This window comes from Kogia breviceps, chromosome 14, assembly GCF_026419965.1.
Source record: "Kogia breviceps isolate mKogBre1 chromosome 14, mKogBre1 haplotype 1, whole genome shotgun sequence".
Classification (NCBI taxonomy): domain Eukaryota; kingdom Metazoa; phylum Chordata; class Mammalia; order Artiodactyla; family Physeteridae; genus Kogia; species Kogia breviceps.
The window spans coordinates 60,408,000-60,479,323 of NC_081323.1; the positions used below are offsets into that span (position 1 = coordinate 60,408,000).

General features: G+C 45.0%; 1 protein-coding gene across 4 annotated transcripts; it reads left to right on the forward strand.

Moving 5' to 3' along the window:
- Window positions 1–5,808: 5,808 nt before the first annotated feature.
- Window positions 5,809–32,745, forward strand: HAPSTR1 (HUWE1 associated protein modifying stress responses). Of its 4 annotated transcripts, none has more exons than XM_067013529.1 (6): window positions 5,809–6,312; window positions 7,009–7,314; window positions 7,657–7,925; window positions 8,535–8,615; window positions 18,101–18,376; window positions 30,340–32,745. In XM_067013529.1, exons 2-6 carry the CDS (start codon window positions 7,241–7,243, stop codon window positions 30,582–30,584), a joined length of 945 nt encoding a protein of 314 aa, XP_066869630.1. In that variant the 5' UTR covers window positions 5,809–6,312; window positions 7,009–7,240; the 3' UTR covers window positions 30,585–32,745. The 4 variants fall into 4 exon arrangements, with proteins under 4 accessions (XP_066869630.1, XP_066869631.1, XP_066869632.1 ...); XM_067013530.1 differs by having other exon boundaries at window positions 5,866–6,140; XM_067013531.1 differs by having other exon boundaries at window positions 5,866–6,072.
- The last annotated feature ends 38,579 nt before the right edge of the window (window positions 32,746–71,324 follow it).

Sequence of the window (71,324 nt, forward strand, 5' to 3'; positions counted from 1 at the left end):
CTCCACAAAGGGAGAGGCCACAACAGTGAGAGGCCCACGTACCAAAAAAAAAAAAAAGTCTAGGAATTCCCTGGTGGTGCAGTGGTTATGAATCCGCCTGCCAATGTAGGGGACATGGGTTTGAGCCCTGGTCCGGGAAGATCCCACATGCCGTGGAGCAACTAAGCCCATGCACAACGATTACTGAGCCTGTGCTCTAGAGCCCACGAGCCACAACTACAGAGCCCACGTGCCACAACTACTGAAGCCCGCATGCCTAGAGCCCATGCTCTGCAACAAAAGAAGCCACTGCAATGAGAAGCCTGTGCACCGCAACGAAGAGTAGCTCCCGCTTGCCACAATTAGAGAGAGCCCGGCATGCAGCAACAAAGGCCCAATGCAGCCAAAAAGTAAAATAAATAAATAAATAAATAAATTTATTTTTTAAAAAAAGTCTAGAGATAGCCCAGGGACATCCACAAATTCATCAGTGACTTCCTCCTTTCTGTTCCACCATCCTTGGCATATAGATTCCTTCCTTAAGGTTACCTCATGGTCAAAGATGGCTGCTGCAGCCCTTGCAATCTTGTTTGTGTTCCAGGTAGAAGGAAGAAGGAAGTAACAAGTGGGCAAGTTGAGTCAGTTCCCTCTAAATAGCTTTCCTGGAAGCCCCACCTAATGACTTCCTCTTATTATTTCATCATCCTCCCTTAATTGGAAGGGATGCTGGGAAATGTAGTTCTTAAGATGGACACATTGAGTTCCTAAAACTGCCCACCTCCTTCTCTTCAAGGCCGGCTGGGCACGTTCAGTTTCCCACAGATATGATCATTTGGTTGCCATCTTTGTTCCCTCCATTGGCCTGGAGGACATGATAGCCCTTGCTAAATTCACCCCAAAAAAGCTTAAATGATGGCCAACAAAGCCCGTTCTTCTTGAACACTGGAATGTTTCTAATAAAAAAAGCTCTCCTCCAAAATAAAATGGCCTTGGACATTATAATGCCTCAAAAGGAGTCATCTGAACCATTATCCCAATAAAATGTTGTGCTTTCATACCTGAAAAAAAAAAAAGGGCACATTGCCCACTTGAATAAAATTTAGGCTCTGTTAGCAAAGAACAACTGTGGAATGATAATTGGGAAGGGAGCTAGCAGACTCTGTTATATATATTATCCCATTCCGTGCTCAGTTTTGAGAGATTCTTAGGAATATCCACCATTTCCCCCATGAGGTCTGAGATTCTGTGACACATCTGGATAAAAGATTTTTTGTCTCATAGATAACAGACTAGCAGCACTATTTTCTATTGTTTGTTAAGGCAGGTAGAATTTACTTGCCCTAGGTTAGCTGTATTTCATAACAAGGGGAGGAGAACATATAAGGCTTCCAATTTCTGTTAAAAATTTTTCTTTAAAACTTATCTTTGTTTTCAATCTGTGTTACTGTTTAAAACAAGAGTTTACCTTCAGTTTACCAAATGAGGTAAGTGGGTTGTAACTGGATCCAATCATGAGCATGCCATTTCTGCTCTCAGAAAGGCATCAAAAAGGGGAATCAGAACATACCTCTTCCACCTTCCTTCCCTACTTGCTGGAACACTCACCTCCTGTTCCTGTACAAGATGACTTTGGAAGGTGAGTTGTGGGCCTTCTGGGTCACTCTTGGAGTCTAGGACTTTTTGAACAATCAGAGAATCCCACCTTCATTTGAGAGTGGAAATGCAGCCTAGGTGAAATCTAGATCTGGTGGTGTTTTTTTTTGGGGGGGGGGTGGTACACGGGCCTCTCACTGTTGTTGGCCTCTCCCGTTGCGGAGCACAGGCTCCGGACGCGCAGGCCCAGTGGCCATGGCTCACGGGCCCAGCCACTCCGCGGCACGTGGGATCCTCCTGGACCGGGGCATGAACCTGTATCCCCTGCATCAGCAGGCGGACTCCCAACCACTGCGCCACCAGGGAAGCCCCCAATCTGGTGGTTTTAAAACATGTTCTCCATGGGACTTCCCTGGTGGTCCACTGGTTAAGACTTTGCCTTCCAATGCAGGGGGTGCAGGTTCAATCCCTAGTTGGGGAGCTAAGATCCCACATGACTTCTGGCCAAAAAACCAAAACATAAAGCAGAATAATATTGTAACAAATTCAATAAAGACTTTAAAAATGGTCCACATCAAATAAATCTTAAAAAAAAAAAAAAAATGTCCTCCAAATCTATGACACTCCTCTCTTCAAAAGATGGGGTCTAATTCCTCCCTCCCCTTGAATGTGGCCCAGACTTAGTGTGTTGCTTCTAAGGAATAGAATGTGGCAGAATGATGCTGTATGACTTTTGAGGCTAAGTCATGAAAAGGGTAACTTCTGCCTGGTATTCTCAGCTCGCTCACTCTGGGGGAAGCCATGTCTTGAGGACACTCAAGCAGCCTGTGGAGAGCCTGAGGCTCCTCATCTGTTCATTTCACCGTCCTGGTTCATTGAAAGATCAGACTGTGGACTGGGAATATGTGTCTTCTCAGTGAGATGTTTGGATTCCTTCTTCTCCAAGAGATCTTCTCACTAAGTCATCCCCCTCCTGCTGTCTTTGCTTCAGCAAAGGATGGTGATTCTGGAGACAGGTTGCCTAAGTTTCAATCCTGGTTCTACTGCCTACAAGCCGAGTGTTTTTTTTTTGCTTTTTAAAAATTTATTTATTTATTTATTTTTGGCTGTGTTGGATCTTTGTTGCTGTGCGTGGGCTTTCTCCAGTTGCGGTGAGCTGGGCTACTCTTCATTGCAGTGGCAGGCTTCTCTTTGTGGTGGCTTCTCTTGTGGCAGAGCATGGGCTCTAGGCACGTGGGCTTCAGTAGTTGTGGTGCACGGGCTTAGTTTCTCTGTGGCATGTGGGATCTTCCCAGACTAGGGCTTGAAACCCTGTCTCCTGCATTGGCAGGTGGATTCTTCACCACTGCACCACGAAGGAAGTCTGAGCTGGGTGGTTTTATATGAGTTATTTAACCTCTCTAAGCCTCAGTCTCCTCATCTGTAAAAGGAGACAATTGATGGATATACATCAGGGTTTCTCAACCTCAGCATCACTGACATTTGGGCCAGATAATTCTTTGTTGTGGGGCTATCCTGTACATTGTAGGATGTTTAGCAGCATTCCTGGTCTCTACCCACTAGATGCCAGTAACAATGTCTCCCCTATCCCAGTTACAACAACCAAAATGTTTCTAGACATTAGCAAATGTCCCGTGAGGGGGCAATATTACCCCCAGTTGAGAACTGTTGACCTAAGTCATTTAGTTCTGTGCATGGTGCTTAGCACTCGAGAAATGATCATCATGATTATTCTTCTCTCTTCTGATTGCAACAATATTAGATTTCAGCAACGTTTTTGCTAGGTGTTTTTTTTTTTTAAGATGCTGTTTGCATTTCTGTGACAAAATTATTTTTTTTAATGTCTGCAAGATGGCTAATTTCATGTGATGTGAATTTTAACTCACTTTATTTCTTATTTATTTACTTAAAAAAATTTTATTTATTTATTTTTTTGGCCATGCCAAGTGGGATCTTAGTTCCCCGACCAAGGATCGAACCCATGCCTCCTGCAGTGGAAGCAAGGAGTCTTAGCAACTGGACCACCAGGGAAGTCCCTGTATGCTGTTAAATGTTAAATAAAAGATGTTTTCTCTTGTTACTTGTATTGCCTTTTTGTGCTTAGAATATGATTTGACTTTTCTTATGTCTTTTGTCTCATGTCCTTCAGTCTAACTTTGACCTTTCTAGCAGTAATTAATCCATGAGACCACTTTTGCTGCCCACTGTGATGAATGCATGCATTATGTATCGTGAGAAGCTATTGGTACCCTTTATTCTCTTGACATTTCTGCTCGGTAGTCAAATAGGTGAGGAAAAAGATGGGCTGCCATTGTGGTTTTAATTCAATCACATTAACAATCTTGGAGTGGGGAAGGCCTTTTTAAGCTTGATGCAAAACTCAGAAGCTTTATTTATTAAAAAAAATTTTTTTTTGGCCACACCTTGAGGCTTGCAGGATCTTGAACCCAGGCCCTCAGCAGTGAAAGCACCAAGTCCTAACCACGGGACCACCAGGGAATTCCTTCTGGTTACTTTAAATGGATTGAAGTTTCCAGATCTTAGTTGAAAGGTGTCATATTCACTGTGGCTCATACAGCCTCCCAATTCCAAGGCTGGAGGCTAATCCAGGAGCATTTTTCCAGGCCCCTTGAGTGCTAGTTTTTGTTGAGTGATTTTGTGTGCTGGGATTGTAGGAGTTGGTTCTCTCCTCACTTTTTATCATTTAATCCGGAGAGTTTTAACCCCCTTTTTAACCCTATGACTTTCTAACGTCATCTTCATTTATTATGCTCAGAGAGACTTAGTAATTAGCCCAAGGACACTCAGCTAGGAAGTGCCTGTACAATTATTTAGAAAGCCAAATGAGATGGCACCATCTCACCATCATCAGAAAGAGAATGTAGTTCAAGTCAAACCAGATCATTCCTGGTTCCTGGAGCCCTTTCTACTTCTGTGCCTTTGAATCTATGGGTCCCTCCACTCTGAGGGGCCTCTCCCTTCAGGGAGCCTTGCCTGTGCTTCATGGCTTAGCTACAACGCTTTCTCCCCCAGGAAGCCCTCCCTGATTCTCATCACTGGGAAATAGCATTTGGCACATGCTCATGATGCTTTTCACGGTGGCCACTTGTGAGACTCACCCCACAGCTTTTGCAGGTTGGCTATGAGCACCCACCAGGTGTTGATGTGTAATAATGTTGCTTAGGTTTTAAAAAAGGCACTTTAGAATGAAAAAAAACCAACTCATTTGCCAGTAGCCAGTAGCCTGGTCTACAGTCATTTTGTGTGTACGTGTGTGTGTGTTTGCGTGGACAGAGAAAAAGAGAGAGAAGGAGAGATATTCATTTAAGACCTTGGTAGCTCCCAGAAAAATCTCACTTATCACAGAAAACGTTACAATGCATTCAGATGATGATGACGATAATTATTTGCTGTAAAAATAATTGAAGATTTTTCCTACTGTATTGAAAAAACATTTTCATAGTATAGAATCAATAAATTGTTTTTGTAGTGTCTGTACAAAACAGACCCTGGGCTGTGTTCCTCTAATACTGAGTGGACAAGGGCCCTGCCTGCTGCCCCCTCCCATTCTGGTCCACCGAAAGAACTTGGGATTCCTCTATAAGCCCTACTTTTCCCTGGCATGTCCTTCCTGCCATGGCCTCCATCCCCCTTTCTTTCTAAACCTTATCTTTTTCAGATTCAACCAGGAACAAGACTGCCAAGATCCCTGCCCTCTAAGAACTTACTTTTTGGTAAAGGGAGACACATAAGTAATCATTTCAGATACTGACACAGGCTGTGAAAAAACAAAACCAGGCAATAGAAGAGTGTGGAGGGTGGGGCTTTAACAAGTCTGGTTTGACAAATGCTCTCTGAGAGGCCGTTTGAGTGGAACCTTGAGGAATGACGACGAGAAGGAAAAGATTCCACAGAGGGCAAAGGCAGTTTCCGAGGAAACAGAAAGAAGGCCAGTATGGCTGAACAGCCCAAGCCAAGCAGAGACTGGCGTTGAGATGAACACAGAGGAAGCGGGGCCAGGTCCTGCAGGGACTTGTAGCCCACAGAGAGGAAGTCAGATTTTATTCCCAAGGTGATTGCTTTACAGCCAAATTGCTTTGTAGAAGGGTTTTCTTGCAGCTCGTAGGATTTCTCCAAGCCCCAGTGGCTCATGCTTCCGCCGCCAGCCTGTGAGAGCCAGTTTTGCCTCCGTGCGGTCATCGCCCCTTTAAGGGGCGGCTTCCTCCTCAGACCCTGAGCCCCTGGGGACGCCCACGGCTGGGTGACCGCAGCGCGCAGCCCCGCGCTTGGCCCACAGCAGTCGCGCAGCCCGGGTCGGCGGAGGCTGACCAGGCGATTGCGCACGTAGACTGAACAAGAAGTCGGCGCAGAACTTTTCCCCTGGAAGCAGGGCCTCTCACTCGGCGCGGCCACGCGGATTCCGGCCGTAGGAGGGGGGTGGGGGGCTGGCACGTGAGGCAGGCGGCCGCACGTGGCTCAGGAGTCTGCTTTTCGGGACAGGTGCGGGGGCCGCCAAGTTCGCGAAGGCGCAGACGCAACCGGGCCTCGGCACCCCCTCTCCCACTCAGGTTTATTTTCAGTTTCGCGGCCGCTGCGGTCTGGTCAAGTGATGGTATCCTCGGAGGGCGCCAGGGCGTCTTCGGGGGGCGGGCCAGAGGGTCCCTCACGCGCAACGCGCAGCGAGCCGCGTGCCTGCTGTCTGCCCAGCAGGCTGGTGGGAGCCCGCGGGCCAAGCATCTCGTAAGTCTTTCTTTGGACTCTGAGGCTCAACTTGCCCATCTAAGAAATGGGTCTCTGAAATAAACAGCTGGCGAAGCGCTTTGCCAACTTGGATTCAAGTTGGGCGTTTAATTCACTTTCGTCAATTCCCTCCTCCCTTTGGAAGCCCAAGGGGCTGGAGTAGCAGGATGCCACCCACCACACCCTTCCGTCCCCGCAGAGTTGTCACGGGAGTTGATTTTGCGTCCCCCGCGGCCTGGAAGCACCGGAACAACCCCCTTGTGGGGTGCGGTCTCGGAGCCCCGGGTCACGTGACTCCTGTCCGCTGCCTCTGGCCAGTGCGCATGCGCAATTCTCATTTTTTTTCTCTCTCTCTCTCTCTCTCTCTCTCCCTCCCTCCCTCCCCTCTCTCTCTCTCCCTTCTCTCTCTCCTTCCCCCTCCCTCCCTCTCTCCTTCCCCCTCCCTCCCTCCCCCTCTTTCTCTCCCTGCCTCCCCCTGCCTTTCTCTCTCTCTCCCTCCCCCCCGCCTCTCCCCCTCTCCCCCCCGCTCTCTCTCCCTCCCCCTCTCCCTCCCCTCCCCCTCTCCCTCCCTTCCTCTCTCCCTCCCCCTCCCCCCCTCCCCCCTTTCTCTCCCTGCCTCCCCCTGCCTTTCTCTCTCCCTCTCTCTTCCTTTCTCTCTTCTCTCTTCTCTCTCTCTCCCTCTCCCCGCCCCCCCAGGTTGGCTCGGACGCAACCACGGTCAGCTCCTCCCCCGTCTTCACCCTTCCTGACTCCCTTCCCCTCGCCCTTTGGTTACGTCAGGCGGACACTCCGATGAGCCAATCACGGCGCTGTGTTTAGAGGCCGGCAAGCGGAACCGGTCGGATTGGACCAATAGGAGCCCTCGGATCCGGTGCGCCCCAACCGGGCAGGGGAGCCGGGGCCGAGTAGGCGGTGCTTCCTCGTCAGCATGTGGGCGGGGACCAGCAACCGCAGAGGCGTCGACGACGGCGGCAGCGACGACGACGTTCCTCAGTTTTCGGGGTAGGATTGGCGGCGCCGGCAGGGCTTCGCGGAGCGGTCGGCGGTCTGAGGTGGCGGTGGCCCTAGGGAGGCCGCGGCGCCATGGCGGGGCGGTAGACGTTCTCAGGCCGGCGAGGCGAGAGGCGGCGGTGTTCATCCGGTCCGCAGCGCCCTTCGGCAGGGGCCGGGGGTGGGGAGGACCGGGGCGGGGGTCGCCCCGGGAAGCGCGGGGCCGCGGGGCGGGGCTCGCAGGCCGTCGGGGCGCAGGAGGCCTGGGCCGCCGCGAGGAGCCGCCCCAAGCCGCTGGGCCCCGCCGCCGGGCCGCTTGACGACGACGCTCCCGCGGGGGCCCCGCCTGAGCAGGACGCGGCCGCGGCGGCTGCGAGGCCGCGGGAGGCCGCGGAGGATGGAGGAGCGGAAGGAGGAGGGCGAGGCCGAGATCCAGGAGCACGGGCCCGAGCACTGGTTCTCCAAGTGGGAGCGGCAGTGCCTGGCCGAGGCCGAGCAGGACGAGCAGTTGCCCCCTGAGCTGCAGGAGGAGGCGGCGGCCGCCGCGCAGCCCGAGCACAAGCAGCAGAAGCTGTGGCACCTCTTCCAGAACTCGGCCACCGCCGTGGCCCAGCTCTACAAAGGTGAGGGCCGCCGCCATTTTGCGCCGCCGCCCCCGCCTCGCGCCCGGCCGCCGGCGGAGAGCCTGGGGGGCGGTTGGCTAGGCTCCGGCCGTCGCAACGCGGCCCCACCGCCCCCTCCCCGCAAGATGGCGCCGCGGGAGGCGGGTTCTCGGGAGGCGGCCGGGGGCCGGCGCGGGGGGCGGCCGGCTTGGGGCCGCCCGGGGGGCCCTCCCGCTCCTGGGGCCGGGCCGCTGGGTGCCCCCGGGCCGGGGAAGGCAGGGGAGGAGCCCCCGGTCACAAAATGGCGAAGGGAGGTGGCCCGGGGGCCCTATTGTGCCGGAGCCGGCCTCGGGGCGGGGACTGCGAAGGGGTGCCTCCCTCTGCCGCGCCTCTGCCCCGGCTGCTCTCGGGAGCCCCGCGGCTCCCCCTCCCGCTCCGCCGCGACCCCCTTTTTCCCCGCTCCCCACCTAGCGCGGGCTCACGGAATCCTTGAACAAAATGGCGAAACCTAATATGGCCGTTCCGGAGTGATTGACGCCCAAATAACGTTGCTTTTTCTTTTTCTTTTCTTGTCTTTGTGTGTTGCTTTCTCTTTTTTTGTTTTTCCCCTTTCGTTTCGTCGTTTTTCAGACCGAGTGTGTCAGCAGCCAGGACTTTCTCTCTGGGTTCCCTTCCAGAACGCAGCCACTGCCGTCACCAACCTTTACAAAGGTAAGGACAACCTTGCTGCATTGCCGGCTAAGGGGAAGGGCGGCTTGCGTCAGGGTTTAAGTCCTCCGTTCCTTAGTGCATTGGCCACCTTGAACTGGAGGGATCGCCGGAGTGTTTTCTGCTCCTGAATCCAGCCATTAACTCTCAGTACCTTGCAACTTGAGAATTCTGGCGGTGTGATGTTATATCTAGATAAAGGGTTTTCAGCCGGGGGCGTTTGGTCTCCTCACCCCGTGGCGATATTTGACAATGTCTGGGGCACTCCAGAGTGTCATCACTGAGAGGAGGCCGCTAACTGTCCTCGGTGCACGAGACGGCCTCCCCACCCCCCAAATGGCAGTAGTGTCGACGTTGAGAGGCCCAGAGCTCCAGATCGTGAGATGTGCTTTTTAGGCACTCAGGGAAGAAGAGTGTGTCTCGCACAGAGGTGGGAGGGACAGCTAGTTTGTGGAAAGGCATCTCTTGGAATAGTTTTTCTTGAGTTAGGCAATTTCGAGCATGATGGTGGCACAGCATAATTTAAGTGCGTCGAAAACTAGCTAATTGGAATAATCTGTACGCACATTAATCTGCAGATATTTGATGGAGTTGCTCTTCCTTAGCAACTCCATCAAATATTTCCTTCCAAGCTACTTTCTGCCTGACCGTACATTGTTGGCAGGAAATCTGATCAGTTTGAGTTGATATCAAGATTTGTGTTTAATGGCAGTGTTTTTCTGCACTTAATCCCCGCCCCCCACGTGAAGATATGTGAGTAAATGTTTTTGCCCATCGTGTTCTCTCAGCAACAGTGGGTTTAGATTTTGTGCTTTTTTTGTTTTGAAGATTTGGAAATTTGGGTTTTATTTTTGGCAAGGTTTCTGTGGGAAAAGGATTTGAATTTGAGTGTTAATTTTAGTAAAAATGTAATTAAATGCTTTTAAACTGCTAGAAGCAGTTGATAATTGCAATGGAGCTTTGTGTTTTTCAGAATTATCTAAATAGGTTGAAACAGGCTGTGGAGTGATTTGATTCTCAGATTCTTATCTGTATAAGAATGAGCAAATTAAGATAGCATTCTTTAGGGAAAAAAATCCCTTATTTTGGATTTCCTTGGTAGACCTTGCAGTGTTTTGGGATGGTAATTTAAGAACGTAAACTGAATCTGGTGAATAGAATGTTAATTTCAGGGAATGAGGAACTAATAGTCTAGGCTTACTGAGAAAAGGGAAACCTAATAAAATGGTGCCCCGGTGGTCAACTTTGATTTTATATATAGCTGAGTTCCGTAAATTTTGACTCTAACATACATTATTGCTTGAGGGTTTTTAACATTCTCTGGAATGGCTCTTGGTTTCACCCAGACAGGGAATTTTGAAATAATACTTGAAACTCATATTTTTTTTGCAAAACTCTGCTTTTTTGGACTATAATTTACATATAGTAAAACCATCGTTTTAAGGTGTGTGGCGTGAATTTGACAAACGTACATTGTTAGTAAATGGAATGTTTCTATCACCCCCCCCCCCCCCCCCCCCCGCGCACAACTGCTGATCTGATTGCTGTATATATGGTTTTTGCGTTTCCATAATGTAATAAATAGAACCTTATAGTAGGTAGCCTTTGTGTTTGGGTTCTTCTATCCACTTTTCATAATGTTGCTGAGATTGATCCATTCAATTCACATAGCAGGTATTAATAAATAGTTCAGTGCTTTTTTTTTTTTTTCTGATTAGTGTTGTGGTGTGTGGAGGTATCACGGTTTATCCATTCAGGTTTTGCAATTATTTTTTGCTTTAAGGGGAAGGCAACACATATTTTTAGTCTGTGTGCTGGGCTCTTCGACTAGGCGGTAGAAAAATGTGAATGTCCTCTGACTTCCCAGTTTTTGGTGCTGTTGCGCACTCCTGGAATGCATCTCTTCAGGACTGTAGCTGACGGTTTTCTTTAGTGTTGATTCTTCATATAAAAAAGTGGGCTCAGAAGCTGAACTCTGAAATAATCCCTAATTTGATTTCTTGATTTGGAAATGCTTCTTATAATGTATTTTCTTTGTTCAAGAAACGTAATGAAAGACATTAAATTTCTTTTTAAATAAACATGAAGTTTTTGCATTATGGCAAATGCTGGATTGTCAGTCCAACCTTAGTTTTATTTTGTGTTCTATTTTTGTAAAATGAAATATATACCCTTTTACCTGAGGAATGGTTAATTGTGGTTTGTGGAATTTGGTAGTATAGCAACATTCTGTTCCTAGCTGACTGGAGGAAAGTGTGGATAAGCTCTGCAGATCCTCACATTCTTCCTCCTTTTCAGGGTGTGGTCTTCAGAGAACAAGAATGCAGCTGTAGGAATAATTGGGCACCTTAAATAGAACCAATAAAATTAGCAAGGTAGTGTCCCAGTGCATGCAGCTGTAAGTAGTGGTAAATTTAGAGTGTTCAGTTCTGATTCAGTATCTAAATGTAATTTATGGGGGCGGGGGTGGGGGGAGATTTTGGAGGATCCTTGTAAATGGGCTATGTTCTTGCAGTTTGTATGATTAAGCGCTTATCTGACAAGCTAAAGATGGCTCATTTTGCCTCACCCAGCCTGGGGAGAGGTTGGTACTTTTACCAGCTTCCTGATAACACCTAAGATGAGCACATAGGAAGGTCAGAATTGAGGTAAAAGTCTAGCAGAGGGCCCCTTTTGATTGCCTGTGGTGTTTTGAAACATTGAACGATGCAGTTGGTTTTGTTGAATGTGGCTGGAGACTTGGAGGAGAGTGAATTGGGGTGTCCTCAGCGTGGACAGAATTCAGCAAAATGGAGTTTGTTCTACTCCACATAGTAAAGTTGAGTCAGACATTGGCATCCTTTTTTGGAAAGGAAGAAAATTCTGATGGCTGGTTTTTGTTTTTACTTTGCTTTGATAAATCTAAAGGAAGTAATGTTTGTTAAATATTCAGTGGTGGTGTGTCCCCTGGCTTAGTACGTTTTTTGATGTCTGCAGCAAAGGGAGTGAAGTTACGGAGGTGCTTTTAAGTAGCCTGGTTGATGCTTATCTGAAAAATGCTTTGTCAAGCTCATCTTTTTCTGCCTCTTAAATCCACCTCCCATTTCCTTGGGTGACTGGTTTCAACCTCTCTCCTGACTCCTCATTAGGAGAATAATGAATTCTTTCTACGGTGTGGGGTTACTTGCTCAGTAGAGGCTAGCCGTTCTTTGGAGCCTCTTTGGAGCCTCATCAGCGGAGGTCAGCGGAGGTGGGCGCTGGGGCCCTGCTTGCTCTGCAGCAGCTGCCTGGGAGCCAGTGCTCACCAACACCCCCCAGAGCCACTTCTCATGCTTCTCTCATTGTCATTTCCCTGAACTTTGTAATATTTTTCTTTTTTGATTTTTGTTTTATGTTAAGCTCCTCTGCATTTTAAGACTATCTGAAGCTTTAGTTGCATACCGACTTGTCCTACATATGTTAAGAGCTTTGTCTTGATACTGTTTGTGTTAAAGATGTTTCTGGTTTTCTCCTTGAACAGCATTTGCTCCAAGGTTTGTCAGTGACTAGCAGTACTTGGAGAAGGCCAGCAGCATCATATCATGGAGTGTTCTGCTAGATTGTTCTAGTTCAGATTTTAGACTGTTACTTTTACTTAGTTGTAGGGTCCTGGAGACAGATAATGCAACAAAAAATATTTCACTATTGTAAGCCTTCATTTTCTCAATTGTAAGTAGGAGTAAGTACACACAACTTAGAGTGCAGGCTCTTAGTGTGTCATGCAATGAGTCTTCAAGCATGGACTGTGTTGTTGGTCAGGTTATGTTTTTCAGATGATGTTTTTGGCTATGGGCAGTGCTTAAGATGAAGGGAAGAAATTCTTAATATTTTTTGTCTTCTTTAAATTTCTGTCAGAATAACCTTTGTGTGGTATGTCTTCATCTTTCCCTGAAAGGACTGAAAGTAAGTAGAATTGACAGGAGAAAAATAGCCTACTTTAAATAGCCTACTTTAAAGTCCTTATTTTTGAGACATCTTGATGCCAGATCCTCTTTATAGTGTGTAGTCACTTCATTGTGGCCTTCTTGGGCTTCTCTGAATGGAACTTACTGAAAATTTGTGGATGAGTGATTGGTGTATAAACAACTGGTCAGAGAAAGCATGTTCTACCTGGAGGCAAATAATGAAATTTCAGCTTATATTTTGACTTTCTGGAGTTGCTTTGTGGCTCTCCTGCTGCAGAAAGCTATTGAACTTTGAGTGTTCAAAAAACCTTAGTATGGATTGCAGTTGAATACCCTCAGTTTTTTTTTTTTTTTTTTTTTTTTTACTAAGCAGCAGCCTCAGTCATTACTAATACCATTTATAGATTTTTTGGTGAATTTTTATAGAAGACGGTCAGTTTCTGATTTGTAACTTCTTTGTGAAAGGATGTTTTGGCTGCAGCCAAAACATAGCAGAAAACACAAGTCAGGCTGGACATGGATTGGCTGCTCTCTGCCTTGAAGCCTGAGGGTGGGATTGATTGAATCCAGTGGCTCAGGCCTCCCTGCTCTGCAGCTCTCTGTACTCTGTGTGTGGGCCTGCACATACCAGCTTTGTCATTAGGCTAGTTTCAGTGTGTTGGCAGCTCACACCTCACATCTTAGGGTCACTCACGGAAGGTTAGAAGAGCCCAGAGGCTTCTTTCCCAGGAGCTACCAGTAAATGACTTCTGTCTCTTGGCCAGAATTGGGTCACATGGTTATTCAGAACCAGTATCATAGCCACAGTTTTGGGGTTATGCAGATTTGTTTGGGACTAAACCACAAGTTTCACCACTTGAGCAAATGTGGAGGAAGCTTTTCTTCAGAGCTATCCAAACAAAAACTTGGGAGTACCTTTAGGAAAGGGAGGACGAGGACTGGATGGTAGGGAACCGTAGCCACTCTGATCTTTCCCAGGTTCCTGCTGTTTGTATGTGCTAGGTGAAGATTTAAGTCAGTATGTAAGTTATCTAGAAGTTCGTGTTTATCTTTGGATACCACTTTGTTAAGGAAGATAGAAATTATTTCCTCAAATCAGTTGAAAAATGGGCTTCCCTGGTGGTCCAGTGGATAAGACTCAGCACTCCCAATGCAGGGAGGGGGTCCCGGTTCAATCCCTGGTCAGGGAATTAGATCCCACGTGCTCTAACTAAGAGTTAGCATGCTGCAACTAAAGATCCCACATGCCGCGATGAAGATCCCACATGCCTCAACTAAGATCCGACATGGCCAAATAAAATATAAATAAATAAATAAATATTTAAAAAAACAAAAGAATTGAAAAGCAGTTTTGTTTTGGTCATGACTCATATCTTTTCCCTTTTTAAATAATTTATTATTTATTTTTGGCTGCGTTGGGTCTTCATTGCTGTGTGCAGGCTTTCTCTGGTTGCAGCGAGCTGGGGCTACTCTTCGTTGCGGTATGCGGGCTTCTCATTGCGTTGGCTTCTCGTTGCAGAGCACAGACTCTAGGCGCACGGGCTTCAGTAGTTGTGGCGCGCAGGCTCAGTAGTTGTGGCGGACGGGTTTAGTTGCCCTGCAACATGTGCGATTTTCCCGGACTAGGGCTCGAACCCGTGTCTCCTGCATTGGCAGGCTGATTCTTAACCACTGTGCTTACCAGAGAAGTCCCTAGATATTTGTTTCTAATGAAACAGTTAAAATACATATTTTTTCCTACAGCAGACTAGTTGGTTAGTGTAGATTGAGTTCTAAGTTCAACTGTTTTGTAGTTACTAGTATTCCTTGGAAATGTACCCTGATATAGCAGTGTGATTTTCTGGTTTGTAGATCCTCTAAGGAGAATGGGAGATGACTTCTCTATTGTTGAGGAAGAAATCGATTGTAGAAAGAACTTTTTTTGCTATTTAGTAACTTTTTAGGGCAAGGCCCTTTGAGCCTCAGTTCCAATTCCTTGTTTATGGAATTGAGATGTCTGCTTTGGCTGACATAAGGTTTGTGAGTATCAAAAAACTATAGATAGTGAAATCTGATTTTGTTTGTGTTTCATGTAAGAAAGTTCTGCATTTGGTCTTCATTTCAGAAATCAATATGATTCTTTGCCTACTGCCCCTTGCCAGCAGTGGGAAAATGAGACTAATAAAAATCCCTTGAATTCAATTTTAGCTATTTATATAAAAAGTTTAAAAAAGTATGAAACAAAGATGACTACTGTGAGTTGTATGAATCAGTTTGTTTCTTGAATAAGGAAATGAATGTGTTGTGATTAAAGGTTAGATTGACATTTTGATGCCCTTGGGCTTTGCCTAACCTTCGAGATCATGGCCGTTTTCCACAGTGGTTTTGGCATCAGTAAAAGTGTTGGGCACAAGAATGTCCCCACAGTTTTCTGTGCTCTGCATTTCTAGAATTTGGGTGTCTAATTGGAAGGTTCAGGAGTATTCCAAGCAGTCTTTGGCTGAGAGCCTTCTGGAGGCCATCTTTGTATGTACGTTTATTATTTTACTGGACACTAAATTAACTAGTGATTAAAATCTAGTCTGGTCATTCCTAAGATTCTCCAATAAGCATTTAGATCTCTTCTACTTAGTGCAAGATGTGATAGGAGGGTTTTATTTTCAACCAAGTAACTCTTTAAAGTTCTCAAGCATAAGAACTATATTTTAAACTATGTTTTAGTGTCAATATGAGGTTCTCTGTTTAAGGAAATAACTGAGATTGGATTAATCTGGGCTGTAAAGTAATTGGATTTGGCTTTCAGGATATGTTAATGGTATAAGACCAAATTATGCCCAGACAGTGCAAAAGCATGTATGTACCCGAAGACCTTAAATGTTAAATCTGCTTTTCTCCTCCTTTACTTCTTAGTTTGTAAAAGTCTGTTTACAAAATACTTGATTTTTAGCGTGTTCTTGGTTGGTTGTGTTGCTGAGACTTGTGCAGAATTTTTGAGGTGAAATGATTGGTCAGTTGCAAACATTTTAGAAGAGGTTCACAACTACTTATATAGCTGCCTTCCTTCAAAAGTATGAATGTTGAGTTTTCCATCTTTGTTCAACTCTGATTAAAGCATCAGCCTGTTGCTGATCTGACCTTTGGGTTATCCTTGTGTCCTCAATCAAAACAAATCAAAGCTCTTTCCTCCCAGGATTGTCAGGGTTTGTTTTTTTTTGTTTTTTTTTTTTAAACTGCCTCATCTGGTTCCTTCCCTTTGGCTCTTGAGTTTTGTATCAAGTTCAGCTTTTCTTATTTGCTGTCTGGTTTGCTAGTTGTACATTTACATGCCTGCTTCATCTTAACTTTGCGCTACCCATGCTTGCTTCAGACTTGGTTCTTGTACCCCTTTCAACTCGATACTTTCAGTTCTGGACCTGCCTCCATTTGGTTCTTGAAAAATAAAATTTCCTGAGTCATTCTTTTTGGAAATAAACTTCTCTGGTTAAGAGCTTGATTTTAACAGCTCTCTTTGGTAGGGCAGCTTTGTAGAAACCTAGTTGCTTGTAGATGCATAACAGTGGATGGTTATCCTCCTTTCTGTGGTCGCATGGGATGGGCTTAGTTTACTCAATGACTTGATTTCTCTTAAAATGCTTCCAGCTCTTTCAGAATCACTTAAGGTCTACATATAACTTTACAAGGTCATCTTAGAGATTATGCATCCTTTAAGGTTGGCTTCATCTAAGTCTTTAAGACTAAGAGATGGGAAAGTGCTGTATTAGCCTCTTAAATGCTATTTACCTTTGAAATGGGGTTCGTGCTTGTTTTATTTATGATGAAATGAGAAATCAGAACACATTGATTCACATTGTAACTTGGGCATTCTAGTAGTGAGACACTGGAGAAATTACTTCATTCATGAGTAGCTTTTTCTTTTAGAAGCATTTATTTTTTATTTATTTTGGTTGCACCAGGTCTTAGTTGTGGCAGGTGGGCTCCTTAGCTGTGGCATGCGAACTCTTAGTTGAGGCATGCGAACTCTTAGTTGAGGCATGCACATGGGATCTAGTTCCCTGATCAGGGATCAAACCCAGGCCCCCTGCATTGGAAGGCGGAGTCTTATTAACCACTGCACCACCAGGGAAGTCTCATGAGTAGCTTTTTTTATATCTGTAAAATTAGAAAGTTGTGATGGAGTTTAATATTTAAGAGCACTCCTGTGGGTGGTAACTTCTTTCATTTTTCTTTTTAACATTTTAGCAATAAGAACTGATCATCTAAGGAATAGGCCTTGTTCTAAAGTTCTGTTTGTGCTGCCCTCTTGCCATCTTTTTAAATAATGCAAATTCATGCAGCTTGGGAGCCCCTTTGATGTCTGGATTATTGTCTTTCTGGGACACAGGTCTTCATTCACTGGTTTGCTTATCCTTTCAGCATCTACTTGAGATGTCACAGACAGTTAAAATACAGGTCAGGAAAAGTGATAGAGGAATGAAGATATATTGGTGATTTTCCTGTTAGCACAGCAGCTCAACTAAAAATAAATTGCAGTGACTTAAGTTTCCAAGTATTGATATTGTTTTCACCTGTGTAAAGCCACTAAAGGGGCAGGCACCATTTTATTGAAAATCAGGGTTCAGTATGTACAGGGGGCAGTATCTACAGGGAGAATAGGAGACCAGTCTGAGAGATTTTAAGACAGGGTCTTTTGGGAATGGTTATAAGTTACAGAAAACCTTGGGAACTGGAAGCAGATTGAAAACGTTCCTGGGAAATGAATGAAGCTTCTTGTTTCCGCAGTGCTGTTTGGCTTTGTTGAGCAGTCAATCAGAATTAATTTTCCGTTATTATTTCTAAAATGTTTGCTAGTGCTTTTAGTGTGCTTCCATTTCTTGGTGCTGAACCTGTCAGTAGGAGTACACCTCAGAAATGACATGGTGCAAGGTGAGCACCGCCTGAGTGATTTGTTGCGGTGTATAGTCATCTGGTGAATGATGTGAACGCTCCTGTTTAGAACTTCTGAGAATTCCTTTTCTCAAAGCTTAGTGGTTAAGAACCACAGACTCTGGAACAAAAATTCCAGCTCTTGAATACTGTGGTAGAGTTACTCAGTGTCTCTTTGCTCAGTTGCAAAGAGGGGACAGTAGTACTGCTCTCAAGGTATTGGTGTACCTTTTTTCTCAGGTGAAGCTGGGTATAGTACCAATAAGCATTTAATAATTCATCTACTGTTAGCATTACTAAATAAACTAGCTTGATTAGATTAAGCTCTTTTAAGGAAATAGCATTATTAAAATGGTAATTCGGTTAACAATAAGTAGTCCCTCTGTTTTTATCTATTGAGGTTTTTTTTTTTTTTTTTTTTTTTTTTAAAGAACAAGGCAGAAGCTCTAGGATTATGTGATGTGTTTACTGAATTTAGAACATTATGATTAGGTGTCAGGTATGATATTTTAAAAATGAAGTTCAGTTTAATAGACTTAAAGAGCCTGGTACTTCATGATACTCGTTTTGGTGAACTTGTAAAATGGTGGTTTTCTTTAGGAGAGAATGCAGCTTGGCGCTACTGATATCATGTATCTTCTTCTTATTCTTTTTTCCTAACAGAAAGTGTGGATACCCATCAGCGAAGTTTTGATATTGGAATTCAGATTGGCTATCAGCGACGCAATAAGGATGTGTTGGCTTGGGTTAAAAAGCGCAGAAGAACTATTCGTAGAGAAGATTTGATCAGCTTCCTGTGTGGAAAAGTTCCTCCACCGCGAAACTCTAGAGCTCCCCCAAGACTGACTGTAGTGTCCCCTAACCGAGCTACTTCAACGGAAACTAGCTCATCTGTAGAGACTGATTTGCAACCCTTCCGGGAAGCCATAGCTCTGCATGGTAAAGCCGTTTAAACATATTTCTTTGGAAAAATGGTTAAGAGTGTGCCTGTGGACCCAATTTCACATTTAGGTTTAGGTCCAGATATATTGTCTGTTTTTTGTCTATCCTAGTTACTACTTGCTCTAGAAATGTTTAAATAGAATGTAAGCTAAGAACTTATATGGGCAATTTTTGAATGTTAGCCAGCCTATCCTAAAAAAAATGTTTTTAGAAAGTTAGTTTGAGCTGATTGGTGTTACAATAACAGCATTTTTTGCAACATTGATTAGAATTTATTGCTTTACACACTTATATTGTACATGTTTCCTTACTCTTCTGAGTCAAAGAGGAAGTTCTTGTGTCTTAAGAATTCTGTTGCATTTATAATTACCTGGAGAGCCTAGTCAGTGACAGGCAAGTAAGGCAGATAACTGTTGGGCTAGTTCTCATGGGAACTCCCTTTGACACCTTAGGTTATTGAGTGTGCCTGTAGAACCTGAGCGTTGATGACCCAAGAGGGAGTGGACAGATGTAAGAATAATTAAATTGACTTTCCTTATGTCTGTTGTCCCTTAGGGCCTTGCTTTGATAGTCAGGACTGTTAGAGAACAGGTCCATCACCATCTCCCCAGGCCAGACTTGCCATAAAGACATTCTTGGCTGAGGGGTTTAAGTATTATTGGAGAAGCCTGGGGTATGTAGTCAGTAAGTTTGTTGTTTGTTCTCTAATACAGGCTTCCAGATAGAACTGGGAAAGGTACTTATAGGACATTCAGTACTGCTATAAAAATAAAACATCAAAATAATAAGACTTGGTTGAAGCCAAGATGAAAACGTGGATTGTACAAGTGACTAAACAGATAGAAGTACTTAGTGAGTTAGGTCATGAGTCCTGTTAAAGAGTTAACATATTTCTGAGCCATAGTGTAGGTCATCTAAAATAAAATAACCTGGTAATAAAAACTGGGATGTATACAAAGGGCTTCTGTATCATTGAAGCTTTAATGCTTACAGAGATTCTTGTTCTCTTTGGCAAACATTGATTCTTTATCTAAAACCCCATTCAGAACATGGAGTTGGAAAAAGTGTTGGTTTTTTCCCCTCCTGATTGTGAGTTTGTTTATGATAAGTTAAAAACACAAAAACATTTTATTGCAAGGAAGTCCATGATGTATGGATGCAGTACTTAAGACTGCTTGCTGTTTCTAATATAGTGGAATAGTTGATGCTGTCAGAAAGTTTGAAACTCAGGCAAAATAGAGATTGATCTGTTCCTACTGAATTAGAGTTTCACATCTTTTACCATTGTTTGAAAAAAATTACTAGAAGTGTACATAGTTTGTCAGATTAATTTTAGTGCATGGTAGTATTTGATGTAGTTGTGTTTTCCTTAAGCATTTTGATTTCCTTTGTCATCAAGTGGATTTATGATTCATTCCATATTTCTCTTGTTAAAGTCTTTTTTTCTGTATTATACTCTACTATAGAAGGTAGTTTTAAGAAACATAAATGCCACTCTTGTTATAAAATATTAATGCAGTTGTACACATTGTAAAAAGGGCAAGCCAGCAGCCCTCCCCCCCACAACTACTATATTCTCCAAATCCCATTACATTTTCTTAAATAGAGTTTATTCAACTTGTGATTTATTATTTTACTGAACTTTGGGAGTTTTAGTGGTGATGTAGATTTAGGAAGGTACTATTTATAATTTTGACTTACGTTTCAATTGTGAGGATTTTAAAAAGTTTAATTATAAAGCTATAGAAAAATCACCTTTCCCTTCAATAAACTTACGAGTAGTGCCAATCCAGAATACATTGGATTCCTAGGATTCATAAACTGAATTCATGTAGTTAAAACATGAAGTTGCTATGCAGTAATAGGGCCCCTTGAAAAGAGTACACAGAAACAAATTATATACTGAGTTTTGTGTTGTATTGGTTTTAGAGGACATAGCTGTATTGGGAATGCTAGTCTGATTTGAGTATTTTTAGTAATTTGAATGATTTCTAATAATAGGGCATTGTTAACTAAATTGTAAAGCAGATTAATGACTAACTTTGTAACCAGGTGTCCTCATGATCTGATTTATTGAACAGCTGTAAATTGAAGTCAAAACTGTTCAGATCTTTTGAAATATATTTGGAAGTTCATCTTAATTTGGGTACATACTGGTCAGAATTTGGTTTTGCATACAATTTGCTTAGCCAGATCTATGAAATGTGAGGTCAAATTGAAGTTCTTGGGGTTCTGCGTTGGAGGGAGAGTCTAAATTCATGAAGTTTTGGGGTGCCAGGGGGAGGCAGGAAAAGAATTTGTATACTGAGGCTATAATCAAAGCAAACATTAGTGTAGGAGTCACATTGATATATTCTTATCCATAAACAACCTCATGTCCTTAAAAGAGAGGACAATTACCCCTGTAATTTTTTTTTTTCTTTATCGTCTCTTAAATTCTCACTTCCACCAAATGCCACCCATATGTGCTTAAAATATGTTCTTTATATGAAGACAGATGGCCAAGATATAAGATAATTGTAGAGTTTTTCATGTAGACAGGGTGTGATGATAAGATCCTTTGATCAGTACCCTCATGAGCCTTAGACTTAAGTATTGCAATTAAAAATACATCAATTAATGATTATCAAACAGTTTCAATCAAAACTGTCAACTAATGGTTATGGAGGTTTAAGGAATATAATCCAGTGCTTTATTTTGGCACTTGTTTGCAACATATGTTATTTATTTTCTGTGTAACATGATATCTCCTTATCTGGATGCTAAACTCAACAGAGAAGTCAAAGAAATTCATATGCATGTGCTAAATTGATTTCTGTCCTTATTCATCCTTGTCTTAAAATAAGAACATTATCAAAAATTTACTGAGAACTGGATTAATAGCTGGCACCTTGTTTTTATGTAAACAAATTTCAGATAGACCAAAAATCATCTGGACCATTTTGTGGTTCCCTGCCTGCCTTGCTGATTATTCCTCTCTTAGTCATCCTTTCTCTTCTAGAGACTTTTCGTGTCTTCTCTTTAGGCTACTTTGACCTCTGACCTTTCAGTGACTTAGGTTACATTCCCCAGGATTTAGCCCTTAGCCACCTTCTCCTGCAATCCCGTTAAGGGCCATTTCAGTCTTAATGTCCAAAATTGGTCCTTTATAGTTTCGACCGTCTCTCCTGGCTGCTAAACATGTATGCCCCATTGTCCCCTGGTGGACATCTCCACCAGGGTGTCCTGCAGGCGTTCAGAGCGGACTCATCCTTCCAGCCTCAACAACAGCAAAAACAGGTCTTTTCTTCACCTTGCCACTCAGCAGATGCGTACGTGGCAGATTTCTGTGCAGTTTCTAGGGAATATATGATTGTATGCTTCCTTTTCTGTTGAGGCCAATGAATACTTGGATAATTTATTTTGATGTCATATGTAAGGTGTTCTAGGGTCAGAAAAGGACATTTCACAGTGCGGCCTGGCCATGGGTTCAGAGAAGGCTATTCTGGAGGAGGTGAATTCTGGGAGCTTGGAATAATCTCCTTCCTGCTCTTGCTTCCTAGTCCTGAGTTGACCCATTCACCAGTCCATCTTTTCTGGGACCACTGGAGTGATCTTTTTATCTTGTTGCTTCACTGAAAAATAACTTTTGTATCCCTGTGTCCTCTAGGGTGAAGTCTGAACTGAGCACAACATTGTAAGGCCCTTGTGATTTGATCTGACCTTGGGTCAGATATCTTAGCTATACTGTGTAATCTTTTGCATACCTTCATGCTCTTTTCTAAGCTTTTCCTTCTGCCTGTCATCCCTTCAGACGGATCGAACATCTGTGACGAAGCTTTCCTTCAGTTCTCCCCATTTTCTCCAGCCTTCCCTGAGCTGGGTGTCTGCTCTCCCCTTTTGCTTTGCTTCCATGGCTATACAGTGGTGCAGGAGCCGTGTCTTGGAGCTTCTGGCTTTAACAGGACCTGGCATAGATGTGTTCTGAGCTTAACACAGAGGTTCAGAGGTCTGCTAAGTCAACACAGTGGGGGCAGAGAACCTTTCCAGATAGTTGAGGCTTATAGATCCCCAGGTGACTGCAGTATGAAGAGGGTGAGGAGAATGGAGAACAGAGCGGGTGTATCTTAGTGCTGCTAAGTCAGCTCTTCACACTGAACAACTGAGTCTTGGAGTGGGGCCTGAGGGTGATGTACCTTTACAGCGGTTCTTTCAGTGTTTACTTCATGTCAGCATCCTGCTGATGAGGAGGGTCTTATTTAAAACTAATACTGCCCCTGGATTATTGCCGTTTTATTGATGAAGAAGGCTTATTTGGCTAAAATAGACCAGGTCAGTAAATGGTAGAACAGATATTCCAGGTCTGTCTGGCTCCCAAATTCAGTACCTCTACATGTGTACATTTGGGGTTTCTTTCCCTCCCCCCCTTAGGGCTGGCAGGTAGTGTGGGAAAGGTCTCTAGGCTTACTTTCCTTCCCTAAAGACATCAGACTGTATATATAAGTTGGGTATTTCTTGCTGGGGTTTTTCCCCCATAAGTGAATCTGGATAAGTAGGCTTGAAGATGAATGGCTTTTGACCTGTATTTCTGGTTCATTTTAGCAGGAAGAGTATTTAGGCTTTGTACATAGGCTGCGTTACCAGCATGACCTTGGGCAAGATGGCTAACCTCTCCAAGGCAGTCTCCTGTGAAAAGGAGATACATAAAGTGAGAAGCAAAGTACCCACTCTTCAACAAAGTGTTCTTTGCCTTGAGAGTAGGAGGACTTCCGGTTATTTCTAAGTCCTGAGTGCCTTCTTTGCCTCTGGATGGCATTACTGTAAAAACAGACCTGGAGGTCAGGTTGCCTTTGAGGATACTTTTTCTCCCGTTTCAGAAAGGTTGGCTTTCTAAATTGCAGATAATTATTCCAGAGGAAGGTATAATTTAAAACTTAGTGTTAACTACCTACTTATATTACTTGCTAAGATCTTGAGCTTCTTTTATGTTGGTATAAACTGATGAAGTTGGTGATGTTCTGTCTAATGGATGGAGAGATTCTGAGCTGACTTGCCCAAGCTAGTGCTGTGTCTAGAAAGCCTTAGATTGAAATCTGGTTTCCTCATTTTAAGTTCTGTTTGTCATCATGGGGATTAGGTAAAAAGGGTCCAGAGCTAGAATGGGGCACGGATGTGGAAGATAGAGACCTGGATAGGAGAGTAAGCCGGGTGCCAAGTCAGACTTCACTCATTTGCTAACTTTATTAAAAACCTGCTCTCACTCAGTCATTTCATAGGTGGACTTTGTAGGTTTTTGGCCCTTGTTCAGACTGTTCCATAAAAATTGGAGATACTTGGTTTTATCGGTAGTTCTAAAAGTCATTTTGATGGCATTCTTGACTGTAGTATAGGGAACTAAAACCCCATTGGGACTGTGTTGACCCTCTGTAAAATTCATCAGTTCACACAGGGTCTGGGTGTTAAACTAGTCACTGGTGGGAGCCATTGCTGTCATTGGCATTTGGCTTTAAGATATCTCCTTGCTCACGTTCAAGTTCCTTTTGTGTTTAAACAACAAAAGTTTAAAAAAGACAGTGGGCTCTACTACATTTGTAAGTACTGAAAGGGTTTTAGGGAAATGCAGGCAGTCTAGCCTTTAATATGATATTGGAGAATTTCCCCCGAAAAAGGAAAGTAACAAAAGAAAAGGTTTTTGTTTGTCTGTTTTTGAGAAAACACTGTGTGTGTTAAAAGATAGTTTTTTTAGTGAGGGTTAAAGTCTGAAGCTTTTTAGTCTGGAAGCATGTGTGTGTGTTTGGCTGGCTGTGGTGTTATGAGTTCTGATTTCTGCAATTAAAATCCTTCTGTGGAAGGTGCGGTCATTTAAAAATGAAAGTGTATCTTGTCATTCTGTAGCCTTTCCTATTGCCCAACATTTACTGAACACAGAAAACAGCCGAGCATTCTATTTTTTAGAGGCTAGTGATAGGGGCAATTGATACAAAGATGAATCACATAATCTCTCAAGGAGTTTCTAGCCTAATAGAATTGTATTATTAGACAGTTTGAAGCGTAATCCCAGGCAATCAGATTGAGGCACAGTGCCATCACTTCAGGAGTTAATAGACTCTATATCTGGCCTCTCTTGTCTAGGAAAGTCTTTTCCTGGCATATGTGGTGATCCTTAGTCTCTTAAATCATTAAATTGCTTAACAAGATTCTTGGATCTGGAGAGACTGGGTATAGGGCCATATAAGAAAAATGCATTCATTTGATACCATATTCAGGGGTGTAAGTTCAGGTAGGAATTTTTACTTAGAAAAAAATGTAAGGCAGATTCCGAATTTGTCATAAAATGGATCCCTTCTTCTAGAGTTTTGGAAAGCTGTGATTTTAGGCAGCATGGACCAATAGGATTTTCTTGCTCCTTCGAGCCACAGGTTTTAGTAGCTTTTGTTATTTTGTCAGAACATTCTTTGGCCTGTGTGTAGTAGAGAAGTTACCAAATTTTGGTGAGAACAAATCTTCCTGATAAAATTGAGATCTGTACATTTAAGAAGAAATTTGATTATTTATGCTTGGTTCTGTGTCTCTCCCCTCTTTTCTATCACTCTTCATTCCTTCCATTGATAAAGCTAAATATATAGAAACAAACGTTGACAGCCACACAGATACTTAGGTTAAGTGCTTTTAAACCGATGGTACAGTATGAAAGAAACTTCTTGGCAATTTTCTGTTGCAGAGAATTAATTAGAACTGACCTGTGGGGGATTTATATCCAACCACCTTTCAAAAATCCCTTTTCCTCCTCTTGCCCACACTCCTAGCACAATGTGTGGAACACAGTAGATTCTTAATAAATGCTTGTTGAATGTTGCATTCTGCATCTTCTTGAAATAACAGAACTGTCAATAGTCATTTAACAGTAAAATGTTTTAAAAACTTATTTGGAAATTAAGATGTAAGAGATTAATGCACCAAAAGCAAATCTCATTTCTTAATTGCTTAAGATTGATTATTTCAAGTAATCTTTAATGGAAACTCTTGTGAAGGCTGGAATTTTTAAATTATACCCTTTGTTCAGACCAGCCTCTGTGAACAAGAACAATTAAGGCAATTAAGATAGTATTAAATTTTTGATGAAAAGTTGGCATTTTCTGTATGTTAAGATTAGATATTAGCTACTGAAGTTTCTGTGGGTAGGACTTAACTAAAGCTTCCAACATTAATAATACAAAACTGTTACGAATTTGCAGTAAAATTTTCGTGGACATTTTTTCATTGAGGTGAAGAAGTCCATGTAGCCATACCTCAAAGCCAGTTTACTCACCTAGTACTTTCTTAATAATCCATTGGTAGTTTAACATTTAAGTTTTATTTTTTTTTTCACTAGTTTTCTGATTTATAAATACTAGTTTCTTGGAAAATTTGAAAATTTCCAAAAAGTAAAAAATTCAGTATCTTGTTTTCCCACTATACAGAGATAACTGCAGTTAAATGTTTGGTGCATTTTCTTCCAGTCTTTTTTTTCAATGTATAAATATTAAAATTATTTCATAGTTGAGATCATGCTGCGTATATGGTACTGTATCTTGCTTTTTTCATTTTAACGTCGTGAGCATTTTTCCCATGGCATTAAAACTGTCTTTGAAAAATTGAAAGCATTTTGGGCTGTCAGCATAACTGAAAATGTTTTCTTGGTGTGACACATGTATCTTTGTAATTGGTTTGATTTAGTGTGCTTTACTTCAATAAAAGTTCAGTATTACAATTTACAGATTGGGGTGGGGAGTGGTATCTACTTCAAATTACCCAAATCTTCCTAGTAGAATTCACTTTTCCAGGATTGAACTCCTCCCCTGGTGCACTTAAAACACGACATTTACACACAAGTGCTTGCTTGCTTGAAACCTCAGAATACAACTTTGTGCAAAGGGAGTGTATGTCCATTTGAATAGTGCAATTCATTTCAAATGCAAGAATGCCTGTTTCTTAGGGTTCCCAGTCAGAATGTTAATCACTTTGTCCAAGTTGCGGGGATTTCACATCCCCCTTCTGCCGGAGATGAGAGAGCTGGTGGCGCAGACCTGCAGAGGGTCCTGGACCTGTGCTGAGTGGAACCACAGTTAACAGTCTGCCTTGTCTCCTCCAGGGCGAGTCTTGCAGGTGCTGAAGGGGGCTGGGAGGCCAGCAGAAAGGGTAGAGGCGGCCTCTAGGCCACTTCCAGGGCTGCCGGATGGAGGAAGGGAGGCTGGCTGGGCTCTGCATTTGCTCTTTCTGTGTGACCTAATTATGTGCTGGTAAACTGGAATTATATGTAATTAATTCTGAAAACAGGATTTTCTTATGACCCTGAGCATGACCTTGGTATGAAAATAATAGTTCTGTGCTACTTTTTAACAATTTGCCATGTAACCTAGATTCCTATAACTTGGACTGTAACTTTGTTTTAGCTCATGTGGGAGCTTTCTTTTCAAAGTATGATTAAATCCTCCTGATCTTTTTTCCACCCCTGCACTAATCCTTTAAAATGAATGCAGAAACTTTTAAAACTGATAAGTTTATCTTGTATTAAGCAATGGAGACTTTTCTGTCTAATCATACTACTTGTTCTACTGCTTTTTGTCAATTGATATTCCCATAGCCCTTTTGAAAAAGTGTGTTTTTGGTAGAAATTAAGTTGTATGCCCTTGGGCCATACAACTTAGTTTTTAGTTCTGAAGCATGTTTAGATTCTCTGTACTTGTATAGGCCTGATTGTTCATGTGGCTTAGCTAAGGTTTCCTAAAGCATCTTCTAGTAGCTGTCATTGGTTTATAAAATAAAATTTGGGTTGTTTAAAATATATATTTTTTGGTTGTTAATCTTAATTTTTTTTTGACACTTGTGAAAAGTCTTTTGGGGGAAGATTAGACAGTTAAACTTTAAAAAGAATTTTCACTGCTGAGAGTAGATAATAATACATAGGTAATGTTGCACATTGTGATTTTGCTTTAGCTGTCAAACTAAGCCCAGAGTCATACACCCAACAGAAAAAAGATTGTGGTTTTCTGGAAGTTACTGGGGAATTTTCAAATTGACCAAATTGATGTTTAATCTCTCTTCTTTTTTCATGGAGGATAGCAGTTGAAGGATTTGCTTGAGGTGCCTCTTCACTTCTGATGGAGCGTTTTGAGCCTTGGGTGTTAAACATACAGCTACGTGGCTCCTACATTAACAAGAGGGGCATTGGAGCAGGGTTTGTTGAGTTCTTTTTTGGGTATCAAATGCTTAGGGGATCCTGAGTTTAATTACTGAAGTAGCCCAGTTTATTGCTGAGGGCCCATATTTTGCAGCATGATTACCGTAGAATCTCCTGCATTATGAAACAGGTATGAAAAGGTGGTCTCAAGTACGCAGACACCTTTCAGTATGTTACAGGCTGCAAGATTAGGAAAAAAGGCACAGCTCTCCTCTCGAGTTTACAGTCTTGGTGGAGAACTTAAAAACAGAAAAAGAAAAAACCAAACCCAGCAAGTTGGGAATAATTGAGTTTTAACTTCATGGCAAAGATTTAAGAGAGCCACCTGGTTATATATTTCCTGGCATTGGAGAGGTGAATAAACATCAACAGCTTTGGATTTCAGAGTGATGGGTAGGGCTCTGAAGCATTCTGTTATGTTCCAGGCACTGTGTTCATGAGATACAGATGTAAAGACAGTGTCTATAGGAAGAGATGAGCAATGGTGCTGTGCTATGTGAAATCAGCCCGAGGCGTTTCTTTCCCTTCTTTTTAACTTTTAATAAAGTTGTGTGGGCTGGGGAAGAAGCAGCGTGGTTTTTTTCTGAAGATGTTCGGTTTGAGAGGGCCAACAGGCAGTTAGAAATACGGATGGGCCCTCGATCTCAGGGAAAATGTCTGCTCCTGTGGCACAGATGTAGAAAATGATGCCTGTGGGTAAGCTAAGAGGCCAAGGCTCTTACCTTGGTGGTATCAGCCTGTGAGGGACAGAAGAGAATCCTGCAAAGGCCAGTGAGGAAGGAGCAGGCAGGCTGGAGAACAGCAAAGAGGAGAGTTTCAAAGGAGAGGGAGGAGGATCATCAGGAAAGTAGCCCCAGACTGGGAGGTGGTGCAGGAGGAACTAGGGCTTCAGGCAGTGGGGAGCAGATGTTGGGAGGCAGGTGCAGCCCGGGCCATTTTTAGGAGCTGCAGATGAGTTGATATTGGCAGTGCATGATTAAGCCTTAGGATGGGAGTGAAGAGGGCAGAAGGGAGAGTTAGCTTTATCTGTTCAGAGACAGACATGCGAGGCAGGCCGGGCCCTAGATCCTGAGGCTGAAATAATTTAGGCTCGAAGAGGTGGGTAGCATAACATGAGTAGGAATTCAGATTCTGTTTGAGTCTTGGGTCCCAGCTCTTGCTTACTAGCTCTGTGACCTTGAGTGCCTTACTCAACCTTTTAACCTTGGCTTTTCATCTGCAGAAAAGGAGATAACACAAATATAGGCTTAGTTTGAGGTTGAAATTTAAAAGTGCTTATTAACACAGTACCTGACATAGGAAGTATTCCAGTATTAGTGCTTTTATTTACTTTTAATAGGCGCTAGCCTTGGAAAGCAGTGAGATCAGATTTCCTCTGGCCACCAGCAGAAGGGAGAGAGGATGCATCTTCTACAGGGAGAGCTGTGAGGGGACTGGGTGAGGGGACTGGTTGGTTCCTAGCGTAGGGAGTTCAGAGCAGTTTAGAAGGGGGGTTTGGACTGCAGAACTTGATCAGCATATATGGCAGGTGGTTGCGGCCAAGGGTTTGGGAATGTTCACAGTATTTGTAGAGTGAGAACAACGTCAAAGGGAATTAAATAGCTTCGGTGTGGTAGGAAGCAGAGAATCCTTTTTCAACTTAATGTTCAAATTTAAAGTACATTTATGGAGTAAATGAGAATGGGCCCCTACGAAACCAACCTCTAAGCTTACTTTAAGGTACAAGTCCTATTCTTGGGAAACACTGATTATACTAGATCATATCAGTTTAGTCAAGCACTAACAAAATCCATATATGAGGCTAGGATAGCCCAAGGGGGAATCTGTAAGAAGGAAAATCCACAGGCGGTGATGTCAGGTTATTAAATTCAATGCTGTGGTTTGTTTCCAGGCCTCTCATGCCTTTCACAGGTGTATCCTGAACATTTAGAAGCAGAACATACATTGGCCTCCTTTAACTGTTCAGGGGTCTAGGGAATGAGTGTCCGACCATGAGTGCTGGATACTCTGGATTTAGCAACTCTTAACTTCTAAGGCAAGGCAGCAGGATTTTTTATACCACCCTTGTTCTCCCGCCCCCTGAAGTATTAGAGATGATGCTGAGTGAGCCTGCCCTAAGGATATCTACCAAGTATAGTATAGTCCAGACCTTGGGGTGATCATATAGCCTGATTTGTCCACGGCAGAATCACTTTGTATTTGATGTCCCGGGATTGTTTTTAATAGTGACCCTTTTTCATGTTCAGTATACTGTTTTAGATGCTAAATTAAAAAGTCGCCTTATCTATAGAAATGTCAGAATAAGCCCACTCAGGCCTGGAAGTGACTGCATGCGCCCCTGTTTGCACACACACACAGCACAGGGATCTATTGGAACAGTGACTTAGAATAACCAAAATGTTCTGTTTAAAGCAAGCACCTCCTCCCTCAGCTCTAAGTTACATATAGTCCGTACCTAGTAGAGTAGATGGCAGGATTTCATAATGGAGTCGTACACCTAGCATGGTGCCTGCCGCATAATAAGCTTCCAGTAATTGGTAGTAACCGATATTGTAAATATTGGTAGTATTACCAGTGAACATCTCCTATGTCAAAGCCAGATGATTCGTTCTTCCAGGAAAAAACTGCTCCCCGGTGACCCTCTTGCAAGGAAAATAAGTAGACATCCTTTGACACTATGACGACGTTGAAAGTAAAGTTGGGTTGCTTTCAAGAGGGTTAAATAATCGAGCAACTCTAAAACCTTTTTTCTTCTTCCTAGGTCTTAGTGGTGCAATGGCTAGTATAAGCGTGCGTTCGAGTACCCCAGGCTCTCCTACACATGTAAGCAGTGGATCGAATGCTAGTCGAAGGAGAAATGGACTCCATGATGTCGATTTGAACACTTTCATATCAGAAGAAATGGCACTCCACTTGGACAATGGTGGAACTAGAAAGCGTACCTCAGCCCAGTGTGGCGATGTCATTACAGACTCACCAACCCATAAACGCAACAGAATGATCTAAACTGCAAACATTTTCACACCCACCATGCTGCTTGAAAGCCACTTGATCCTCAACATATACTATTATTGCAAAGGAAACAAACATGAGGCCATCTTCCCTTTTTCACTGTTTAAGACAAGTGAATTCTATAGTGGTTGCCATAAAAGGAAGTTCTAGGTATTTACAGTAGATGCCTCCTGTAACTATGGCTTTCTTAAAACTATAGTCCTAGCAGAGGACATCAGATATCGTGTAGTCGTTAGCAAGATCATCATAGGCAAACATATATCTGTTTCAAGGCTAAAAGTGACCTTAACTGTATTTATTCTCAAAGGGAAAGGAAGTATCAGATGTTTATTTGGTTATAGAATGCTTTTTTGGGGGGGGAGGGCTCCATTTCCTGCTGTGTTGAGTATTTTGCTTCAACAGTATTGCCAGGTTCCTAAAATTGTCTAAAACACGTGATTTGGCTTCCTCGTCAAATCGCCAGGCTTCCATTTTTGCAGCAGCACTGTACCATGCACCTGGTTTCTCTCTAGTAACAGTGCAAATTCTGATTATTGAACTGTGCCCTGTTTTTAGTTTTCAAAGCAGTTTCTGATTCTGGTGATTGTGTGATGTAAAGAGGTGCTATGATGGTCATGCAATTAATACTTAATATCGAATCAATACACAGAACTTTATTGGATTCACTTTGTGTGTGTTAGTGCTCTAAAAGTAGCAATATTATTAAATTGCCCCCAGATTAACCTTGTAGGATTAAAATACTCATTTTTAAGACAAGTACTACTTCCCATGCAGGGTACTGTCCTTATGGTAAATGTAAACATGTAGACTGCATTCATGGTGACCTAAAGTAGAGAGGTCATGAACTTTATGGGCTTCCTTTTTGGTTCAGTATTAGAGTGAGATGGATTGGTGGGAGGGTAGGTATTCTAGTCTGTTATATTCTGTTTTACATTTTTCATGAATGTTCTACTTTGTGCAGTTTCCATTGGAATGGGTGGAAGATAAAGGTCTTTTATCTGCTAATAATGTGATCACACCTTAAATAGCAAAACCCAGCTCTCCAATCCCTCTCCTATAAAGTGGTTTGGAATCTCATTCTGGAAAAGATGGAATCGCATGGAGGTTCTCTAGATGTTAGGTAGACTTGAATAAAAGTTCTCAATAGATTCTTCTTTTGAGTAAATATAAGACCTCTTGTACCTACAATGTTTTAGAGCATGTTTCATCTTCATTTTTAATACCTTGAACTGAATGGTAGTCTTTTTTTAGATGAAGAACTGATTTCAGCCTGCCAGGTACTGTAATTTATTCTATCATTATAAATGTATCAAGTAGGACAGTGAAAATGTTTCCTTGCAAACTTGTAGCTCAGTATCAGTTACTTTCTGTTTTTATCCTTAAAAGACCATTGCAAATCAGTGTAAGGGTTTTTCCAGTAATTACTCACAGAACTTTGTTAAAGTTTGCAATTTCTTCAGCCATTTAATAATCTTTCTGTGAAGAAACTTTGCTAAGTTAACCATAATATTCATTGACTGGGTGGGATGTGAATGTAATGTGTGAACTGAATAAGTTCTGTATTCACTATAGATACAGCCCTTATTTAAAAAAAGTCAATTCCATACTAAACCTAGGAATGAAAGTGAAGCATTTCTAAATTTTTGCAGAAGTGGATCACTTTTTTTGTTTGAATATGATAGGAAGAATTATAGCAATGTGTCATTTTACCGGAAAGGGGTGAGCCTATGTATTATGAATACTTTCAGGCTTCCCTTTGGAATATATCAAGAAATGCATCTGGAGTTATCTTTGTTTTTCTATCGTTGTAAATTTAGATTCTGGAATTGGGTTTGGTGGTGTGAAGCGTTGCTCACAAGCAGCTGGAACTCCTCTTCCTAAAGGATTTTAAGGCTGAGGAACACATATTTAATCTCCCCTTTATGCCGTGGTTCTAGTTCCTCTTTCCAAGTTAACAACAACAACAAAAATTTTTTTTTGGTGGTTTTTCTTTTAGTTGGTGCTCTGAAGCTTAATCTCAATACCCTTTACTCTTCAATTGTCAAATTTTGATAAAACGTGCCATTTTCTTTGGTAAGAGAAAGCAGGTCTTCACATCTGCCAGAACACAATTTATATATCTTATTGGCTCCATTAAACTTTTTGAAAACTTTAACATTTGTTACTTTTTTCCATTGCATTTAATTCTTTTTTTTTTTTTTATTTATTGTGGTACGCGGGCCTCTCACTGTTGTGGCCTCTCTTGTTGCGGAGCTCAGGCTCTGGACGCGCAGGCTCAGCAGCCATGGCTCACAGGCCTAGCTGCTCCACAGCATGTGGGATCTTCCCGGACGGGGGCACGAACCTGTGTCCCCTGCATCGGCAGGCGGAATCAACCACTGCGCCACCAGGGAAGCCCATTGCATTTAATTCTAAATGCTCTGTCACCCAGCAGTAACTCTTCCCCCACCGCATCTCCGTCCCATTGCTCTCCTGTGCCACCCGAGCACAGAATAAACCAAGACCTAGGAGTAGAAAGGGAAATGATTTCTCTTAGGAAAACTTAGTTCTGACTGCTAGATTTTTGCAGCCTTTCTTTGTGCCATTTTAGATGCAAAACAAATCATGGAAGATTGCATATTTGTGTGATACTTTTTAATGTTGGGGTTTTTTGTTTTCAGTCTCTTGAGAACAGTGTAGGCTGACAGTTTACTTTGGGGGAACAGAACCTCTTTTCATCTTAAGCTAGATTCTTTGATTCTTTTAGACATCATAGCTCATGAGTTCTGTTCCTGTCACCCTAACTTGGCATGAGTGGGTTGAGTTATCCTTAAACTGCAGTGTTCTGAGCATGGCTGAAGCATTAAAAACTTAAGTATATAATGTTTGGTATTTTATAGAGCAAAATTAATGGAAAGCATTTGGCTGAATCTAAAGACCTGCAGTCAAATTCTTCAATGTGGTTTACCCAACTGGAGTAGTGGTACACACCTTAAATCATTCAATGAATAAATAATTTAAAAAACCAAAAAAACTATGGGGCTTGTCTGCAGTTTTGTTTTGGTCATCACATCTGAACAACTTTGACATAATCAAATGAAGTTCAGGCTTAAAAAATAACTAGCTGAAATATTTTTCCCAAGGGCTGCTGGAACTCATTAAACTTGAGTCACTGTGGCTTTTGGGGCCTTAAGGTTGCCGTACAGCAGTGAAAGCTGGGCTAATTTACTGAACGGTAAGGGGTGTGGCCAAGGCCTGGCCAAGAGGGTGAGCTAGCCTCAGTGCAGTGAAGGTGAAAGATGCCAGGAGATGATTTGGAAATGGACCTTTAGCTGGGGACACAGGCAGCACAGTTAATTTCAGAAAATGATTATGAGTGGATCAGTAAGTTTTTGGCACCATTACTACCTGAACTTTTTGAGAGGTATAGTGACTGTTAGCAGATTAATCTCATTACATTTTATTTTGTATAGCTTGCTACTACCTGCCACTTCATCCATTAGATTGATTACTTAGGTGTCTAGTTAGGAGGTTGGGAATCTTTCATAGGTTCTGGACTCTTGGAGTGCAGTGACGTGAAAGCTTCCGCCAGAAGAAACCCTTGTTTATTTTAAACTTAAGATTCATATGTTTAATTTAGTTAAGTTTAGGAGGTTATTCTGATCAGATGTTGTTTTAGTACCTGTTCCCTCCTTGAAAGCTGTTACAACTTTGATCAATTCAGATGACCTCACCTGGTATGTCTTGTTTCCACACCCCACGCTGGAATGTTTGTGAGGTGTGTGATGTTTTAGTGGGGTCACTCTGTTGTACTGATGCACTTCACAGGGTTATACTTCCTGTTGATGGTACCTGCATGTTCTCTGTGGAGTCCAGCACAGAGTAGCCTGTGACTCAAGAGGGTTTTGAGAGTCCAGTACAAATTTTGTGGCCCTTGGCAAAACTGAGAAGTTTCATTGATGTTATTCCAAATTTCTGATGGCCCCTCATTCTATTTGTGTTGAGTTAATGCTTAAAATTTTTTTAACTGCAAAAATCCAGCCACACAGCAGCTTATAGTATATGCGGATCTTTCTGCATAAGAATATATATGGTGATATTTTGTGACTAAATAGAATTCCATGGTATGTCTGGGCCTTTATGGTGGGTCCCAGTTTTTTCCATAGTTAGTAGCAGTGAACAGTCAAGTTTTTTTTAGGTTGCTATGGGTAAATTTCTGCAGGTAAAGTTATTGGTTCAAAGGAATTCATATTAAATTTCATATTAAAATTCAATATTAAAATATTGATATGTCCTAACAAAGAAGGAGGATCAGCTAATACTTCTATCAACATGGTTATAAGAGTGCCTTTCCTCCTACATCTTAGCCAGTGTTGGGTAGCTGTACTACTTGCAGAGAGAAATGATCTCACAATTTCCATTTGCCTTTTGCCCCCTTGTATGAAGGAGGAACCTTTGCTTGAATCATGTGGATTTGAATGCTGACCCCTCCACTCACTAGGTGTGGGAGCCTGGGTAAGTTTGCCTCTCTGGGCTCAGTTTCATCATCTGTGAAATGGAAAAAAATGATGTGAAGCTTAGTGACTTGAGTTCTGTGGATATATTTACATCTGCATTTATAATCTGCCTTCCATCAGTGGAGCCCTTATTAACTCTGGAATGTGGCTGATAGTTTTTTTTTTTAATGTGCCATTGAAAAGATTAACATGCATTTTTATAAAGAAAATTAAAATGTTATACAGCGTTAAGGCCCTTTCAGCTTGTGTTCCTTTTTCAGCCCTCTCCAAAGGTAAACACTGGATAGTTTTGGAGAGTAACCTTCCAAGCAATTTTCTGTACGTTTATAAGTCCTTCATGCATGTGGCCACTCAGCTGTCCTGGTTGACTCCTGTGTAGGAGTTAGTGCTGGATCACACACTTGAGTGATGTGAGAGACTGGAACCTAGAAGCTCCAGGCTTGAAAATGGGCTGACTTCACCATGTCCCGGGACAGTTTCAGACCAGAGGGGTAGGTACCAAGCACAAGGTGAAGCTTACGGTCTGTGTAATGATTAGTTTTAAGGGCAAAAGCTTGTCCACATGTTCACGAGAACCTACTTTCAAGAATGAAGTTGAACACCTACCTAGGATGCCACAGGCCAGCAAGTACAGGTGACCTTCCTTTATGAGTCCTTAATCCTCGAGTTGGGTAGCCAGGCCTTCAGAACCCAGGGGACCGGGTGCTGGGTGGGCGTGTCCGCTCTGCATTGAGTACAGGTCCCGGTTGTGCTTGGTTGCAGCACAGCGGTGCTTGGTAGGGCTGGGGTAGTCCTCTGCTTCGGATCTGGTGGGTGTGTGCTTTGAGCTGCCTGAAGTGTTTAGGGTTCCAGTCATTCGTGGAGCTGTCGTTGAGAGTGCCAAGAGTCCTAGGCTTTATCCAGCTGCAGCAATGAGGAAGGCTCAGCAGGTGTGCAGCCTGAGGAAGAAGGGCTGAGGGTGCCGGGGCAGCCCCTGCCCCCACTGGTTTCCCTGGGGTGCTTTCAGCCCCCCGGGCCTGGTGGGCTCCTAATCCAGATGACCCCCATAAGTCCACCAAGTTATGTGCCACTGTACCTTTGGGATTTGTGGAAGGATTCTCAGACCATTGGTATCTGTTCCTTAGGGGTGGTGGTGATGCTGGGCTGAAATTCCTGGGGGAGAGGGGAGCATTCATCAAATCATGGAGGAGGTTGATTGCACTTTTCACCCATCTCTTCTGCAATGAGCCTCACGACCACAAAGGCAGTGTTGATTTCAAGGTGTATCTAGAAGTTTGTAACTACCACGAAGTTCTGATGTGCTGTTTGGGGCTTCTTGGGTTAACATTAAGGTCTACAGAACTGTGTTTGCTTACACAATTATATTTGGTACGTTAAGGCTTGTCTCTTGCCCATCTCAGTGTTTCTCGAGTGTTTGGACTGATCCACAGCAAGAAACACCTTTCCCTTCAAGACCTAGTGTGGACACACATGCATACACACACACCCCACAACTGAAACAAGTTGTAGAGAATTGTTACCTTTTTGTGTGTGGTGCGCTTCACTTTATGGTTTCTTGCTATTTCTCTAAACAGTATGCTGTCTGTGAACTACTACACTGATTTCCCACCCAGTTTGAAAACCTGGGAGCTCTGGATATCAGCGCCTGGCACAAAGTGTAGGAACTTGGACATTTCTTGAATGAGTGAGTAGATAAAGGTGGCTTGAAGTTTTCTAGATTTTCATGAAAAGTCCCTCTTTTTCCCTGTGGACATTCACAGTCTGTCAAGAGCCAGGGTATGGTGGTCAGTGAGGTGAGCACTGTCTCCTGTCCGAGGTGAGGTGAAGATGCCTGGGACGACAGCTGCACGTGGGAAGCACACCAGGCACCGCTCAGTATGGCCACCTCCATGGTCCACCTGGCTGGATAAAGTCCCCTTGCAGAGTGTGAGAAGGATCTCTCCTGGGTCCTACGCTCGCCTCCAGCTCCTTTTGCTACTTCCTCTCTTCTCTCCAATTCTGTGGTTCTCAACTTACCTGCACATTAGAATCAGCCATGGTCACGTGTACCCCAGACACACTAGATGAGACTGCTTGGGGTGGGACCCAGGCACTAGCATTTTTCAAGCTCCTCTAGTGAGAACCAACTGTCCAAGGACCTCTGGTGCGTTCTGCAGAGAATCCAGAGGGGAATGGTGCTTTGGCCCTTTCCAGATTGTGTATTGGGCAGGTGGCCAGTGGCACTGGGCTCTCAGGCCAGCCCTGAGGCTGAGGGCAGCTGGTCCTGTCAGAAGACCCCTCCCCTCCCCTTAGCTGCCTGCCCAGCCACCTTCAGTCCCTTAGGCCTTCAGGAAGTCTGGACATGACCAGTGCGTTCTTCTGGGGCAGGTTGTTTTACTGGACGTGGCAGGGGGAAGCTTGCACCCACAAGGCCCCAAGGTGCTGCACCCACAAGGCCCCAGGGTGCTCTCATGACTTACCAGGAGTGACCCAGCAGTCCTACCCCAGGAGATGACTCCCCTGCACCTGGCGGGGCTGTGTCACCTTGGGAGAGGTTTAAAAATACAGATTCCTGGACTCCCCACCTACACACAATTCAAAGGTCTGGGGTGGGGACAGGGTTTCTATTTTTAAAAGAAGGCAAATTTTAAAAAGTGGGTCCTAAGTCCTACTACCTTGTTACTTCTGTTTACATTTAAAAAATTTTATTGATAACACATGCATTTGGGAAAATAGTACAGAAAGGTTCAAGGTGACAAATCTTCCTTGAGCTGCCTCCTCCGGGATGTTGTCATGTGTGGAGTTGAGCCTGGAGTTGTGCGGCCTCCTGCCACTGAGGGAAGCTGGGCCAAGGCTGGGGCTGATGGGCACAGCAGGAAATGAAGGACCTTGGTCCCCAGAGCGTGCCAGCCATTGCATTCACTTAGCTTGGAATTCTGTTTCAAGGAGCAGTTCCCCGTTGCAGGAAATCAGGGTGGGGTGCAGACCCCCAGTCTCCCTACCTTGTCAAGAGTTACTGGGTGCACTTTAAAAAGAATTGCTGTACATGTACTTAAATATACATATTCCTGAAAAACTATACAAAAAGGGTCACATACACTCTCAACTGCACTTTTTGTTTTCAGTTACAATAAGTTGGAGGGCTTCCCTGGTGGTGCAATGGTTAAGAATCCACCTGCCAACGCAGGGGGACATGGGTTCGATCCCTGGTCTGAGAAGATCCCACATGCCGTGGAGCAACTAAGTCCAGGGGCCACAACTACTGAGCCTGCGCTCTATAGAGCCCGTGAGCCACAACTACTGATCCCGCGCACCTAGAGCCCGTGCTCCGTGACAAGAGAAGACACCGCAATGAAAAGCCCACACACTGCAAGGAAGAGTAGCCCCCGCTCCTCACAACTAGAGAAAGCCCACACACAGCAACGAAGACCCAACGCAGCCATAAATAAATAAATTTATTAAAAAGTAAGTTGGAGCTCTTCCCTTGCCAGCCTCTACAGATCTGTACCTTGTATTAGTAATGAATATTGTAATGAGAAAGGGTGAAGATCCCCGTCCGTAAGGGAGGATGAAATGGGGTGATACCTCACACGGAAGAATGCCCGCCTCACGGTGAGCACCGAGTTCTTCATCCCGGCACCAGGGCCGCAAGAGAGCGTTCTCCATTTCTCCAGGGGAACCAGAGCGGCTGTCCTGAGGATGGAAAGTGGTGACAGCGGGGGACGCTGAGACCCCCAGGCCAGAGGAGGGCGCTCTGGGGGAGGGGGGAGCCGCCGAGGTCGGCGGGGAGAGGCACCGGGAAGACGGACCCGTCCCGAAGGGAAGGCCTGGGCCTCCACCCGACGTCCTCGGACCTGACGTCCCCGAGACTAAGCTGCCCAGTGAAACCCGTTTTAAATCGGCTGGCTCTGCGCGCCTGGCGGCTGCCTGCGACCCCACATAATGAACTCCCCTCCAGATATCCCGGCTTGGGTAGGCGACCAGCGGGGTCACCGCCGGTACAGGCTCACGACAGGTAGGGGTGGGGGCCTTGAAGGCCGAGGGAGTTATTTCCAGGCCCTGGGCGCCGAGGTGCCTCCATCTGAGGCTGGGGTCAGCTGTCACCCCAGTTGGCGTTCTCAGCAGGTGCCAGCGATGAGGGTTTCGCTTCTTGGGCGTGACCTAGCAGGGCTCGGGGGCCACCCCACTGGAACCTTCTCCAGAGGCCTCTCCTTGTGAACATTTGCTCCAAGTTGTGCAAATACTGCAATTCTTTTGATTTATGTCTGCCCCCTGGGGTGCCCTTTCACCCACTGTTGAGAAGGCCGTCACTTTATTCTTTTTGGTTCGTCTTCCATGTCATCTCATAGGACCCTCCCCTCCCCCGTCATCCTCTCTGCCCCTTGTTTCTCATCCTGTCGTGATTTTATTTACTGGTTTACTTTTGCGTTGTGTCTGCCTTTCCTGGAGGCCGTGTGTGTTATTCACTGTCAATGTGCCTGTCACCGAGTGGACATCCTTAACCATACTTGATGGGATGAGGGGATCCCCATTTTACATATGAGAAGACAGAGGCACTGAAAGGTTAAGGGGGTGCCCAAACCAGGAGGTGAACCCAAATATGTCTGCTTCCGCCCTGTCTAGAATGTACTTGTGAGCATTCCTTGTCCAGCTGAAGCTCGGGTTCAAATTCAAGAGGATTGGGACCTTGAGCAGGTTACCTTAACCTGAGCCTCAGTTTCCTCATGCAAAATAGGGATGACACTGGTTAACTACCTCCTGGGGTTGCAGGCAACAACTTCTTGTTTTGGGGGCCTGGCCAGGGACTGGAGGATGCCCATGTGAGCTGCATGACCTGGTCAACTGGACGAACTTGGATTGAGTTTGAGAACTTCCTTCAGACGCACACCATTCAGTGATGCAAGCAGATGCTGAAATCCTGTTCCCTCATCCGCAGAGCCATGCACCCCCGCAAAGTCCTGGGCCCCCACCCGGGGCACCTAGGGTCATCCTTGAATATCCCCTTAAGGCTGGGAGGCTGACATTCTCCTGCAGCGACTCACTTCCTGTTTGGGCCTGGAGTTTGGAAGGCTGAAAAACAGCCAGGGTCAGCTCCTTGGAAATGGCTGGGCCCGCCCACCAGAGCCTTAAATGGACAGTCCTCCCTAGGGCAGGGCTTGTACTGGGGATTCCTGGCGCTGAGTGGGTGCTGATGAATGGGCCCAGCGACCCTGGTGTCAGGATTTGAGCCCAGGGAGCCTGCCGCCAGATCCTGCACTGCTCCTCTTTTCCCCTGAGGACACCGCCCCAAGCCCCCTCCCACCCTGCACCACCTCCCAGTGCCCAGTCCAACTGCCAGACTATTTTGGAGGGACCCACACTTCCAGGACCTCACTCCCTAATTCCGTTGAACTTTGGTCTGGGCCTTCATTGTCAAACTGGGTAACAGTACCCTAGGCTGACTGTGAAAATTCCACGAAGTCCAATTTGTTGGGGGTGGTCCATTCAGATGCTGATGGGGTCAAATCCATGAGTGAAACTGGCATCCCCAAGACGAGGGTGAATTGCAGAGTGCACAACGGTTTAAGGAAGCTTGAGTTCAACACAGGCTGTCGGCCCAACTGAGCACCTTCTGTGGGTGGGGCTGGCTTTGGCCTCCCTTGGATCAGGGTGCCTGGGAGAATGGGTGGATGCCTTTCCAGGCTCCTTCAGGCTCCTCACCTTGCCCACCTCTAAAACGAGCCCTCTCACTGGCCCTGGATTTGGGGTCCTGGCCTGGGATACTCAGGAATCCATGAACTGTAACTCGCAGTTACTTATTCCCGGGCTTTAGTCCCTACTCCTGGACCACCTGCCTCCCCCCCAACCCCGGCCCCGCAAACTCCTTCCCATCCCCAGACTGTGCCAGGGTTCTGGTGGTGCCTCAGTTCTGCCCTCCAGGGCTTTGCCTCAGAAGTCCTTCCTAGTCCCAGCTGTGGCTGTAATCCTTGCATTAGCCTGTGCAGGAGACAAAAACACATGACTGTGGGCAAAGCAGGCTTGGGCTTCTTGGCCAAAACAAACAGGAAGTCTGCCAATCCTGCAGGAATTTGTGCTGTGCCCACAGGGAGATGAAAGGCCAGTTGTGCTGGTAACCCCATTTCTCCACTGTCTCTTGGGTGCTTTATGTGCATATATCCCATTGCAAGGTTATTGCAACCCCTAAGGCATGTGTATGTGTCTGTTTTGCCAATGGAGAAGCTGCTGCTCAGAAAGGTTGAGTGACTTGTCTGAGGATACACAGCTGGCACTCAAACTTGGAATTTCATCTCTCTAGTCCAGACTCTGTCTGTGTGACTTTCCTTTACCTGATCAAGGCACAATCCTTGTTGCCATGGAACTTGTGATCTGGTGGGGAGTGTGTCATTCGGGATCATTTTATGTGTTTAACTTTGCTTTATATTCACTCCAGTTAAATGGTGATGTTTCATGGTCTCAGCATAAAGAGAGAGAATAGCTTCTTTTCCACTCAATCATGCCTTTTCTTTAGTATAAAAATGGAATTCTTTATTAGAATAGCTGGCACACTATTTAAAGAAACAGAACAACACAGCAGGACTAAAAAAAGTAATGCTGATGTACAATCTCTGGACACAGGATTTGAATATCCTGGCTCCACCACTGATGAGCTGTGTGACCTTGAGCAACCCCACTTAACTGCTCTGTGCCTCAGTTTCCTCATCTAAAATGTGGATCAGTTGTTGTTATGAGGCTTAAATGGAGTTAATGACTTAATAATCTAGAGTTCTTATAGTCGCTTGTGCCATTTAATAAGCACTATAGAAGTGATTTTTTTTTTTTACTGTGATAGAATGGATAAATATACTATGGAAGGGGGAATTCCCTGGCAGTCCAGTGGTTGAGGCTTCACATTAGCACTGCCGGGGGCAGTGGCAGGTTCGATTCCTGGGCGGGAAACTAAGATCCCACAAGCCGCGTGGCATAGTCCCCCCGAAAAAGGAAGGGTCCTCACCTATAACAGATAGAGTTAATAGCCCCCTTGGTCCCTCAAACCTCTAGGGCAGGCTTGTCTTGGGGATTCCTGGTGGTGAGTGGGTGCTGATGAATGGGCCCAGGGACCCTGGAGTCAGGATTTGGGTCCAGGGAGTCTGCCACCAGATCCCACAGTCGTTCTCTTTTTCCCTAAGAAGCCCTCCTCCACCCCCTCCCACTTTTATCGCAGAGGCAATAGTTTTGACATTATTTCGGTACCTATCTTTCTGGACCAGGAATCAGTAACTACAGCCTGTATGTAGCCTAAGGGCCAAATTCTGCCCCCGCCTGGTTTTGTGAATAAAGTTTTATTTACATTCTTTTGCTTACATACGGTCTAGGGCTGCATTTGCAGAGTTGAATAGTTGTGACCTTATGGTTCACAAAGCTCAAAATGAACTCTCTGGTTCTTTTTTTTTTTTTTAAACATCTTTATTGGAGTGTAACTGTTTTACAATAGTGTGTTAGTTTCTGCTTTACAACAAAGTGAATCAGTTATACATATACATATGTTTCCATATCTTTTCCCTCTTGTGTCACCCTCTCTCCCACCCTACTCTCTGGTTCTTTACAGAAAACTGACCTCTGCTCTAGACCATTTATCATTAAAAAAAAAAAGAATTATATTGTAGGCATTTGTTTAGCAGTTTGCTTTTCTTCACTTAATATTAAATCAGGGACCTCCTTGGGAATTCCTTGGTGGTCCAGTGGTTGGGACTCGGTGCATTCACTGCAGAGGGCCTGGGTTCTCCCTGGTTGGGGAACTAAGATCCCTCAAGCTGCGTGGCATGGCCAAAAAAAAAAAGAAGGAAAAAAAAAGATCTCTCCACACGCAGACCAGCCTGCTGCTAGTATTTCAGAGTTTGGCCATCCCATAATTTATTAGCCCATCTCTGTGATGTCATTTAGTTTATTTCCCTGTAGTCTATTGCAAAAAGTGCTGCAGAGATCCTTTTGTGTATATGTGTGAGATTTCTAGATACCAAGAAATAGAAATTCTGGGTCAAAGCATACATACGTTTAAGAGTTGGATGAAGACTATCAAATCTTCTTCTCAAAAGGCCAGTTTACCATAATTCAAAAAGATACATGCACCACAGTGTTCACTGCAGCATTATTTACAATAGCCAGGACATGGAAGCAACCTAAGTGTCCATCAACAGATGAATGGATAAAGAAGATGTGGCACGTGTATACAATGGAATATTACTCAGCCATAAAAAGGAACAAAATTGAGTTATTTGTAATGAAGTGGATGGACCTAGAGTCTGTCATACAGAGTGAAGTAAGTCAGAAAGAGAAAAACAAATACCGTATACTAATGCACATATCTGGAATCTAAAAAAATGGTACTGATTAACCTAGGGGCAGGGCAGGAATAAAGATGCAGATGTAGAGAGCAGACTTGAGGACACAGGGGGGAAGGGGAAGCTGGGATGAAGTGAGAGAGTAGCATTGACATATATATACTACCAAATGTAAAATGGATGGCTAGTGGGAAGCAGTCGCGTAGCACAGGGAGATCAGCTCAGTGCTTTGTGACCACCTAGAGGGGTGGGATAGGGAGGGTGGGAGGGAGACGCAAGAGGGAGGGGATATGGAGATATATGTATACGTCTAGCTGATTCACTTTGTTGTACAGCAGAAACTAACACAACGTTGTAAAGCAATTATACTCCAATAAAGATTTTTTTTAAAGCCCATTTTATACTACCCCCAGCAATGTCTGCAAGCACCCATTTTCCCATATTGTCTCCACACTTGAAGGTTGAATCTTGCCAAATTAACTTTGAATTTATGGTACCAAGTTGAATTTATAGTTCTCATAAAAGTCTGAAGGGACTTTAGGAAACGCATCGGAAATATTGCTATTTAAGTTCAGCTGAAAGAATTCACAGCTGAGATTAGCTAAGGAAATTTTGAAATAAAAGAATTTAAAACTTATAAAATGGTAATAATTAAAAGTTAGATGTTGGGAATTCCCTGGCGGTCCAGTGGTTAGGACTCCACACTTTCACTGCTGAGGGAGCGGGTTCGATCCCTGGTTGGGGAACTAAGATCCAGCAAGCTGGGAGGCACTGCAAAAAAAAAAAAAAAAAAAAAAAAAGGTGTTGGCACAATGAAACAGGATAGATGCTCCAGAAAATATACTTTGTATTCCATCAGAAAATAGCACAAATGATGGAAGGGATGGATTAGTCAACAAGTGGTGTCAGGGAAAACAATATTTGGGGGAAAAATTGTTAGAGCATCATCTCATGCTCCCAGATATATTGAGAGATTAAAAAGTTAAATGTAAAACATAAACAAGGAAAATGTTTGTGAATGCTTAACCTTATAAGCATAAAGAAATGGACAATATTTTTTTAAAATAAAAAATTGATTGTGAGCATAAATTTAAACCCTTGTTCATCACCAATATGAACAAAATTGAAAGTAAAATGGGACTGTGACATGTAATACACCAAAAAGGAAAAATAGGAACAGGGAATTCACAGGCAGAAATGCAAATGACGAATCAATATATGAATAGAAAATTCAACCTTACTTTGTGAAATCCAAATTTTAAAAAGAGATACTGCGTTTTGAATACCATTTTGAAATGATAAGTGGATACTACCCAGCACTGGGAAGTCCAGGATGATGTACCTTCATACATGCTGCTCCTGAGAAGGCAAACTTCCAATATTCCAAAAAATTAGTTGGCCATCTGTATCAAGATCTTTAAAAATGGTCCTAGCTTTTTTTTTTTTTTTTTTGTGATATGCGGGCCTCTCACTGTTGTGGCCTCTCCCGTTGCGGAGCACAGGCTCCGGACGCGCAGGCTCAGCGGCCATGGCTCACGGGCCCAGCCGCTCCGCGGCATGTGGGATCTTCCCGGACCGGGGCACGAACCCGTGTTCCCTGCATCGGCAGGCGGATTCTCAACCACTGCGCCACCAGGGAAGCCCTGGTCCTAGCTTTTGATCCTATAATTCCACTTCTAAACATTTACCCCAAGAAGGGAATAATCAGAGTTGTGGAAACTGCTTCTTATGCAACAATATGAAGTGTAGTATTATTTGGAATAGAAGACACAAATAATATAAAAACCTAGTGATAGGGGACTGATAAACACATCTTATTAGTTTCACTAGGTAAAAAATTATGAAGTCTTTATAAAGCATGCTCTTGACTATTTCAAGAAATGGAGAAATGCTCATAATATAATGGGAAATGTATGCAGCATGATCTTAATTTGGCTAGAACAGTGCCTGGCAGCTACAGCTAGTTTTCAGTAAATGTGAGCTACTATCATTATTGATGATGTCAAACCGTCAAATGATCATTCATTCATTCATCGCTCAGTTGCACATGTATCAGTGTTTTGGCTCCTTGCCTGGTCCACCCTGTGTGAGCCACTTGGGGAAGGTTGTAGAGCAGTGGCCCCAGGCTCCTTCCCCCTGTGGGGGGGGGCGGTCCCTGGACCATCAGCTGGCTCTGTTTCTGGCTGAGCACTGCCATCTAGAGGCCCCTGGCCATAGGGCAGCTGTCCCTTGCAGCCCCTCCCCCTGACACTGGGCTCCAGCCCCAGGGGTGGAGAGGGCCTGGTCAACCCTGCACCCCGCCCCATGGGAGGTCTGCTTGGTCAATGCTAGAAAGACCCTTAGGTCAAGATCCTTATAGGGGCTCAAGGAAGCCTTTGGGGCCGTGTTTCTTAAAATGTGGCCCTTGAACCTACATCGGTGTCAGCTGGTGGGAGACTTAATAGTAAAGATCCAGGGTACATCCCAGTCCCCCTGATTCAGACCTTGTTTGGGGGAGGTGTTGGGCAGGAGTGCTAAATAGCTAGAATTTTAACATGCTCCTTGGGTGATTCTGATGCACATTGAAGTGTGTTTTTGTTTTTAATTTTTATTAGAGTGTAGTTGCTTTACAACGTGTTAGTTTCTACTGTACAGCAGAGTAAATCAGCTATATGCATACATATATCCCCTCCTTTTTGGATTTCCTTCCCATTTAGGTTACCACAGAGCAGTGAGTAGAGCTCCCCGTGTTATACAGTAGGTTCTCATTAGTGATCTATTTTATACATAGTATCAATAGTGTATGTATGTCAGTCCCAATCTCCCAATTCATCCCGCCCTCCCCTTTCCCCCTTGATATCCATATGTTTGTTCTCTACGTCTGTGGCACATTGAGGTTTGAGAGCCATCGATAGACCATTGATATTTTATAATATAATGGGGGTCAGAGCTTGGCATAGAGCCTTTGACCCTAGAAACATACATATAGATAGATATATTTTTGGAGGTTCCTTGACTCCATTTTAAGACTTTTTAAAGAACAGTTGTAGGTAAGCAAAATTGAGAGGAAGTAGAGATTCCCATATTATACCCCTATGCCCCCTCCCCACCAGGTAGCCTTTCCCATTATCAACATCCCCTACAGAGTGATACATCTTATGAACTTAGACTGACACATCATAATTGTCCAAAGTCTATAGTTTACATTAGGGTTCAACTGTGAGTGTATATACTATGGGTTTGGACATAAGAATAATGACAGGTATCCATCATTATAGTATCGTACAGAGTATTTTGCTGCCCCCCAAATCCCCTGTGCTCCACCTATTCTTTCCTCCCTCCACCACAACCCATGGAAAACACTGATCTTTTTACTGTCTCCCTAATTTTGCTTTTTCCAGAACGTCATATAGTTAAAATCATATAGTACATAGCCTTTTCAGACTGGCTCCTTTCACTTAGTAATATGCATTTAAGATTTCTCCATGTCTTTTCATGGCTTGATAGCTCATTTCTTTTTAGTGCTGAATAATATTCTATTGTCCGGATGTACCACAGCTTAGGAATAAAGCTACTGTAAACATCCACGTGCAGGTTTCTGTGGGGATCTAAGTGTTTAGCTCCTTTGGGTAAATACCAAGGAGCAAGATTGCTGGATATTGTATGGTAAGAGTATGTTCAGTTTTGTAAGAAACCACCAGACTGTCTTCCAAAGTAGCTGTACCATTTTGCATTCCCACCAACAATGCATGAGAGTTCCTGTTGCTCCACACCCTCACCAGCATTTGATGTTGTCAATATTTCAGATCTTGGCCCTTTAAGTAAGTATGTAATGGTATTCATTGTTGTTGTAATTTGCATTTCCCTGATGACATATGATGTGGAGCATTTTTTCATATGCTTATTTGCCATCTGTGTTTCTTCTTTGGTAAGGTGTCTATTAAGGTCTTTGGCCCATTTTTAAAATATAAATTTATTTATTTATTTTTGGCTGCATTTGGTCTTTGTTGCTGCTCGCAGGCTTTCTCTAGATGCGGCAAGCAGGGGCTACTCTTCGTTGTGGTGTGCAGGCTTCTCATTGCGGTGGCTTCTCTTGCTGTGGAGCACAGGCTCTAGGCATGTGAGCTTCAGTAGTTGTGGCACATGGGCTCAGTAGTTGTGGCTCACGGGCTCTAGAGCACAGGCTCAGTAGTTGTGGCACATGGGTTTAGCTGCTCTGTGGCATGTGGTATCTTCCTGGACTGGGGATCGAACCCATGTCCCCTGCAGTGGCAGGCGGATCCTTTTTTTTTTTTTTAACATCTTTATTTGAGTATAACTGTTTTACAATAGTGTGTTAGTTTCTCCTTTACAACAAAGTGAATCAGTTATACATATACATATGTTCCCATATCTCTTCCCTCTTGTGTCACCCTCCCTCCCACCCTCCCTATCCCACCCCTCTAGGTGGTCACAAAGCACAGAGGTGAACTCCCTGTGCTATGCTGCAGCTTCCCACTAGCTATCTAATTTACATTTGGTAGTGTGTATATGTCCCTCCCACTCTCTCACATCGTCACAGCTTACCCTTCCCCCTCCCCATAGCCTCAAGTCCATGCTCTAGTAGGTCTGTGTTTTATTCCCATCCTACCACTACAGGCGGATCCTTAACCTCTGTGTCACCAGGGAAGTCCTGGCCCATTTTTTAATAAGGTTATTTATTTCCGTATTGTTGAGTTTTAGGAGTTCTTTGTATATTTTGGATAACAAACCTTTATCAGATGTGTCATTTGCAAACAGTATCTCCCAGTCTGTGGCTTGTCTTCTAATTCTCTTGCCACTGTCTTTTGTAGAGCAGAAGTTTTCAATTTTAATGAAGTCCAGCTTATCAATTATTTATTTCATGGATTGTGCCTTTGGTGTTATATTTTTTAAGTTATTACTATGCCCAAGATCATCTATCTAGGTTTTCTCTTGTGTTATCTTCTAGGAGTTTTAAGAGTTTTACATTTTACATTTAGGTGTATGATCCATTTTGGGTTAATTTTTGTGAAGGGTGTAAGATGCTGCAGCCATAGCCACAGAGAGCCCTGGAGAGGGAGAACACTGATCTGCTGCTCAAGAACCCTCTGGGACATGAGTGGGGCTGGCTCTTTCACCCACATACCCTGGAGAAGGGGAAAACCCTATTTTTTGTTAGTCCGTTCACTATTCTCTGTCATGGGGATAGCTGTGCTTTAAAAATTTCTGATTGATAAAATAAGCAGTGATTTGAGTGTAATAGGGTAAAATTCTAAATGTACTGTGTTTGTATAACTTCTCTCTTCTGAGCAACATAGTAGAGTTAGTAACTAATACCTTACCATTGCCAGGTACATGAGAAGAAGTGTCACAAAATAGGATTTTGCAAATCCTAGCTCATCACCTATTAATGCTGTGACCTTGGTCAAGTTACTAACTCCTAAGTTTTCTCATCTGTGAAAGAGGATTAACAAGAATATCTTACCTGTGGCAAAGACTGCTCATTTTACCCCAAGATCCTTTCTCCCCTGAATTTTAGCCAGGGCTATGCCAAATGAAGACTACATTTCTCAGTTTCCTTTGCAGCTGTGTTTAGCCTTGTGACCAAGTTCTGACCAACAGGGCGTTAAGTGATGTGGGGAACTTCTGGGATGGGCTGTTGCCCTTCTCCTCCCCTTTCCTCCTTCCCCTGAGCTGGACTGCAGGTGCAATGGCTGGAGATGGAGCAGCCATCTGGAACGTGAAGTCGTTTTAGGAATGGAGAGTGGAGGGCATGCATATTAGATGGACAAGACAGAAGAAAGTTGTTTCTCTGATACCGTGGAGCAGCCACACCAGCCCTGGACCACTCCATAACAGATTTTTATGTCACAGAAAAGTAAACTTCTATCTTGTTTATTAGGCCACTGTCATTTTAGGTCTCTGTTACTTGTAACTGAATTTAGGCCTGTTAAATGCATGACCTCATAGAGTTCTTGGAAAGATTAAATGAGAGACTATGTACAACTTTCTTATTGCAAGAGCTAGCACATTATCAACACTCAGTAAATGTTAGCTTCTTGTTGTAACTTCTCTAGCATCTAATTATAATAGCTGTCCCTCATCTCCAATGAGAGCTCTAGAGGGGAGTCCTTCTGGAAAGAAACATGATCAAGACTGTGTTGGTGGGCTTCCCTGGTGGCGCAGTGGTTGGGAGTCTGCCTGCCAATGCAGGGGACGCGGGTTCGTGCCCTGGTCCGGGAAGATCCCACATGCCGCAGAGCGGCTGGGCCCGTGAGCCATAGCTGCTGAGCCTGCGCGTCCGGAGCCTGTGCTCCGCAACGGGAGAGGCCACAGCGGTGAGAGGCCCGCATACCGTAAAAAAAAAAAAAGACTGTGTTGGTTCCAAACAATAAATAGTACCTGGGAATTCCCTGGCGGTCTAGTGGTTAGGACTCTGTGCTTTCACTGCCAAGGGTCTGGGTTCAATCCCTGGTCCGGGAACTAAGACCCCGCAAGCCACGTGGTGCGGCCATAAACAAAACAAAATAAACAACCAAAAAAACCCCAACAGTATCATCATCATAAACAACGAATTCAGTTAGAAATCATTTCATTTGCGCTCTTCTGTTTACTAGTTTTAGCTGACAAAGCTCAGCTTTCCAAGGTTGCGTGGTATTTTAATTGCAAGATAAGTCATACATTCTTTTATTTTTAAAATTTTATTATTTATTTTTGGCTGCATTGGGCCTTTGGTGGCTTCTCTTGTTGCAGAGCACAGGCTTTAGGGGTGCGGGCTTCAGTAGTTGTGGCACATGGGCTTAGTTGCTTCACAGCATGTGGGATCTTCCTGGATCAGAGCTCGAACCCGTGTCCCCTGCATTGGCAGGCAGCATACATTCTTTTAAATAGCTGTGTTTACAAACACATAGCTCCATTATTCCACATTTGAAACACAGCCTTTCAAAACAATTTAGGTGTATTCTTCTCCTTGGCCTTCTCTGTTTTAGAAAACATGTTGGAATGCTTTCCCAGAGTCAATGGCTGCAGTTCAGCTTTGTGCTTTGTAACCTATGGGTAGTCTATTTATCAAATATTCAGTGATATCTACTGTGTCCAATTAACATTTGTTTGACTCAGCTGTTTCTAAGATCCGGTTTTGCTCTCACGTTGTCAGTATTTTGATTCTGCAAAATACTGTGAGTCTTTAGAATGCAAACATTGATTCCTAAGGAATCCCAAGGGAAAAAGCACAAGCAGAGTAAAACTGAAGGAAGAAAATTGTAACAAGATTTGTTATCAGTGGATGAAAGGAAAGAAGATAAAAATCAAGATGGTTAGTTACTCTTTAATGTTTAAAAAAAACCTTCAAAATCAACAATATTAAATGTAACATTTGGGGGGGTGGATAAAGCCTATTACTACTCTACATTGATATAATTAAAAAAAACCTGTAAGTACTAATATTTTTATTATGGCATAAAAAGCAGTATTTTATATGTTAACTCAGTTTTTAAATGGGTTGTATTTTAACAGCCCATCAATTGTTTGATAGGTAAATTGGAAACTATTTTCTCTGTAGAAAATAGTAAAATAATAACATTTCCCAGGCTATCCCAACAGGCCCATTTAAACTAAATGGTAGCTGAATTATATACTTATAAATATGGTTCAAGTTCTGGGATCCAGGAGAAACTTTAGCTTCATTTATTGAGATAACCATGCTTTTCTTAAAATTAAGTTGTGTGAAGTGAAATTCCTATTCGTCGTCCCTCTTGTTCTTGTATTTTGTCTGATTATTTTTCTTTAGGCCAATCCATATCAAGGTTTTAGCTGCCCTTCCCTGAAGGACAGGTACCGAATCCTTTTAATGTGCTTGATAAGGCACCCACCCCTATTTATGAACAGTGTTTTGGTTGTAATTAAAGCATCCCCAGTATCTGGGCAAGAATAAAATCGAGTAAGTCATGTTCCATAAGTCGCTTGTGATCAGACACCTTGCCTTGTGTCTTTTTTTTTTTAAGTGATTTTTAATTTTTATTTATTTATTTTTTTGGCTGCGTTGGGTTTTCATTGCTGCGCGTGGGCTTTCTTTAGTTGTGTCGAGTGGAGGCTACTCATTGCGGTGCGCGGGCTTCTCATTGCGGTAGTTTCTCTTGTTGCAGAGCACAGGCTCTAGGTGCATGGGCTGCAGTAGTTGTGGCATGCGGGCTCAGTAGTTGTGGCTCGTGGACTCTAGAGTGCACGCTCAGTAGTTGTGGCGCATGGGCTCAGTAGTTGTGGCTCACAGGCTCTAGAGTGCACGGGCTTAGTTGCTCCAAGGCATGTGGGATCTTCCCAGACCAGGGCTCGAACCCGTGTCCCCTGCATTGGCAGGCGGATTCTTAACCACTGCACCACCAGGTTAGTCCCTGCCTTGTGTCTTAATGGGAAACCATGAAGAATCAGGAGAGTGGATCTAGAGATAAAAGCCAAGAGAATTTCTGAGAACAGAGTGCAGGAACCATCCAGCCAGGAGTCAAGGATAGAATTGAAGTTCAAATAGAACAAGGACTTTGCCTCAAGAATTTGAGTCAAGTTGAATGTAGTGTGTGTGTGTGTGTGTGTGTGTGAATAATATTTCTTTCTCATGCTGTAAATTCTATTTTATTTTATTTTTTTTGGCTGCGCCGTGTGGCATGTGGGATCTTAGTTCCCGACCAGGGATCGAACCTGTACCCCCTGCAGTGGAAGCGCCGAGTCCTAACCACTGGACCACCAGGGAAGTCCCTGACTGTGTGTGGTTTCAGCACATATGCAGTGACCCCCTTCTCTTTTTCTTCACTTTCCGCAGAACTCAAAATTTATTGGGGTATCCACTGGATTAGGGCTGCTGTAACACATGACCACAAACTTGCTGGCTGGAAGCAAAGACATTTATTCTCACAGTTCAGGAGGCCGGGAGGCTAAAATCCAGGTGCTGAGGGGTGCTCCCTATGGGGGAAAAGAGGGAGAAACGGCTCCAGGCCTCGCTCCCAGCTTCTGGTGGCCTGAGGTGTTTCTTGACTTATGGCCGTCTTCTCCCTGTGTCTTTGCATTGTCTTCCCTTTGTTTGTGTCTTTATGTCCAAATTTCCCCTTTTTATAAGGACATCACTCATATTGGATTAGGGCCCACCCTAATGACCTCATTTGAAATTGATTATCTCGGTTAATCTGATATCTTCAAATATGGTCACATTCCAAGGTCCTGAGATCGAGGACTTTGACATCTTTTGGGGAGGGACTCAAGCATCCACCCTCCTCAAGGGAGGTCCCACAGTGTATGGCTGGCCAGTGGGGACTAACACCCAGCTCTCTCTAACTTTCCACATTCCACATCACATCTCTCTAGAGCTCTGTATTTACCCATGTGAAAGGGGGCTGCCAACTGCACGTGAATCTTACAAAATCTCTAGTGTGGGAATCATTGAAGGATCTTTGAAGAATCCAGACGGCCCCCTTTCCAGGTGAGCAGGCCCAGGGCAAGGAACCTGCCCAAGGTCCCGGTCCAGGGACAGAACAGGACTCTGGAGAAAGGCTTTGCCTGGGAGGCTCCATAGCCACAGGTTGTGAAGGAAAACCTTAGGCCACCTGCCTAAGCTGGAATCCGGCGGTGGAACTCGCTAGCTTCGTGACCTTGAGCGGGTCGCATGACCTCTCCGAGCCTCAGTTTCCTCACAATCACGAGGATCAGAGGAAGGGCCATATTGGGGACTTCCCTGGCGGTCTAGTAGTTAAGACTCTGTGCTTCCACTGCAGGGGGCGCGGGTTCCTTCCCTGGTCGGGGAACTAGGATCCTGCATGCTGTGCGGTGCAGCCAAAATAAATAAATAATTATCCTATTAAAAAAATTTTTTTTTTTAAAGAAGGGCCATATACAGGGTGCTCAGCACTGTGCCTGGCAAGCAGCGAGTGTTTGTGAACAGTTAGCCAAGAAGATCCCTTTGGGGCTTTGGATAAACACAAGTGACAGCGGCCTATGGCCTGTGTCTCGACTTCCAAAAGCTGCCTCAGCAGATGGGTAACTACTGCGTATCCTCAGCCTTCCTGTCTCTCCCTGGCACCCAGTGAACAAACTAAGTGCCAAGGGTCTCCTGAATTCTCCATGGCTTGGGCTCTGGCCAAGGGGGCTGATGTACCTGGGGTTAGTCACGTCTAAATTCTAAGCTATCAAGTGCTGCCCCAGAAACCCAAGTGTGGGCCTGCTCCCTGTCCTGGATGTGCATGTCCACCGCACGTCACCTCCTGTTCCCTCAGTCGCCACGCTTGGCCCTGACTCCCTTCTCCAGGTGAACTGTGGAGTGGCTGCTTTGGCTACCCCCCCACTGCCAAGGTCTCCGTGGGAGCGGGCCACGGCAGGTGCAGAAGGCTGCGGGATAATAGTGACACAGATGGAGGGAACAAATGTATGGACACCAAGGGGGGAAAGTGGCGGGTGTGTGTGTGTGATGAATTGAGAGATTGGGATTGACATATATGCACTAATATGTATAAAATGGATGACTAATAACAATCTGCTGTATAAAAAAATAAAATAAAATTCAAAAATTTAAAAAAAAAAAAAAAAAGAAGGCTGTGGGATGGGAGAGCAGGAAGGGCTCCCACAGACCTGACTTGGAATCCAGATTCTGCCACTTACCCAGCTGTGGGACCTTGAGCAAGTCACTTACCTCTCTGAGCCTCTGTTTCCTCTTCTATAAAACAGCAATACCACCACCTAGTGGCATATCTAGCTTATATGATGCCTGGAGTGGGTCATTTTAAAAAAAACAACACTCCTTCCCCCCTTACCCTTTTAGAAATGGCTTTATTCAGATATAATCCACATCCTATATAATTCACCCATTGAAAGTACAATTCAATGTTTTTTGGCATATTAATTAAAAAACTTGTGATGAAATATATATTGCATGATTTAGCGTTTTGACCATTTTTAAGTGGCCTTAATGACATTAGCACCTCCTCTTTATGACAAAATGGTCTTCTGTGATGTCGGTAACAATCATCATCTTCTGGATTGGTTCCTTGGTTTTAAAACAAGCGAGTAACAACTAAAAGAGAAACAAATGTTTCATTTTTAAGATGTTATCTGAATTCAGGAAGGTGTTTCATGTGTGAACTAGAATTTGCACTTATTTGAACAAAAATAGGACACCTCGAGGGTTCCCCCATCTCACTGTCCTAAACTGTCTACACAGGGACTTCCCTGGTGGTCCAGTGGTTAAGACTCTGAGCTCCCAATGCAGGGGGCACGGGTTCAATCCCCGGTCAGGGAACTAGATCCCACAGGACGATCCGCGCGGTCAAAAAAACAAAAACAAAACCAAAAATGTCCACACAAATCAAAATGCCAAGATTTTAGGAGGTAACTCCAGCTTGGTGTCCTCGTTTTGGGGCCCCCCCCCCCTTGTTTACGTGGACTCTGCTGTTTTCATGCAGCCGTACTAAACACCAGGGGGCGTCACTGACTCGACCTGCACCCGGAGAGGGTGACGTCCAGCATCTGGGAATTTACTCCCAAAACACATGTGGGGAGCTGAGTCTGTCTGGCTGTGTGGCTGGGTGTTCTCAGAATGAATTGCCACGTAGAATACAATTTTTATGAAGGGACAAGTATCAGTAATAAAAACGTGCTGCTTTGAAGTTTATGTGTATATTATGAAAACTCAGTGGTAACTAACAGCAGCAACTGTTTGGAGCTTAGGCCAATGAAGATATTTTGGGGGAAGAGTACTGCGATGGTGAAGATAAAAAGCAGTCCGACTTGTGGTCGATTTCATTCTTGGTTTCAGCTCTGTATAGATGAGATACAGCCTCTTATTGCCTCCATCAGGGCAGCTGCTCCCCGACCCACTCACTGGGTTGTGGATGAGCCTTAGAGTTCAGGTGCAGGAAGAACCCAGCACGCTCTCCAGCTCATCCTGTGTCGTGTTCTCTGATACCTAACTGATGCCCCATCATGATCGATACAGGCCGACGCTGCTCTTGCTACTGACAGGTCTCTGCCTCACACTTAGGAATTTTTCTAACCTGAGGGGTGGCTCTCACTCAGGCATAAATCACTGTGTCCCCACTGAAACTCTTCTCCAAGAGGCCAAGGAATATGGAATTGTCAGCAATCGAACTTTTTATTTATTTATTTATGATTTTTGGCTGTGCTGGGTCTTCGTTGCTGCATGCGGGCTTTCTCCAGTTGCGGTGAGCGGGGGCTACTCTTCGTTGCTGTGCTCCGGCTTCTCTTGTTGCGGCACACGGGCCCTAGAGCAACGCGGGCTTCAGTAGTTGCGGCGTGTGGGCTCACTAGTGGTGGTGCATGGGCTTAGTTGCTCCACGGCATGTGGGATCTTCCCCGACTAGGGATTGAACCCTTGTCCCCTGCATTGGCAGGCAGATTCTTAACCACTGGACCACCAGGGAAGTCCAGCAATCGAACTTCATGATGTTTTTCTATGTAATTTTCTGGGTAACCCACGTTGCTGTGAGCCTTCTGTTTTGGGGATATCAGTTGAAGCTCATGTAAGATCCCTTTTTATTAAAACCCTCAAAGTAAATTCAACCTATGAGGTGTCCGCCTGGTACAGACAGTAACAGAACTGCCAGGTATTTAAAGATGGGCTGGGGGCAGAGGGTTCCCGTATTAGCTGTGTCCTAGAGTGATTTAATACTGGATGAAGTCCTGACACTGTCCTCCCAGCCTCTCTTCCCCAGTCCCAGAGCTGCACCTCACATCATCCTTGAGGTCTGGGCATCAATGACACGCTGACCTGCCTGCCAACCATGCCACAGCCGGTGGGGCAGATGCTCACACCCCAGTTTGGGGAGGAAGACCTGAGGCTGAGCGAGCATCCGTATCTCATGCAAACCTCCCAGCCGCCACGTCCTTCTTAGCCCTGCGTTTGGACACCAGGACTCCCCTGAATCGTGTGTCTCTTTGCTGGGGGGGGCATCCCTGATACCTCTCACTTGGTACCATGCAGGCCAGTTTCTCTGGGACTGTTCCCCACCCCTTGGCTGTCAGAGTCTGAGGTCAGCTTTGTTCCAGGTCTGTTTGGGGTTTTCTGGTTGCACCTCCTCTTGGGCCCTATATCAGTTTCCTGGCGCTGCCGTAACAAAAGACCACAGACTGAGGGGCTTCAAACAATAGGAATTCATTCTCTTGCAGTTCTGGAGGCCAGAAAATCAAAATCGAGGTGTCCACAGGGTGGGTTCCTTCTGGGGGGCTCTGAGGGAGAATCTATCCCCTGGCTCGCTCCCAGCTTCCGGGGGTACCGGCAATCCTGGGTGCTCCTGGACTGGTAGTGGCCTCTCTCCATCTCTGCCCGTTTTCACATGGTGCTCTCCCGGTGTTCTGTGTCCAAATTTCCCTTTTCTTATAAAGAAACCAATCATTTGATTGAGGGCCTTCGCCTCCCCCAATCCAATATGACCTCATCTTAACTATTGCATCTGTAAAGATGCTATTTCTACATAAGGTCACCTTTTGAGGTTCCAGGTGGACATGAGGGCCCCCATCTCTTCCTGATTCACAGCTCACATCTTGGTGACCCATCAGGGCGAAGGGTCCAGATGAGATATCTTCCTAGAGGGGCTGTCTGAGTCTTGTGGTGCACAGGACCAGGGATGGAAGCCAGAGGCTTGAGAGGTGGCCTCTCACCTGGGGAGGGGATGCAAAAGGGAGAGGTTGGGAGAGCGGGAGGGGGTCCAGGGCTAGGATGGGAGCCTAGCAGGGGAGGCGAAGACACTTTTTAATGTGGCTTCCTGCTTGCGATGAGAGAGAGAGAGACAGAGAGAGAGAGAACTTGGAGCCAGCTAGGCGGGATCTGAACTTGGGCAGTTCTCTGCTCAGATCTGGAGTTGGGGTCCTGGGAGAAGGGCTGTGTCACTCTTAGCCCCGTACCCCAGATCCATTAAATCAGACCTGTGGAGGTGCAGCTGAGCTGGAGGCCCATCAGGTAGGGGCACCCCTCAGAGAGAGTGACCAGGGCAGGCTGCTCAAACAGATGGTCTTGAAAAGCCCTTTATAAAGACATATACCCGTCTCTGCACAGCCTGGGATGGGAGGTGAGGCCTGGGGGTGTGGGGTGATAACTCATGGAGTATGGAGGGGCTTGGGCAAGGGAGTCGTGGCTGAAATACTGTCCTCGGGACCTGCCCCTAACAGCCTGCTTCTCTCTAATTACCCTGGTGACTGTGGTGATAAATCCTGTTCACCTAAGTCTGGGTGCCTGGCAGGATGCTGGACCCTGCTCTGGTCATTAGCAGCCCTGCCCGCTGAGTGGACCCTCTGGGCCTTTCCCCTGCTTTGCAATTCCTCCTGTCCCTTTGGACGGACCTCGTGGGAGAGAGGAGTCAGGTGACCCTGATTGCCCTAATATACTTTGTTATGAGCTAAAATGTCCTCCCCACCCCGGAACCTCAGAATGTGACTCTATTTGATGGGGTCTGTGGAGAGGGAATTACGCTAAAATGAGGTCATAAGAGTGGGCCCTAATCTAATATGACTGGTGTCCTTATGAGAAGAGGAGATTTTGACATAGACATGGAGAGAGGGAAAACACCATGTAAACACACAGGCAGCCATCTGCAAGCTGAAGAGAGAGAGACCTCAGAAGAAACCAACCAACCAACACCTTGATCATGGACGTCCAGCCTCCAGGACTGTGAGAGGATACATATCTGTTGCTGAAGCTGCCCCGTAGTCAGCAGTACTTTGCTGTGCAGCCCCTGAGACTCATGCGCGCTCCCACTCAGCTCCGGGACCCCTGAGCCAGCTCAGAATGACTCGTGCAAGCTTTATTTCCTTAACCACCCAGCTGTCTTTTCCAAATGAAGCCTTATCTGACAGCTTAGTGTGCCAAACAGAAAATCAGGATTATTCCAGTTGATTGAAGGGGAGAGAGGAGCTGCCTGCTTCCACTCTTTTGACATCCTTATTCTCACCTAACCTGTTGGCCCTTGGTGCTTTCCCTAGAGCACAGGTTATGAACCACGGCACCGGAGGGTTATATCCATTTTGCAGAAGAACCGTCAGTCTGGGGCTGGCAGTAATAATGTGAAATCCATCACTTCTTTCCATCTTGGTGTCTACTCTTATGTTTCAAGGTTTCATTATTACAGAGAATCTGTAATATTCTTTTTTTGTTTGTTTTTTTTTTTTTTTGCGGTACGCGGGCCTCTCACTGTTGTGGCCTCTCCCATTGCGGAGCACAGGCTCTGGACGCGCAGGCTCAGCGGCCATGGCTCACGGGCCCAGCCGCTCCGCGGCATGTGGGATCTTCCCAGACCGGGGCATGAACCCGTGTCCCCTGCATCGGCAGGCGGACTCTCAACTGCTGTGCTACCAGGGAAGCCCTGTAATATTCTTGATATACTGATTCCCAAATGACATGTTCGGAGACTCAGTCTAGGATGGAACGCTGGATTGCAGTCGGATGCTGGGGTTCAAGGCCCTCCTCCACCACCAGCTGGGTGCCCTCCGAGCAAGTCCCCTGACCTCTGTGAGCCACAGATTTCTCATCTGTAAAGTGGGAATCGATGCTAAAATTTGTGAGCTGGGAGACAGCTTAGGGGAGTAGAATAAACACGAGTTTTGGAGTCAGAGCGACCTGAGTGTGAATTCAGCTCTGCCACCTCTTAGCTGTGTGGCCTTGGGTACCTGGAGTCACCTCTCTCAGTTTCCTTACCTGTAACATGTGAGTAATCAGGGCAGCCTCTAGGGTTGTCCTGGTGTTGCCGAAATTTGGTGCCAGATTAAATCTTGGAGTCAGAGTTTTGGGTGAACTAGAAAGAAATAGCTTTATTACTTTGCCAGGCAAAGGAGGCTACAGCGGGCTAATGCCCTCAAGCCTGTGTGTCCCGCCCTGGAGGGGGTTAGTGAGGAGTCTTAGAGTGTTCAAGGAGCAGCACGTGACCTGCTCATGCATATTCTTCTGATTGGTTGGTAGTGAGGTAATCAGGAGTTATCATCAACCTACTGGTTCCAACCAGTCTGGAGTCTATGTGCTGGTGGGCAGCATGCAGTTAACTTCTTCCACCTGGGTTTCAGTATCTGCAAAACAGCTCAAAGGACATGGTTCAGAATATTATATATAGTCCTTGAGGAGGAACTAAAGGTCCTTGACTTGGTTTAATGGCTAAAGTATCATTTTGTCTTGCTTGACTGTTTTTTTTCTTTCTGCATTTTCTCACTTCTCTGATTAAATTTATTCTTTGACTAAAGTTTTTCTACAGACAAAAGGCAGGCAGAGGACATGGGTGGAGGTCTATTCTGGGAAGACCTCATAGGGTCCTGCTTGGTTATACTGGGGATTCAGAAGATCATGTCTGTAGAGCACCTGGCCCAGAAATTGACATATAGCAGGTGCTCAACTAAACCCAGTTCTGTCTTAACTCTCCTTTCTTTCTAGTTTGCCAGGGATTGGCACACTTTTTCTGGAAAGGGACAGAGTACATATTTTAGGCTCTGCGGGCCACACAGTCTCTGCTGCAGCTGTTCAACTCTGCTGTTGCAGCAGGAAAGCAGCCTCAGACAGTATGCGAACAAATGAATGTGCTGTGTTCATCTGATTCAACAGTGTGCACTTGGAGAGTTGAATTTCCTATCATTTTCATGTCACAAAATATTCTTTTGATTTTTAAAACAAATTGAAGATGTAAAAACAATTCTTACTGGTGGTTTGCACAAAAACACAACAGGCTGGATGTGGCCAGTTGGCCATAGTTTGCTAGCCCCTGTGTTGGACTGTGAATGTCTCCAAAACATGTGTAATTTCCTTTATATTCTGAGTGCCTCATGCAAGGCTGGACCTTTGTAGCCTCCAGTGAGATAATGAATGTCTATCTCTCAGAGATACAATTGTGGGAAATAGTTGTAAATAGGTATGTGATCAGGCAGGCATATTGCAGGTGCTCAAGGTGCTTTTGGAAAGAACGAAGCCTCTTCCAGGGGAATTTGCATCCTTCAAGAGGAGGCAGGGAGAGCTGGGAGCCCAGGTAGCAGAGAGCTTGGAAGCCCCTGTTAATTTCGGCTGTGCAGCCATTCCCAACTCAGCCAGCAGGGGGAGCCAGGGACCGCTTTCGTCTGGGTGGAGGGAAGTGGTGCAGCTGCGCCCTGCCAGGAGATGGGAGACGGCAGGGAGATGGACGAGATGACTTCCGAGGGTTTTTTCTGCCCGGTGAATCTCAGCTCTTTTTTGCAGAGGGAGACTCGGGGATGAGCTGCCCGGAACTAGCAGGCAGCAGCCGGGAGCTTGGTAGAGCAGCCCCTTTCCCTGGAGATGAAATAAAATGAAAATCTTCCCCTCGTTGTGGTGGCTGTCATTCTGGAGTTTCAGCGTGTTCCCTTTATCACTCCGTGTGGTTAGGAGTGATAAAGAAAAAAACGTATGTGTTTATAGAGGAATTAATGGTGAAAAAAAAGCCAGGGCTTTCTTTAATTAAAGGCAGGCCCGTTAAGTGCATGAGAGATACCAGGCAGAAAGAAAATGGTAAGATTGAGCCGGGAGTGGGCACCAAGCACCTACAAATGACACTCTCTTAGCCTCTAAAACCTCAAAGAAACCTGCGAGGCGAGACTGTATGACTGCCCCTGACGGCTGCCCGTGTTGGCTTGGTCGGTGATAATTCCATCCGTGAAGCCGGGATGGAGAAATATCACAGACAGGTCCATGGTGCAGGGCAGTGTTTCCAAAGCATGGACTTCAGACCAGCAGCAGCAGCATCACCTGGAAGCTTCTTAGAAATGCATATTCTGGGGAGCCACCCCCAATCCCCTGAATCAGACCCTGGGGTTGGGGGTTGCAGTTGGCCCCTAACAAGCCCTCCAGGCGGGTGTGATGCACGCCCAAGTGTGAGGACCAGTGGGGTCCCGTAGCTGTTTTCAGCCTCAGCCACACATTGGAATGGTTCACCTGGCTTTTTTTTTTTTTTTTTTTGCGGTACGCGGGCCTCTCACTGTCGTGGCCTCTCCCGTTGCGGAGCACAGGCTCCGGGTGCGCAGGCTCAGCGGCCATGGCTCACGGGCCCAGCCGCTCCGCGGCATGTGGGATCTTCCCGGACCCGGGCACAAACCCGTGTCCCCTGCATCGGCAGGCGGACTCTCAACCACTGCGCCACCAGGGAAGCCCCACCTGGCTTTTTAAAGCCTTTACGCGGGCACCACAGCCCAGACCCATGACATCAGGCCCCTTAGGGTTGGAACCAACTTTTGTGGTTTGTTAAGCATCCCCAGGTGATTCCAGTATATCCAAGGTCGCACCCACTGGTGTAGTCTAAAGTAATTCTGGGGTTAGCCAGACCCAAGTTCAAATCTCAGCTTTATTGCTTACTAGGTGTTTGTCCCTGGGCAAAGCATATCACTTCTCTGGCCCACAGTTCCTAGTCTGTAGAATCGAGATAATCTTCCCTCCCTTGCAGGATTGTTTAAAGATGGAATGAATGTTGCGGTAAGCATCCTGTGTATAGAAGCACCTAGAACAAGCACCAACTCCCAGTGGAGGTTCAGCTCTCCTTCCCTGCTCCCTTTTCTTAGACAGTGGAAGTTTTTAGAGCAAGGACCACATTATATTTTATTTGCATCTCCAGGGCATTATCAATCCCTTATGTATACCTCGGTCCTGGGTGAGGGCAGGGGAAGTGAACATCTGAGAGGTTTAGCTATGGGATTTCTTATCTTACACTCTTGCTGGGACCAGGCTGGGGTGACCTTTCTCTGCTTTGTCTTAACCCAGGTCAGCCCTGATGTCTGTTTAAATGCACCGTCCCCTTGACGTTTAGGACTCTATCCCGATACAAAAAAATTGCCAGCATCCTAGGATATGGGTGCAAAGATGTTTATTGGTGCATTGTTTGCCCTGGAAAAAATTGGAAACATAACTTTTCCAATAGGTGAATAATAGAATAAATTATTGTGAATTCAGTATTATGGTGCATCACAAACCATTAAAAAGAATTAGGTAGATCTATATGTATTGATCTGGAGAGAGTTGTACTATATATTATTAAGTGAAAAAGCAAATTGCTGATTCGTGCCTGTGACGTGATTTCTTTTTGTTTTTCTTTTTAGGAAAAAGCCCTCCTATTGTTGCAGGAAAGGGGGCCCCTTCCAGGGCCCCAGAGTGGGCGCTTGTCTAACACTTGGAAATGAATTGTCCGAAGAGACACACGTGCTGACAAAGCAAGAGACTTCATTGGGACGAGGTGACCAGGCGGAGAGCAGCAAGGTAAGGGAACCCAGGAGAACTGCTCTGCCACGTGGCTCGCAGTCTCAGGTTTTATGGTGATGGGGTTAGTTTCCGGGTTGTCTCTGGCCAGTTGTCTTGCTTGGCCCATAGTCTGACTCAGGGTCCTTCCTGGTGATGCGCGCATCTCTCAGCCAAGATGGATTCCAGGGTGAGGGCTTCTGGGAGGTTGGTCGCCTCCTCCCTCTTTTGGCCCCTCCTGAATTCTCCTGGTTAGTTTTCAGCAACACCCTATTCCTTATCAGGACCTCCTGCTGTGAGACAACTCAGGCAAGCGGGCCTGGCCACAGCAGGTGGTTTTGGTCAACAGTTCCCTAACACTATAATATGTGTACCCATCTGTGTGTGTATGTCTCTGTGTGTGTGTGTGTGCATAAAGAAAAGCAAAGCGTGAAAGAATGCATTCCAGGCTGTTTGAATTGGTTTCTTTGTGGGATTGGTGAGCGGGAGAAACTCATTCATTCATTTGTTCATTCATAATGTCATTCATTCATTTGCTCATTCATGTTTTCATTCAATTAATATTGATTTAAGGTCTGCTGCGTGTCAGGCATTGTAGCCCTGGGGATACAGCTATGAACAAAACAGACTAAATTGCTCTTTCATGCAGCTGGAGTGACCAAGTGTCCTGGTGTGTGCCCTGGAGTGCCCTGGTTTTAGCGCTGAAGTTCCATTGTTGCAGGAAACTCCCCAGTCCTCTGCAAACTAAGATGGGTGGTCACCCTCTGGAGCTTGCATTTTAGCATGGGGGAGACAGATAAACAAATAGTAGAGGATGGTAGGTATTTGGTGGTAAAAAAGCTGTCTTGGAGGTCTTCCAACTCACCTGCCCAGGCACTGAGGTCCCCCTTTACATTCTGACTGGCTGTCTGTGACGGAAGGATGCTCTGAGCATCTTGACCGCCCCAAGGGTCGTTGGCCAGCTCTCCGTTTTGCTGAGTTGGCAGTGAGAGCTAATTTGTTAATTCAGAGTAGATGGTGAGCTGTCCTCCTACTTTGATTAACCTAATGGCCTTCCCGGCACGACTCGGATTCAGCTGTAGGCATCACTGCAACTTTTAATAAAATGATTTGAAGGGCCATTAGGAGACACTTCCCGTTACTGGGCAGATAACCGCTTGGCAGCTGAGCTGAACAAACACTTGGGTTTTGGTTTTAAGGCACTACGCTTACGCTTTTAGTCATGCTTGAGGGCTTGATGGCCTTTTCGGCTCTAACCCAATTTGCTCTGCTTTGTAAACGCAGCCAGGAGACTATGCCTCACAAGCTTTGAGGCTGGAGCAAATGCTCTTGGTGTCCTGCCCATGTCCCCTTGGTCCCAGGATCTTCAATCTTTGAGCACCTGTGACACCTGAGACTCTGCCTAGGGCTTTCCTTGCTGGCCTTCGCATGGCTGGGAGAGCTGGGGGGATGTTATGAGTTGAATTGTGTTGAAGTCCTGTCCCCGTACCTGTGACTGTTGGAAATAGGGACTTTGCAGATAACCAAGTTAAGATGAGGTCATTAGGGTGGGCCCTCATTCAATACGATTTTGATCTTATGAAAAAAGGGAAATTTGGACGTGCACATGGGAAAAATACTTTGTGAAGATGAAGGCAGAGATCAAAACGATGCACCTACAAGCCAAGGAATGCCAGCAAACCCCCAGACGCTAGGAGAGACTTATGACATGGAGTCTCCCTCCCGACCCTCAGAAGCAACCAACTCTGCTGACACTTTGACCCTGGACTTCCAGCCTCCAGGACTGGGAGACAGTAAGTGTCTGTCGTTGAAACTGCCCAGTGCGTGCTACTTTGTTCAGCAGCCACAGGAAACTAACACAGGGGGCTAACACACACTCCCACGTGCAGGGAATATCCTTCCACCGGTGACTGATGGGAGCTGGTAGATAAGTCCCCTGGCTCCATGGTGGGCTACCCTGTCTCCCAGAGGGCCCCGGCAAGGTGGAGCCCGGTTTGCCATGGTGATCACCTGTGACAAGCACATCCTGTACTGATTGCCCTGCCTGGTCTCATTTCGCATCCTCTGCCTGTGTTTCCTGGGATCCTGTCCCAGGTAAGCACCTGGCACTTGAGTTTCCATCTCAGGGTCTGCTTCTGAGACAGGCCTTGGCGAGCGAGTCTTGACCACTGGCACGCACACGTGCACGTGTGTGTGTGTGTGTGTGTGCATTGTGCAGTGTAAAGATCTTGGCTCACAATTTCCGCTGTGTGAGCAAGGTAACTTCATGCCTGAATTGAGCCCTCAGCCTGTTGCCTTGTAGACAGCCATCACCTTCGTCTGTGGGGTCCTTGCCAGCTCCTCCCCCTGGGACTGGGGCCTCTGTGAGCTGAGGCCTGAGGGGGTCACGGCTGTGTGCCACCACCTTTCCGGGCTGAGATGACCTGGTTTTTCTGGTCCTTGGGTCTGGTTCCTGCAAGTCAAGGTGGCAACGTTTTTCTGGTCCAGCTCTGTCTTGGTCACTGCAGGGGCCAACCTCAGCAGCTCCGCCGCAGCACAGAGAGGCCTGTTGCTCTCTGAAGGGGTCCCCCACTTCTGAGCTCCTTCCAGGAGCATGAACAAAGCTGCCACGCACCCTCTGCCCCTGGTGGGTATCCTCCTTCAGGAGATGGAGCTGGCCCTGGGCTGCGCGTGGCTGGCCTCATGGCAGTGTGCCCCTGGACAGGCCACTGCATGGCCCCGTTTCCCTCTCCCGTGACACTGACCGGGACTGGCATTCCCGATGTAATCGCGGCTGGTGGTCCCTGGGGCAGGAAGAAAGACCTCCTCACTGGGATACAGGACATGACTCAGGGCCATGTGAATTTGAAAATTACACCAGTAACATACAAATAGATGAAAAAACTCCAACAACACAGAAGTATTTGGAGTGATCCGTGAATGTTTCTTTTCACTTTGTCCCTTGATGGTATTTTCTTTCTCAGACTATTATATAAGTGTGAATATAGATCTAGACACAGATAGATATAAACAGATGTAGATATAGATAGATAGCTATAGCTTAGATGTGGACATCTCTATATATGTAGATACAGATTTGGATAAAGACACAGACATAGATAAAGGTGTAGACATACTTATAAATAGATACAGAGAGTGTATTTTTTTTTTTTTTTTTTTTTTGTGGTATACAGGCCTCTCGCTGTTGTGGCCTCTCCCGTTGCGGAGCACAGGCTCCAGACGTGCAGGCTCAGTGGCCATGGCTCAAGGGCCCAGCCGCTCTGCGGCATGTGGGATCTTCTTGGACCGGGGCACGAACCCGTGTCCCCTGCATCGGCAGGCGGACTCTCAACCACTGCGCCACCAGGGAAGCCCAGAGAGTGTATTTTAAAATACGAATGCCATTGCGTTGTCTGGGTGGTTATGTGGCTTTCTCTTATCCCTAGATGATGGTCTAGAAAGTTTTCTGGACCAAGCACATTTATACCCACCTCATTCTTTTCAGCCAGTCCCCTGTGAATTGGCAATCAAGTTGCTCCCATTTCTTTCCCAGCTTTCCCATACAATGCTGCAACAAACACATTTTAACAAACTCTTAGGTCTTTATGTATTTGGGCAAGTCTTTCTGTAGGAGGGATTCCTGGAGGGAGAATTCCTGAGTTCAAAGGGAAACACATTTCAAATTTGGGGAGGTGCTCTCCAACTGCCCCCCAAAAAGGTTGAACCGATTTCTGCCCCCAGAGTAATTGAATTTGAATATTAAAAAGGACTCTGACCTCCTTTTGTACTTCAAGCTGGTGAGCTGCGACAGATCAGTGACATGTAAATAGGTTAGGGTGGAGTAAGCAAGTCTGAACCGGCTCCCACTCGGTGATGCTTTGTCGTTTCTTTTTAATGCATGTATTTGAAAGAAAAAACAAACTGCATTTCTTTCATGTGTTTTATAATTTAACACTTCTCTGATAGATACAAGACTTTCCTTTCTACCATGGCAATTTTGGAACCAGTGAGGTTTTCCTGTATCAATCACAGGTGATTATAATGGAAGATGGGCCAAATGTTTACATAATTATAATTCAGAGTCAAGAAATTTAGGTTTGATTCCATTTTACCTGTAGGATCAGCCCCCTAAAAATGACCGACTGTTGAAACTTATGCCCGGAATTGTGAAAATGCAATGTGACCTTGAACTTTAAGGTTAAACCACTCCGTTTTCCTCCCTCGTTTTCATTCTTCCCAGTTTTTCCTAATGGGAAGAAATGATGCCTGCATTTGGGGTCACCTGGATGTGAGAGGGTGTCTATGTAACTATCCTGGCTTCTATCCTGCACTGTGGTACTTGCAGATAACAGAACTGGTTCTTCTAAGTTGCGTGTGTGCCCACAATTAGAAGAGATGTCTAGGGCTCTTCAGAAATGGGCCAAACTTGGACACGTTTAGGGGTGGACGGGAGAAGCCCTTGCTCCGAGAATATTGTTTCAGAGATTGTCTATTTATTATTATTATTTTTGAAGGACGGTAGACATGCAGGAAATCCTGCCAGAGGAGCTCAGAGGAGAAAGAAGAGGTGGAGAATGGAAGAACAGACAAGACTGTGCTGAGAACTCGCGTGTTGTAAGGGTTCACGGGGCTTTTGTTGATGTGCAGACTCCAGAGCCCCACTCAAGAGAGGTGGCCTCTGTCATCTGGGGTGGGGCCTTGGAATCTGAAACTTTAGGAATAGACTGTTCCATCCCATTGATGTTAGACTTGGCCTTAGGTTTTGCATTGGCCAGTGGCATGATAGCCGACATGGCCCAAATGAAGGCTTGAAGTGGGCTTGCTCTCTTGCACTTCTGCAACAGCCATGAGAAACATGCCCTAGGTCACTGCTGGTCCTTGAGGAAGGAGGGACAAGGAGCAGAGTCACCTCAGTCCCTGGAGTCCTTGCAGCCCTGCACTTTGAAGCAGAGCTGCCCCAGTGGAGTATGCGAATGATCACTTAGTATTGTGTGCCTCTTGGGATGGTTTGTTACACATCAATAGCTGACAGATACCAAGTTTTTTTCTATGCATGCATCACCTATGTTTGACCCCACTACCACAACTACTAAGAAAGATGTTTACTTCTCTAAAATCTTCACCAGACTGTGTGTTCAGAGTGGGCAGAAATTATACTAATCTTGTTGCCATCACCTAAAATTCTACCTGGCACATGGCAGGACCTCATAAAGTACCTATTGGACAGTGAAAGATGAACGAATGAAAGGAAGAAAGAATAAATGAACTTAGGTTGCCCCAGTTCCTTGGCTGTCCTTGAATCCTTCCAATTACATTTTCTTTCTTTCTTTTCGAAAAATTACTCTAATTTTAGCCAGAGTTAATTTTTATTATCTGCCAGAATCAAACATGCAAAAACCCCAAAGCTTAACGAATACATACGAGCTCAGTGCTCAGTTGGCTAAGCACTCCCCCCTCATCTTTGGTTTGTCTCCTGTTTATAACAGTCTTGTGATGCATGACTTCTTTCCCTTCTTTGGGAGGACTTGAGGATCAGACATGCCAATGACATGCTCATGTCCCCTCAACCAGCAGGTGACATGAAGGAGACGCATCTGTGTCTCCAGCTTGTGGTCCAGGGTCTTCCTCCAGCAGCTTCCCTTCCCAGTGGGTCCTGCTTCTTCCTGACATGCTGCGGCTCCGTCTCTGAGAACCTATGTGTAGTGTTTGAGTCTGTTCCTCTCTCCAAGAACATGTCTTTGTCCCCTGGGGTGCAGGAGAATAGAGTGTTCCTTTTTTATGGCAGGAAAACATTAATGTAAACTGAACCATCAGTGAAATTAATTTCAAAGATTTACGCATTCCCCATGACTAACAAGCCTGTACCTGTTCATTTGACACCCTTTATGAACTTCCCCCCACCCCCTTTCCCACCTTCTTAAAATTTTCATCATTCCCAGAAGGCATCTGGTGGGTGTGTTGAGCAGTTAAATAAACCTACAGTGGGATCGAGACATGGCTTGTTAATTTGAAAGGCGGCTCTGCTACTTCACAGTTATGATGAACCAGGCTGAGCATAGTTACCACCCAGGAGTTGCTGGTTGGGTTTTTACACTCCATGTAAAAGGCCCCAGTTTGATGGGATAAGAACAGACGTTCATTAGCTTTCCCCGGAGCTCTTCCACCTTCCTGCATGGGTCATCTTCTCTCCCATCCTCCTCTTCCTCTGTGTCATGACAGGCACCCTCGCTGGATAAACCCAAAGAGAGAGGGTCACTTGTTTCCCCTGCCTCTCCTTCCCCATCTGTCCACTGTCCTCAGCTCCAGCATTTTTCTCTCCATGCCACTGGCTCTAAATCTTGTCATTATTTCCTCGTGGCTTTGGTGGATGGAGACTCGATGGGCCCTTTCTGGTTGGCGGCTCTCAGAAGTCGGGAGCTTGCCTTCTGGACTTCGTGAAAAGCTCTAGAGAAATCCAAAATCATGACAACTGGGCTTCTTTGGACATGGCCACCTGTTTGCTGCCCACCCTCGTGTCCGCACGCTTCATTCTCATTTACCTGCTTTCAGCAACATGAAAGTATATCTAGATCTGAGAATGTCCTAGACTCTTTCTTGTCTTCTAGCCTTTGTATGAACTTTGCTTCATACAAAGTTCATACAAAGTTCATACAAAGTTGAACTTTGTTACCCATCTCCCTCTTTTAAAAAAATAATTAGTTAATTAATTTTTTGGCTGCGTTGGGTCTTCGTTGCTGTGCACAGGCTTTCTCTAGTCGTAGCGAGCGGGGGCTACTCTTCATGCGGTGTGCATACTTCTCGTTGTGGAGCACAGGCTCTAGGCACACGGGCTTCAGTAGCTGCTGCACACAGACTTGGTAGTTGTGGCTCACGGGCTCTAGAGCAGGCTCAGTAGTTGTGGCACGTGGGCTTCAGTAGTTGTGGCTCTCAGGCTCTAGAGTGCAGGCTCAGTAGTTGTGGCACATGGGCTTAGTTGCTCCACGGCATGTGGGATCTTCCCAGACCAGGGCTCGAACCCGTGTCCCCTGCATTGGCTGGCAGATTCTTAACCACTGCACCTCCAGGGAAGTCCCTCCCTCTTTTTTTGAAATGTGAAAAAATTGAGGTGTAACATCCATGCAGTGTGTATAAAATGTATTCATCTTAGTATGTAGATTACTGAGTGTTCATATATGTATACAGCTGTGTAACCACAGCCTAGGTCAGGATAGGAAATGTCCAGTCACTCCACCTTTTTGCCAGCACTTGGCATCCTTAGTCTTTTTAATTCCAGCCATGTGTGTGTGGGGGGGGGTACAGTAGTCCTCCCTGTCTTTTGAGGGGCTTATTCAGAGTTATCTTTCAGGTGTCAGCTGATTCTAGGCTAGTCCCCCAAGGACACAGCTTTCCCCTTTGCCTCTCAGGTGGACTCAACCTGCCCCCAGCCCCACACTCTATGTAGCTGGGCCCTGGAGGTGGGATAACTGGCCTGTGTTGACCCCATCCTTGCACCCAGACTTTTGCTCTTCTCTCCTTCCTCATAAGCCTTCCTCCTTTAAGGCTCTTGTCATCCAACCTCCCAACTGTCCTTGCCGCCGTCATCTGTAGACCTCGTGGTCATTCCTTATTCACTAACGACGTTACCTGTCTCTCTGGCATCCTTGCCACTATTCTTGGTAACTTTAACATCCATATGGATCAGTAGCTCTCAGCCCTGCTCAGTGTTGGAGTCACCCAGAGCCCCACCTGACACCAATTAAATCAGAATCTGAGGAGCGATCAGATTCTGATCCCCTCTTCCAAAGATTCCAATGTGCATCGGTGTTGATACTCGCTCAGACAGGTGACCCGGTCTGAGGTCAGTACCAGGTCAATACCTTGACCTCTCAACTCTTTGGCCTCCTTAGCTGGGAATCTTTTTCTGTAGCCACTTCAGTTACCCCCTCCCAGGGCTGAATCCTTGACATCATCATCTTCAACACGATCCGACCTGTGACCACCACCTTCTGGTCTTTCCTCCTGTCTTCCTCCAGCCTCACTGCTGCAGTCTTTTGATCCTTTTACTCTCCGTCACATCCTCGTTTTCTTCCACAATGCAACACACTTGGGTCCCACAGACTTAAAACGGGCACCACACCACTCAGCAATTCCACTATGTGTGTGCTTAGCTACTTTCTCTTGGGGACCATTCTTTCAGATCTCTTTTTCCCTTGATTCTCCAAACTGCCCATGCCCCTTTGCCATCCCCCCCCACCCCCAGCTCTGACATCATCACATAGTTTATAGATAAAATAGATAATAGATTCACTCACTCATGAGGATGACTTCCTCTTCCCCCAGCCTCCTGACACCTGCACCCATACTCCTTGCCTTCTCTTCTGTGGCAATGACATGTGACCACACTCCTGTCTAAAGTCAACCCCCAATCTTGGCCTCTAGATCTCATCCTTTCGTATCTTCTCAAGGCATTTTCTATAGCCATTCCTTGCATCCTCCCTCTTACAACATTTCCATCAGCATCATGCCCTGATACAGCCCATCTAAAAGAACCTAAGTGATGCTCCTCTCCCCACTCCCCAATTCCTATGGTTCCCATCCATTTTCAGCTAAAATGTCATTTCCTATTCTTGACCCTAGCAAGTCTTCTCAAGAGAAATGTTCATATTCCTAGTCTTTACTTCCTCACCTCTTTTTCTCCAACTTAACTCAATTAAGTTTTGACCTTTCTAGAAGGTGACCTCCACCTTGCTAAACACAGTGGTCAATTTCCTGTCCTCGTCTTATTGGGACAGTAGCGTTTGACGTG

Excerpts from the sequence above, each read along its gene's own strand:
- HAPSTR1 (XM_067013529.1), top strand. The coding sequence starts at position 7,241 with ATGTGGGCGGGGACCAGCAACCGCAGAGGCGTCGACGACGGCGGCAGC. Across the intron at positions 8,616-18,100 it reads CGTCACCAACCTTTACAAAG|AAAGTGTGGATACCCATCAG; the intron begins GTAAGGACAACC and ends TTTTCCTAACAG. Across the intron at positions 18,377-30,339 it reads GGAAGCCATAGCTCTGCATG|GTCTTAGTGGTGCAATGGCT; the intron begins GTAAAGCCGTTT and ends TCTTCTTCCTAG.